Here is a 55,665-nt window from a genome sequence, read left to right on the forward strand (position 1 = left end):
CCATACGAGTGGTGATTCAAGCCCGGGCAGCTTTACTTCCAATCCAGCTCCCCACTGCTGCACCTGGGAGGGCAGCAGAGGCCGGCCCAAGTGCCTGGACTCCTGCCTCACCACGGGAGACCCGGACAGCGTTCCAGGCTATGGTTTTGGGCTGGCCCAGCTCCAGCCACGGCAGCCATTTGAGGGGTGAATCAGCAGATGAACAATCTTTCGCTCTCACACTCTGCCTCTCAAAGAAATCCTTTTTTAAAAAAGGCTAGCAGGGGACCCAGAGCTCCACGGCCCCAGCAAGGTGAGAGTGGCTACAGGAGGAAGACCAGGCTCGGCGGAGCAGCAAACCGTGCGGCAACTGCCAACAGATGCGGTGAAAGTCCTCTCAGGGACACCCCCCCAAAACAAAACATACACTCTGCGCCTGACTCGGCAGCACCAGACGCGCCAGCCTCCAGGTCTGTTCTGGAGACACATCTTCCGGGCGGGTCCTGAGCCCCAGAACCTGGGTTTCTGCTCCCCGACGCTTGGCTGCAGGACAGGGAGGGGTCCTGGGCACCCCCAGCCCTCCCCAAAGGTCCGGCTTCACCCACAGGATTCCTAGCACACACTGGCACCGACCCCAGCAGCCCTGGCCAGGCGGAGGAAGGAGGAGGAGGAAGCGGCTCGCCGTGGTCAGGCCGCAGCCCCTGGCCCTGCCTGCTGCAGGCTCAGGTGACAGGCCTCACTGGGCAGGTCCAGGACAGAGAAGCCTTCACCTGCCAGAACCCCAAGGGCTGGGAGGAGCTGCTCTGCCCAGACAAGCCACGGCCCCGAGGGCAGGGGTGGGAGTCGGGCCTCGGTCTCCCCAGGTGAAAGGCCTCTTCCACACACGGCCACGCCCACAGCAGCTCCCGAGGACGGAGGCGGCACAGGCAGCCGCCTCACAGCAAGAAGATTCCTGACCCACGACCACGATTTCAAAGGAGGATTTTGCAGGCACATCCTCCGGAGCCCAGTGTGCCAAGCAGGGAAGACACCGGCTGCTCCTGGCTCCTGCCGGCTCACGTCCTTGCCCTTGACAAGAGGTAGGAGAGGATGAAGAAGACCACAATCAGGCCCACGGCCATGCCACACAGAAGCTTCCGGTTGTCTCGCCCGGACCGTGCCATCGAAGAGAAGCGCTTCACGCTCCCCGTGAGCAGGCTGGTCATGCTCGTGAAATCCGAGTCCTGCAGGAGGAGGCCCAGCAGGTCACGTGCGGCAGTGCCCACGACCCACTGCCCCAGGGCTGGGGGGCACAGCTGCCTGTGGCCTCCACGACCACAGAGCCTTACCATGCCATCCAGGTACCGGTTCTGGTCCTCCGCATCCCTATCGATGTCCAGGGCCAGCTGTCGGGACAGAGACGGCAGAGCAAATGTGGCGCTTGCTCTCCCTCAGGACAGCCAGAGCCTGCTGACAGGGCAGCCAGACACGGTGCCACCAGTCGCCCGGGACCTCAAAAGGTGAACACAGCAGTGGCCAGGACAAGCAGGACCCCGGGCCCCCACCCTCCTCCAGCTACAGCGGTGGGCAGGACAAGCAGGAGCCCGGGCCCCCACCCTCCTCCAGCTACAGCAGTGGACAGGACAAGCAGGACCCCGGGCCCCCACCCTCCTCCAGCTACAGCAGTGGGCAGGACAAGCAGGAGCCCGGGCCCCCACCCTCCTCCAGCTACAGCGGTGGGCAGGACAAGCAGGACCCCGGGCCCCCACCCTCCTCCAGCTACAGCAGTGGACAGGACAAGCAGGACCCCGGGCCCCCACCCTCCTCCAGCTACAGCGGTGGACAGGACAAGCAGGACCCCGGGCCCCCACCCTCCTCCAGCTACAGCGGTGGACAGGACAAGCAGGACCCCGGGCCCCCACCCTCCTCCAGCTACAGCAGTGGACAGGACAAGCAGGACCCCGGGCCCCCACCCTCCTCCAGCTACAGCATTGGGCAGGACAAGCAGGACCCCAGGCCCCCACCCTCCTCCAGCTACAGCAGTGGGCAGGACAAGCAGGACCCCGGGCCCCCACCCTCCTCCAGCTACAGCGGTGGGCAGGACAAGCAGGACCCCGGGCCCCCACCCTCCTCCAGCTACAGCAGTGGACAACACAAGCAGGACCCCGGGCCCCCACCCTCCTCCAGCTACAGCGGTGGACAGGACAAGCAGGAGCCTGGGCCCCCACCCTCCTCCAGCTACAGCAGTGGGCAGGACAAGCAGGACCCCGGGCCCCTATGCTCCTTCAGCCCACTCCCCAGGGCGCCCGCTGGAGCACTGACCGATTTGAGCCTGCTGACTTTGGAGGCCAGGCTGTCAGCCATGCGCTTGTTCTCCCGGTCTAGAAGCTCCTCCACAGCTCCGGGGCTCTGAGCTACGAGAAAAGAAAGGCTGAGGGGCCTAAGCCCACCCATGTCTGTGCTGGGCACGTCCAGACCCAACCCAGCTCCTGGCGGCAGAGCTTGTGCAGGTGAGACAGGCTGTGTGGCACCTGTCACGTGGGCCCACATCCTGTCCACACGGCGCCTGTCACGTGGGCCCACATCCTGTCCACATGCAGGGCCGGTGGGCAGCATCTCTGGGAGCTGGGATCAAGCTGGGGTACTGGGGAGATGCAACACCTGCCCCCAACCGTCAACTGCGCCTGCGCCCAGCAGTGACAGGAAGGCGGGCGGCCCCCGGGGACCAGGTCCTCAAGCGGTGACCAGTGATCAGCATAGGACCAGGGAAGCCCACCCGAGGACAGGTCCTTGGGCTGCCTGACTCGACACCCCACCCCACCCCACACGGGGCCTCCTCCCACGCTCGGGGCGCAGGCTTGGCCGAGCTCCCGTTACATCGGCGCGGGGTAGACCGGCCCCGCACAGTGCGCGGGGTTCACGCCGGCTTCCTGCCGCCCGTGGGGGGGGGGGGCAGCCCGCCCAGGCCCCAACGCAAGGGGCGCCAGCGCCCTCACTGCTCCGCGTTCGGAGTCACTTCAGACAAGAACACGGACTCCAAGCGGGAGAACGGGGCCCAGCCGTGTCCAGGCTGCGGCCGGCCCCGAGCCCGCACGGAAGGAGCGGCACGCCCGCGTCCCAGGCCCGGGCCCGCGAACCCCGCAGGCGCACGCAGCAGAGGGCCCGGCGCCCCCTCACCGCGTCCCGGGTCCGGCCGGGGACAGCGCAGGCCGGAACTCGGCTCCGCCCCCACTCCGCCCGGCGGGGTCTTCCCCGCCGGTAACCCGCCCCCGCGGGCAGAGGCTTCGACGCCGGCCCGGCCTGACCCTTCCGCGCTCACCCCGAGCCCAGTCGGCCATGGCGCTCCGCTTGTGCCCCGCGGTCCCAGGCACTCCGCAGCCGCCGGCGCCTGACGTGGCGCAGGTACTAGGACTGGGCTTCGGGCCTGGGCCCGGCCAGCGAGCGCCCGGCCTCCGCGGTGCCCACCCCCTGCCCCGCCCCGTCCCGTCCGCCTCGGACCCACTCGACTTCCGCCCGGGACGCCGGGGTCGAGGGGCGCCGTGCCGCGGGGGCGCCCGGAAACGGAGGCGGGGCAGCCTGCGCTTGCGGCGCTGGTTGGTTACTCGCCGTGCCAGTCACATCTGCGCGTACGCTCGCAGGGGGCGTGGCGGGTCCGCCGCGGGGGACGGCCCGGGCGGGGCGGGGCGAGGACGGCCGCTCGCGCGGCTGCCGCCGTCGCCCCGCGCCTCCCTCCCGGCCGCCAGTCCTCGCGGCTTCTGCCCCCGCAATGCCCCCTCCTCGGAGCTCCGCCTGAGTCCTGGCGCCGGGGCCGCCCCGCGGCTCGCGCGGCCGGCCTCGCGCTCCGCGGCGTCGGAACCCGGGGGCGCGGTCGAGCCCCGCGAGCGGGGCGGGGACGGAAGGGGCGGTGGCCGCCGAGCCGGCCTCCCGCGCTGGTCCCGCCCGCGGCGCCGCGCACGCCGGGGCGCGGGGCTTCCGGGCCAGGGCGGGGCCGGCGGACGCGGCCCGGGAGCGCGGGGCGAGGTTCTCTCTCGCCTGCCGGGCATGGAGCCCCGGGCGGTGGCGGACGCCGTGGAGGCGGGCAAAGAGGACGAGGTGGTGGAAGCCCTGCGGGCGTACAACCGCGAGGTGAGGGGGCGCTGGGCGGGTGTAGACCCTGCCGCCGGGTGGCGGGCGGCGCTGAGCGGGTGTAGACCCTGCCGCCGGGTGGCGGGCGGCGCTGAGCGGGTGTAGACCCTGCCGCCGGGTGGCGGGCGGCGCTGAGCGGGTGTAGACCCTGCCGCCTGGTGGCGGGCGGCGCTGAGCGGGTGTAGACCCTGCCGCTGGGTGGCGGGCGGCGCTGAGCGGGTGTAGACCCTGCCGCCGAGCCGCGGGCGGCCCCCTCCGAGGGGCGCGGGTCCCAGCCCCACCGGACTTGGGCCCGCCGGCTCTCTCCGCAGCACTCCGAGAGCTTCGCCTTTGACGACGCCCAGCGGGAGGACCGGAAGGTGAGTGCGGGGCCGAGGCGGTGCGGGCTGCGGCCGCGAGGCGCCGGGAGAGGCCCCGTGGAACCGCTCCTCTCCTCGCCCGCAGAGACTCGCGGAGCTGCTGGTCGCGGTCCTGGAGCGCGGCCTGCCCGCCGCCCACCGCGTCACCTGGCTGCAGAGTGTCCGCATCTTGTCCCGCGACCGCGGCTGCCTCGAGCCGTTCTCCAGCCGCCGCAGCCTGCAGGCCCTGGCCGGCTATGCCGGGGTCGCCCCCTCGGAGGGGCGCGTGCCCGAGCGCGCAGACATGGACGTCGTCCTCGAGGCCCTCAAGTGCCTGTGCAACCTCGTGCTGAGCAGCCCCGCGGCGCAGGTGCTGGCCGCCGAGGCCCGCCTGGTGGCCCGGCTCGCCGAGCGCGTGCGGCTGTGCCGGGAGCCGCGCCTCCCGCACGACGTGCGGTTCTTCGACCTGCGGCTGCTCTTTCTGCTGACGGCGCTGCGCGCCGACGTGCGCCAGCAGCTGTTTGAGGAGCTGCGGGGAGTGCACCTGCTGACCGAGGCCCTGCAGCTGACGCTGGGCGTGGGCCCGGAGGAGAGCCCGCCCGCCCTCCTCCCCCCGCAGGAGACCGAGCGGGCCATGGAGATCCTCAAAGTGCTCTTCAACATCACCTTCGACTCGGTCAAGAGGGAGGTGGACGAGGTGAGAGCCGGCGGACCGGGCCTGCTGCTCGGGGTGTGAGACGGGGCGAGGGCAGGGAGACGTCCCAGCTCGGGGAGTGGGGCCAGGGCGTGCAGCGACTTTACTGAGTGGCATCCAGTGGGTTCTCAAGCCAGGAAGTGTACTTGGAGCACCACGCTGAGGGCACACGTGGCGTGGTCAGGGCAGCGCAGCCCGGGCGCTGGGGAGGGTCTAGTCCTGGGCACGTGGTCAGGCGGGTGCGGTGGGCACTGCAGAGGTGCGGCCTGGAGTGGTAGTGACGGGGACGCGTGGGGCTTCCTCTCTGGTCAGGAAGACGCTGCCCTGTACCGGTGCCTGGGGACCCTGCTGCGGCACTGTTTGATGGTGGCTGCTGCTGGAGACCGCACAGAGGAGTTCCACGGGTGAGGGCGGGGCACGTGGCCGGACCCGCGGCAGGGACTTGGCGGTGGGAGGGGAGGTACAGTCTTGAGAGCAGCGTGGCCCCTTGCCCCCACTCTTGGTGGCTGGAGCCCGGGGCAGCCTTGATTCTGATTGGTGCCTTCACAGCAGGGCCCCTGAGACCATCCCAGCCTTGCTCCCTGCGCTGCCGCTCAGGGCCCCAGACACTGGCTCACACCATGTGTGGCACCTGCAGGGTGTCCCCAGGGCCTGCACCCGTGTCCTAACGCTGCCCCCTCTGCGCCCAGCCACACGGTGAACCTGCTGGGGAACCTGCCCCTCAAGTGTCTGGACGTTCTGCTTGCCCTGGAGCCTCAGGAAGGCTCCCTGGAGTTCATGGGCGTGAACATGGACGTGCTGCAGGTCCTGCTCGGCTTCCTGGAGAAGCGTCTGCTGCAGGTAGGCGGGGCGCCTGCCACAGGCACCCCAGTGGCTCTGGCCTGGTGTTTCTGTGCCGGCTGCAGCGGTGTGATTTGTCTCCTGAGAAGCGTTTCAGAGTCCCCTGGCACAGACATGCACACCTCTGCTGGCCATGGGGGAGCTCCCGGGTCCAGCAGTGCTCCTCATCTTCAGGTCTCTGTGGCTCCCCCCGCGTGATCCTGAGAAGCCCCTGGCCCATGCATGTTGCATGGCCCGAGCGAAAGATGTTCTCAGTGAGGGGGGAGCTGGCGTTGGACCCCTGGCTGTGGCCGGCTGTCCCGGAGCTGCTGCCACCACCACTGGAGCTGGGGTCCCTTGAGCTCGCGAAGGAGGCTGGGCGGGACAGGAGTGACGTCGCCGCAGGGGCCATGTGCTTCGGGGCGCAGCAGCCCTGAATGTCCTCAGTCCTGGTTCAGCTGCGGAAGCTCGCAGCAGTCGGGACTCGGGACGCTTTCTGGTCTGAGTTGGGTCCTGTGCCTGCTCCTTTCACAGCTGACACATGGTCATCACCGGCTCTTGTCCTTGGCTGGCTGACTGGGGCAGGGTGAGGGGGCTTCTTCCCAAGCCCTAGTTGCCAAGACCAGCTGGGGTGGTGTCCAGGCCTTGAGGCCGGTGGGGGCACAGCATGGTGACCGAGACTCCTCTGCAGACACACAGGCTGAAGGAGGGTGTCGCCCCTGTGCTGAGCGTGCTGACCGAGTGTGCCCGCATGCACCGCCCGGCCAGGAAGTTCCTGAAAGCCCAGGTATGTGGCAAAGAAGCAGGCGCTCCAGGAATGGGGGCGGGCCTTGGGCACAGACCCCAGGCTCAGGGCCAGCTGCCCCCCCAGGTGCTGCCCCCGCTGCGGGACGTGAAGACCCGGCCCGAGGTGGGGGATCTGCTGAGGAACAAGCTCGTCCGCCTCATGACGCACCTGGACACGGACGTGAAGCGGGTGGCCGCCGAGTTCCTGTTCGTCCTGTGCTCTGAGAGTGGTGAGTGGGGGAGCCCAGCCCTGCCCCACTTGCCCCAGCCGCGTTGGAACACGCACGTGTGCCTTGTTCCTCAGTGCCCCGATTCATCAAGTACACGGGCTACGGGAACGCTGCTGGTCTCCTGGCCGCCAGGGGCCTCATGGCAGGAGGCCGACCGGAGGGCCAGTACTCGGAAGACGAGGACACGGACACAGACGAGTACAAGGAAGCCAAGGCCAGGTGCGTACGTCCCCACTGCCCAGGGTCCACTGTGTGGTGGGCAGGACGGGGTCTCAGGCAGGTGTGTCCGAGTGATGTGTCGGCCTGACGAGACAGCAGAGACTGGTGCCCCTACAGGGAGGCCTCGGGTCTCCTGCCCGTTCAGGCCTGGGCAGGAAGCTGTGGGAGCCGCCTGCCTAGGTAGGCCCTCCTGTCCTGGAGCCACTCATTGCCCGTGTTCCCTATCCTGGGGAGCAGCATAAACCCAGTGACCGGGAGGGTGGAGGAGAAGCCGCCCAACCCCATGGAGGGCATGACGGACGAGCAGAAGGAGCACGAGGCCATGAAGCTGGTGAACATGTTTGACAAGCTCTCCAGGTGCGTGGCACGGGGAGGAGGGCGTGCAGTCCCAGGACGGGTGAGCTGGCGCGTGAGCCCTGGGAGGTGGGATCAGGGGGCTTAGGATTCTGAGGTTGGAGGTCCCCCGGGGGGAGTGGAGATGTGATCCGCGCTGTGCCCATCATGGGCAGAGCTGATAAACATAGAGATTGCCTAATGTCTCAAAACCAGTAAGGGGCAGTAGTTGGGCTTGGGCCCGATTAACACAAGGTCTCACCCAAGCTTCCCGTTCATGGCAGGGGCGGGGGCAGCGTGAGCGGTACACTTGGCCCAGCCTCCTGCACTTCTCTCCTGCAGGCAGAAAGTCATCCAGCCCATGGGGATGAGTCCCCAGGGTCACCTCACATCCCTGCAGGAGGCCATGTGCGAGACCATGGCCGGGCAGCTCTCCTCCGACCCTGACTCGGACCCTGACTGAGGAAGGCCCCCTCTCTGCCCCTTCAGAACTGGTGCTGCTTCTGGAGCTGTCCCAGGGGCCGCAGGCCGGGGAAGCTTCGTCCCACCGGCCCCTGGGCCCCGTGCCTCTCTCTTCCCTCCCAAGGTTCTGCTTGTGATTCGCCGCAGGTCCAGTTTCCTGTCCCCAGGACCTGACGGTCTTGTCCTGCTGTAACTCTGGGCACTTGATTTCCACAAATGAAGTTGTTTTCTCTCACGTGTGCCAAGAGGGTTTGGGCAGAGCCTGCCCTGGATGACAGAGAAGCATGTGAAAGGCGGGCAGGGGCAGATGTGGGTGCGTGTTTGGGGCTGGCCAGAGCGCCGTGGGGCACGTGCTCACCTCACGGGGGGGAAAGAAGCTGCTAGCATTTTATGCACAAAGACGTCTCAAACACACTGTTCTTCCAAGGCCCGTTGTTTCTGTCCCCACTGAGCTCAGGACTAGTGGCCTCTTCTGCTCTCTCTGGCCCTTGTCACAGCCGAGTCCTGACCCTTCCCACCAGCTGAGACGTAAATGCCTCTCATGAAACCGTAAGTCGAGATCTTGAGGTTCCTGAAATCCACAGAAACATCTACAATAAAGACGGTTTTGGGCAAGAATGTGTGTCTGAATTTATGTAAAACAGCAAGTAAAGGGGAAGTAGAAATACACTCTCCCTAGAGCTCGGCCCTGTTCGATGGCCACCGTTTTTGTTCTCACTGGGGACACCTTCCGGGTAGCTCGGGGACAGGTGGTGCTTCTGCCCAGGTAACAACAGCTCACACGCTAGGAAGGAGGGTGTGCATAGGTGTGCGAGAGGGGAAGCAGCCACTGCACAAGACGGGCGCCCAGTGCGGAAGTACATGGGGCGGCCTGAGCCACGCTGCTGGCGAGGTCTCCACGTCTGAGGAAGCCCTGGGGGCAGGGGATGAGCTGGGTCCTCCCTCCTCTGAGTGCCTTCCAGGGCCCCGTTCCACGTTCACATCAGTTGTCCCTCAGAAGAGAGAAACACAGTTTTTTCTATTAAAATTTACTTTGTGCCAGAACGGTCACACTGACGAGACCCATGTGCCGGAAGACCCGGAGGGCGTCACTCGGCCCTCAGCAGACGCTGGGCTGCCCCCAAGGGGACAGGCAGACTGCTCTGGGATTCGAGAGGGCCACCCCACCCGAGTCCAGCAGCAAGCGGACAGCTCCCGTCTCCAGGATGAGACACCATCGCAGTGGCAGGCACAGCCGTCTGCTGCTCCAGGTCACAGGTCCTGGCTCGGCCAAAGCTGTCTTCAGGCACATGGTCTCACCAGAAGCCGGATGTGGCTCTCTGCGATGTAGCCGCTTCCTGAACGTGGGCGAGCATCCTATGTGTCCCGGCCGTCAAGCTGGAGCACAGGGGAGAGCGACTGGGTCAACAGCTGATGGGCCCGCAGATCTTAGGCCCAGGTCAACCCAGCTGAAGACGCGCAAGACAGCCATGAAGTAAGCTGCACTCCCTGCAAGTGCTGCCGTGCGCCAGGCGTGGCACAGCACGGCTGACGGGCGCGTCCTGAGGGGCCTTGATTCCCACCTCAGGATGGACACGCGCTCACGTTGCCAGAAACATTTACTACTGGAAAAGGACTTCCCAGGGCTACAGGGCTACTTCCGGAATCCCCAAGGGCCCTGGCTGCAGTCTGTGTTTGTGTGGAACCAGAAAAGCAGAAAAAGGTTCCCTCTGCGCCCGCCAGGCTGACCTGGCCAGTGAGCAGCAGGAGACACCCGGGAGTGTCCTGTCAGCTTCCAGGCCGAGGTGACCCGGCAACGTGTCTGAAGGTCTTTACTACTGTCTGTGTCATGAGGCTCACAGCCAAGCACTGGAGTAAGCGGCTCTTGACCCGAGAGCGCTGACACCTGGACCAGGGTGTGGACGCTAAGTGCTGTCTCAGACCCCCAGGAAGCCTCGCGTCCTCTCCGTGGTTCAGTCTTGGTGAGATACCAGGCTGCGACCAGAAGGCCGGGGCCACTGCCCGTGGGATGCAAGAGGAGAGTGCTGGCTCCACAGCCCTGAACCTCAAGGCGCGCACAGCTGTGGCTAAGGAATCAGGACTAGGGACAAACAGGTCAACTGTTAGGTGTCCGGTGGGACACGGGCAGTGTCACACCTGCCTGTAGCCATAATGGAATGCTTTCTGCTGCCTCTCAGATAACAGCCCTCGGTATGCGGCCATGCACGCCACATGAGGCTCAGGGGAACTGTTTTCTGCGACTTTGCTATCGTGGAGGTTGGAAAGCCTCGGGACACAGTAACGGGCCAGAGGCCCTCACTGCCCCAGGGCCAGCCTGGTCCCACCCAGGCATAGAGGTTCTGTGACCGGCATCAGCCCACGGCCACCTTCCAGGCCTCAAAGGGCAGCCGTCTGGTCAGAGTGCAGACGTGGCGGCCGCTGGCTGTCCGACCACAGGTGAGTGCCGTTAGAGCCAGTGTCTTCACCTCTAGGTGGAGGTCGCTGGTCCAGTCAGTGCCCAGCACAGGGCAACAGCAACACACCAAATTCCTGGTTTAACCAGCGGGCTCCATGCCAGGCGGAACGGACCCCAGAGCTTGGCCAGTCCTGCGTGGCCAGCGTACCTTTCTAGTTTCCCGCTGGATAAGGTCGTGCATCTCTTCTGTCCAGCCCAGAAGCTCCACCAGCTTTCCCACGCCGTGAACCACGTCCCCGAGCTGGGCCACGTCCCTGCCACGAGGACGAGAAGCCAAGGGTCCCACCAAATCCCAGTTGATGAGCAGGCGGGGCACGGAGCTCCGCACGGCCTCAGACAAGCTGGCGAAAGGCTCCACCTGAAAAACAGCCCAAACCTGAGGAGCGCGGGGTCCACCCCTCGGCCACCGGCCTGGCCTGGGTGCCCCGCTCCTCCTTTTCCTGCTTCCCGCTCTGGCGTCTTTGACCCAGCTGCCCTGCCTTCAGGAGGGGCTGGTGCCCCCTGGCCGGGTCCCTGCACAGCAGGGCTGAGGTTCTGCCCCTCATGCCGTCAGCCTTCCACCCAGCACCCGATGCCAGGTTCACACACGGTATGAATTACCTGGGAAGAGAACGCTCAGTTCATGCCTTTCATTGGAAAGATTTCAAAATAATTAAAGACTCAAATGTAAACAAAATAATTCTTGAGGAAAATTGAGGGTTTATAAGTAAGGATTGGGAAGGGCATTTTTTAGGCAAGATGAATCAGATAAAACAAAGGAAAGGCCGGCGCCGTGGCTCAATAGGCTAATCCTCCGCCTTGCAGTGCCGGCACACCAGGTTCTAGTCCCGGTTGGGGCGCCGGATTCTGTCCCGGTTGCTCCTCTTCCAGGCCAGCTCTCTGCTGTGGCCCGGGAGGGCAGTGGAGGATGGCCCAAGTGCTTGGGCCCTGCACCCCATGGGAGACCAGGAGAAGCACCTGGCTCCTGCCATCGGATCAGCGCGGTGCGCTGGCCTCAGCGTGCCAGCCGTGGCGGCCATTGGAGGGTGAACCAACAGCAAAAGGAAGACCTTTCTCTCTGTCTCTCTCACTGTCCACTCTGCCTGTCAAAAAAAAAAAAAAAACACAAAACAAAGGAAAAAGGAGATGTGACTGTGTAAATACCACCTCGCTGCTATCTACCAAAAAATATTACCATGTAGAAAATTTAGAGATTTCAAAGCCTCTCATCACCACAAATGTTCCCAGCACAGGGGCCTGCTAAGCTGCTCTCCCCTATCAGTGCCAACTCCTGTCCTGGCTGCTCCACTTCCGGTCCAGCTCCTGCTAAGGACCCTGGGAAGGCAGCGGTGATGGCTGCAGCCCCGTGGGAGAACCACGTGGAGCTCCTGGCTCCAGCCTACCCCAAGCCCTGGCTGTTGTGACCATCTGGGGAGTGAACCAGTGGATGGAGGCTCTATCTCGTCTCTCCGTTGCTCTGCCTTTCTAATTAAGTAAATAAGTAAGTCTTAAAAACAATAGTACTAGGGGCAGGCATTTGGCCAGGTGCTCGAGGCACCCACGTCCCACCCAGGTCTCCCACATGGGTTGCAGGGACCCAAGTATTTGAGCCACCTTCAACCACCTTCCCAGGTGCATAGCAGAAAGCTGGAACTCAAACCAGCACTGATCCGGGATGTCGGCAGTGCCAGCCACGGCTCAACCCGCTGCACCACCATGCTGGTCCCCTAGGACCTACACAATCAGGAGAAAAGATTTCTTATCTCTGAAAATGAAGATGGCAGAGGCTCCTGTGTCCACACCAGGCAGCCGGGTGGTCAGCCAGGCTCCACGTCATGTGCTGCCCACCACCATGGCCCCAGCACGGCCTGGCCTCCTCCCCTACCAACCCCTCCGCATCCGTCCCTCTATCGGCCCTCGCTGGTTATCCAGCCACCTGCAAGGCCTCTGCCGGGCTGCCTGCTCCCCTCTCGGTCCCTGCGGTTGGCTCCCACCACGCAGGAAGCTGCTGCTACCGTCTCTCTGCCCAACCCTCGGCAGCCAAACTGCCGACGCCAGCTGGCCCTCACTGCGGCATCTCCTGCCAGACGACCCTCAGCTGAAACCCTTGTCTACCACTCGGCTCCATCACCCTCCTGACAATGTGCACGCCACACAGCCAAGAGAGGCTGCAGCCCGTTCCAGCCTCTCGGTTCTCCTGAGGCAATGTGGCACCTTGTCTGTCCCAAGCACCAAAACAGGGCCTGTCTCACCAGCACTTGCTGGGCAAATACAAGCCCTGGGCCTCTGTGGCCAGCTGGGCACCCCGGGCACAGGCTGCTCTGGCCCTCCACATGCCTGCTGCCTGCACCCAGGCAGGTACCAGCTCACGTCATAGCTTCACTCCCTGCTCTCGTGTGTTCGGGAAATTCCTGAGACTCAGACTCAGGGAGCGCAGGGCTTGACTGTTGCATCAGAGGGCTGGGTGTGCCCCAGGTGGCTCCCCTCCTGTGTTGCCCCAGCCCGCCTCCCTGCCCAGGCTGCCTCACACTGGCCCACAGCTCCGCCTCCCTCAGGACCAAACTGCTCACTCCAGCCCTTGCTCCCCACAGTCTCTGTCCTCTGTCCCGGGGTCAGTCTTCCTGCACTGACCTGGGAGGCGCGTCCCTACCTCAGCACCCCTCCTTTCCCCCACACCACGGCCCTTGCAGCTGCCCCACGGCCACTCCCCGCAGCTGACGAACCTCCAGGGAAGTGCCCAGGATGAGCAGCAGGTCCGCCATGGGGAAGTCGACCACGTGCAGGAAGAACCTCTGCGGCAGCGGCTCCCCGAAGAACACAATGTCGGGCTTCACGACGCCAGTGCACACGGGGCAGCGGGGGACCCTGTCTGCCATCACGTCACCCTGGGCCACAGTGAACAACACAGAAACTTCTTAAAATCCATACAGGTGCCGGTTCAAGTCCCAGCTGCTCCACTTCCAATCCAGCTCTCTGCTGTGGCCTGGGAAAGCAGTGAATGCCCTGCAACTGCATGGGAGACCCGGATGAAGCTCCTGGATCCTGGCTTCAGATCCATTGCAGCCATCTGGGGAGTCAACCAGCAGATGAAAGACACCCCCCCCCCCGTAACTCTACCTCCCAAATAAAATCTTTAAAAAAATAAAAAGCACCTTTAAGTCAGTCACCAGAGCTGAGAGTAGTGCTGTGAACCCCATGTTCTCAGCTCAGTGGTGACTGCCATTTGCCTCATCACTTCCGACCGTTCTCCAGAACTGGGGCATGGGGTGGCAGTGGCAGATCCTGGGCATCCGGTGACCTCACCCACCCACTCCTCGCAGACACTGCTGACACTGCCACGTGCCAGGGTGTTGTCTGGTGCGCAGGGGACAGACCCTGTCCTTGTTCCAGCTGGAGCGAGACAGCATTGCCTCAGCTCAGCTTCCACCGCGGATGCTGCTGGGAGTGACACTGCAAGCATGCCTCCTCACGGGCCAGGACGGAGGGGATGCAGGCCTCCTCTGCGTGCTGCCCGCACGGATGCTGCAGCCAGGGAGAAAGCACAGGGGAAGACGGCTGGCTCGCCATGAGACGCCTTTGTGAGTGAGGGATTCGCTTTAGCTGGCTGAATCCTGCAAGAACCAGAAGAAGCCAAAGAGACCCACAGCGCCCGATCTTACCAGGTACTAGTAATAAACGACACTGTGTTCTATTTAACTTGAAAGAAAAAACACAAGGTAAGCTTGAAATAGCTACTAAGGATTGAAAAGCATAAAAAGTAATATGGTAGATACGAAAAAGATCCAAAGAGAATTTCTACAAAGAGGAAGTAAAAAGTTTAAACCTAATAGAAGAGCTTTAGTCTCTACTACAGAGCAGGATATTGACAAACTAGAGAACAGATCAGAAGAAAGTACTGGATGAAACACAGGCGGGCGAGGAACCAGGGCCGGGCAATCTACTGCTGAAGGCTAACAGTCGTGCAGCAGGGAGTGGCGAAGATGCCACAGACGCGCAGCAGACCAAGTAAAAGGGAATTCCTACGCAGACCCGCACAGTGGGACTGAAAAATTCCAAAGACAAACAGAAACATCAACGAATTCTAAGCTTCAACGAAAAGGTAACAGACCCAGCATGGTCAGCACAAGGCCTCCTACAGGACAGCAACGTCAGAGAGCGGACTTGACCCTGACCTGCTCCAAGACTTGCTGGAAAGCCACAGGAGTCAGAGCTGTGGCACGGTAGGGAAATGGCCCAAACTGATGCGACAACTGTCACCCACAGATCCTTACCAGGAGCAGAGGGAAGCAGCCTTCTCTCCACAGACAGTGCTGGACACCAAACATCCCCAGGCTAAAAACCAACCCAGGGCGGCCACTCGGCCCAGTGGGAGTGCCCGGGGTTCCCATTCCAGCCCCAAGTGAAGTGGGTGGGGGCGCTTGAGCTCTTTCTCTGTCTCTAATAACAACAACAACCAGTAGGGGGAAAAAGAGAAAGCATAAAATAAGATAGGAGACTTAAATCCAAACATCTCAGTAATTACACTGATAACAAGTGGACGAATCATTAGATTAAAAACAAACAAAAGCAAGCCATGTGCTGTAAAGAACAATCCAACAGAGACCTAAGAATACAGAAAGACTGAAGAAGCAGGATGAAGACACGAGGCCAGAGCACCTGACACAGGACGGGATAAAGCAACTACGGATTTACTTTTAAGACTTCATTTTTTATTTCCTTGAAAGGCAGACAGAGACAGAGGCCTCCCATCTGCTGGTTCACTCCCTAACCCTGCAGCAGCCAGGGCTGAGTCAGGCCCGGCCAGGAATCAGGAACTGCATCAGGGTCCCCACGTGGGTGCAGGGCCCCAAACACTTGAGCCATCCCCGCTGCCTCCCAGGGTGCATTAGCAGGGAGCAGAGCAGGGACTGGAAACCCCAGGTGCGGGGCGGGTACAGGCGTCTTCACGGCAGAGCGACGCTGCACGCTTCCATGCACCCTCACTGCTTCCTGTCAAAACAAATAAAGCAAAATGGAAAGAAATACAAGTGACAACAAATGCACAGAGACATTTTAACACAACTCTCTCAGAGTTTACCAGACCGTGCAGTCGCTAAGCTGGGCACCTGGCCCAGTGGCCCTGTTAGGTGGGAGTCAGGAATCAGCCTGTGTGAGAGGGGCCTGAGGAGCCCCTCAGGCTGCAGGAGCAGCCCAGATTCACCTGCAGAGTCCCACCGGGGTGGGCGCAGCCCTTCCCACAGGGGGAGCTCCCCAGGACAATCCTCTCTCCTCACCCCCAAATGGGCTACCTGGCCTGATAACAGTGAGCAAACCTGCACAGCCTTGCTCCAAGGCAGGTGCCCCAGGGGAAGCTCCTCTGCCCAGCTGGGCTGAAAGCACTGAGTAGTAAAACCTGGGAGGAATTTTCTTTGTCCTGGAGAAGGAGGGGAAGGAGAAACCATGGAATCTGTGCTCAGCACCAGCTCTCTGCCTCCAGACGTGTTCTCTCCATTTAACCATGTGACCTCGCTCTCCCCCAGTCCCAGCGACTGGGCGCTCTCTCTGTCCCTTCCGATCTGACGGATGCCCTGTCCCCAATAAACCTTGCTACTTTGCTCTGTCTCATGTCTGAATTCTTTCTTGCGTGAAGACAAGAACCCCGCCACAACTTCCGCTAACAGGGAGTCACTTGTGATCCTGCCTTCCAGGCTGGGGACCTGGATTCGAGTCCCATCTCCACTTCTGACTCCAGTTTCCTGCTAACGTACACCCTGAGGGGAGCAGGTGATGGCTCAAGAAGTCGGAGCCCTGCCCATGTGGGAGATCTGAACGGAGTTCTTGGCTCCTGGCTTTGGCCTGGTTCTGCCCTGCTGTGGGAGTCATTTGCAGAATGAAGCAGTGGATGAAAGAGCTATCTCTCCTTTGGATAAATAAATATTTTGTTTTAAGATTTGCTGGAGGCCAGCACTGTGGCACAGTAGGTTAATCCTCTGCTTTTGGCACCAGCATAGTCTCAGCTGCTCCTCTTCCAGTCCAGCTCTCTGCTATCATCTGGGAAAGCAGTGGAAGATGGTCCAAGCATTTGGGCCCCTGAACCCATGTGGGAGACCCGGAAGAAGGCCCTGGCTCCTGGCTTCGGACTGGCCCAGCTCCAGCCGTTGTGGCCAACTGGGGAGTGAACCAGCAGATGAAAGACCACAGGTGGAAGCTTAGCCTACTATGCCACAGCACCGGCCCCCAGAAAAAGCTTTTAAAATTAGGTAATATAAAACATTTGAACAGAAGTAAACCTGCTTTTGTGACCCCGCATATAAACATGCATTCAACAACTACAGAATGTAGTTTTTTAATCAATTAAGCAACTGCTCGATCTGAAAGGCAGCTACAGCGCCTCTGTGCGGCCTCCATCAGGAACCCCTCCAGGCCCTTCTCCACCTTTTCACCTGGGCTTCCAGAAGGGAACACAGGAGGGGCCACGCAGGATGGAGTGAGTATCCCACTCTGGCTGGCCAGTTTTCAAAAGCCCTCAGTGCCTTTCTACTTAGCATTGCAGAAAGGTGTCCGGGCTGGGCTGGCGCTGTGGCACAGTGGGTTAAAGCTCTGGCCTGCAGTGCCAGCATCCCATATGTGCTCTGGTTCAAGTCCCGGCTGCTCCACTTCTGATCCAGCTCTGCTATGGCCTGGGAAGGCAGTAGAAGATGGCCCGAGTCCTTGGGTCCCTGCACCCATGTGGGAGACCTAGAAGAAGCCCCTGGCCTCAGATCAGATCAGCTCTGGCTGTTGCAGCCATATGGGGAGTGAACCAGGGGATGGAAGACCTCTCTCTGTAACTCTTTCAAATAAATAAATCGTTAAAAAATGTTTAAAAACATAAATTTGCAAAGGAGGCAGGGGAAAAAAAGGTCTCCCAATTTGATTTTTTTAAAAGAAAAAGAATGGGGCTGGTGCTGTGGCATAGTAGGCTAAGTGGGCACCTGTCTGAGTTCCAGCAGCTCCTCTTCCAATCCAGCTCCCTGCTAATGCTGACGGAAAGGCAGAAGATGGCCCAAGTGCTTGGACCCCTGCACCCACATGGGAGACCCAGAAGAAGTTCCTGGCTCCTCGTTTTGGATCAGTCCAGCTCTGGCCATTGCGGTCATCTGGGGAATGAACCAGCAGATGGAAGACCTCTCTCTCTCTCTCTGCTCCCCCTGGCCCCCATAACTCTGCTTCTCAAATAAATGAAACTTTAAAAAATAAAAAAAGAAAGAAAAGAAAATTCATCCACATCCATAGCTCCCACCACCTGTCCTATGAGAAATCTCAAATCTACCTTCCAGCTGCCCCTCCTGCTCCCACAGGATGTCTTCTGACACCCCATAATCGACTCTGCCCGCTGCAGGGCCTCTCCTCAGCCTCTGTCCCCTGCAGCTGCTCAGCCCCAGGCCTCACCATCACCCCTCCCCACGGTCGGCTCCTGACCAGACAAATTCCACCTGCTGCCAATGCAAATCCCTCATGTTGTCTTCCTGTCAGGAGAGTTGAAGGCCAGCACAGCTGGGGGGCTGTGCTGCCAGGAACAGGGTCTCGGACAGCTGCCCACCAGCCGCCCACTCCTGCGGGCATCCTGGCCCACAGCCTCTCCTGGTGCCTGGGACATGTTTTCAGTAAAATTCCAAGGACACTCCACTGAAGTTATTGGCAGACTTCTTCTTCTGATTTGCTCCTGCACCTGTAACACCCAGGAAAGGGCCTGGCACACGGCAGATGACTTAAGAAACCGGACATTCTGGGAGTGAACACGTTGGCAGAAAGGACACCATGCATTTCTGGGAGTCCCACCAGGAGCCAGATTCACACTTCTTGAGTCTGCATCTCTACAAAGGTAGAGCAACCCAAACAGCCCAACATGGACAAGAGGACTGACAGAGAGACCAGTGGCAGAGAAGTGAGCGTCCAGAGACGACCCACACACCACGTCCACCTGGTCTTCAACAGGGGTGAGGAACCTTCAACAGGAAGGGGCAGTCTCTGCAACAACCACCCACATGCCCACAGGCCACAAAAGGGAGCTGGACCCCATCTCATGCATGTACAAAACTGTGGCAAAATGGACCAATGGCCTGCAATTAGGAGCTAAAAGCCTGAAACTCTTAGAAGAAAACCTAGGGGTAAAGCTTCTAGACCTTGGAACTGACCGTACTTTTTTTTTTTTTTTAAAGCTATGACACCAAAGTATGACCAAAAAAGGAAACAACATATATACTAGACTTCAACATTACCGACTTTTGTGTCAGAAGACATCAAGACAGCAAGGAGCAGGTGTCTAGTGCAGTGGTTAAGATGTCCCACCTTGGAGTCCTTGGGTTCCAGTCCCAGTCACTTTTTTTTTTTTTTTAAGATTTATTTATTTATTTGAGAGGTAGAGTTACAGACAGTGAGAGGCAGAGACAGAGAGAAAAGTCTTCCATCCGCTGGTTCACCCTCCAAATGGCCACAATGGCCAGGGCTGTGCCGATCCAAAGCCAGGAGCCAGAAGCCAGGAGCTTCAGATGGGTCTCCCCTGCAGGTGCAGGAGCCCAAGTACCTGGGCCATCTTCTGCTGCTTTCCCAGGCCACAGAGAGAGCTGGATGGGAAGAGGAGCAGCCGGGACTCGAACTGGCGCCCATATGGGATGCCAGCACTGTAGGTGGAGACTTAACCCACTGCACCACAGCACTGACCCCCTCCCCACACCCCATCACTTCTGATCCAGCTCCTTGCTAACGCACACTCCAGGAGGCAGCAGATATTGGCTCACGTACTTAGTTCCCTGCAACCTCGGTGAGAGACCTGGATGCAGTTCCAGGCTCCTGGCTTCCACCTGGCCCAGTGCCGGCTACTACGGGCATTTAGGGAGTGAACCAGTGGAGAGAGGGTGGGCTCTCTCTCTCTCTCTCTCTCTCTCTCTCTCGAATAACAACAAAAATAAAAAAGTGAAAAAAGACAAATAATGGGAGAAACTATTTGTAAATCATATATCTGGTAAGATTCCAGTTTCCAAAATAAGGGACTCTTACAGCTCACAATCAAGACAACACAATTAAATTCCAGGCAAGACTTCTCCAGCGAAGATACAGATGGCCCACAGCCCGTGCAGGACACTCAGTGGGAAATGCAATCTAACCAGGATGGGACGCCGCTTCTCGTCCCTGGGGACAGCTGCAGTGAGGCGATGAGGCGCCCGCAGCCCTGTGCTTCTGCTGGAAACGTACCACGGTGCTGACAGCTCCCCCGAGGGTGACCACACGGCCTGGCAGTCCCACTTCTAGGCAGGCCAGCACACCCCAAAGAACACAAAACAGAAACCCAAATGCATTCTTGTACGTGCACATCCCAAGCAGAACTAAAGAAGAGGACACAACCCCGACACCCACCGGCCCGTGAGTGGACACACACACCAGGAGAGAACTGTTTAGCCATAAAAAGGAGTGGATATGGGTGGACCGTCAAAACACGATAAATGAAACAAGCCAGACACAGAGGCCACACGCTGCATGATTCCATTTATATGAAGCTCTCTATGGAGACAGGAAGCAGCCTGGTGGCTGCCGGGGGCAAGGAGTGGGGAAATAGGGGAGCGAGGTTTTCTACTGCGAGGACCAAAATGTTCTGGGTGCCACACAGCTGCACGGCACCGCACATGTGCTGTGTTCCCGCAAATTGACACTCGAAGTGGTGAATTCTAGTTACAAATATTCACCTCAATGAGAAATACATAAATAAAAGACAGTTCTTTGCTGTGCCAGTACTTCCGGGTCACATCTCTAGCTGCCAAGCTTTTTCCACTCACCCCATTCCAGGTTACGGAGCCCACCCCGGGGAAACACCCACAGAAGCATGTGGGGCACAAGGCAGACAGCAAAACTTACAAATACCAAGGGCTGTCCACAACAGGCGACTGGCTATGTGGGACGTTCTGTAACTACTATAAAGGGTAAGCAGAAATCTTGGCAACAGCCGCAAACTTCACTCTGTCAAGGAGCGACCTGCGGCACACTGAGCTGCTCACGGCTGCACTAGTGAAGAGAAGCGTGCACTTAGGCGCGGCTGTTTCCAGACTGCAGCAGCTCACAGCCAGCCGCTCAAGCAGGCAGAGGCCGGGCTGGACACAGATCATCTTCCTCACATTTCTATGTACCACCTTAAATTCTTTACAAGCCTGTATTACATTTCTAATTTAAAAGAGAGAAGTAGTTCTGCATCATGACTGTTCTGCTGTCCACCACACGGTGAACCGCAGCAGAGCCCTCGGGGGAACTCACCCTGAAGTCCTCCCCGGGGAAGCATCTCCGGCAGACGGTGCAGCTGGCAGAGGCGAAGGTCCCATGGGCTTCCACCAGCTTCGAGGCAGGGATGCCTGCCACTGAAACCAACCAAAGCCAAGTGCGGCGGCCTCAGGGACAGGCAGGCAAGTCCAGGAGCAGAGATTCTGGGGTGGGGTGGGGGGCGGTCCCAGGCAAGCCTGCCCTGCTGTGTCACCTGCAAAGGACCCTCACCCACCTGGAACCAAAGCGCAGTACAAGGGGCTAGCGCTGTGGCACAGCAGGTAGAGCCGTCACCTGCAGTGCCAGCATCCCATGTGGGCGCCAGTTAGAGACCCGGCTGCTCCACTTTCGATCCAGCTCCCTGCTATGGCCTGGGAAAGCAGTAGAAGATGGCCCAAGTGCTTGGGCCCTGCACTCTCTGTGGGAGGCCTGGAGGACGCTCCTGGCTCCTGGCTTCGGAATGACCCAGCTCTGGCCGTCGCAGCCAACTGGGGAGTGAACCAGTGGATGGAGGAGCTCGCTCTCCACCCTGAGTCTCTATAACTCTCTGTCTTCCAAATAAATAAATATATCTTTAAAACAAAGTATAAAAGCCACCTGCAGCATGTTCAGATGAAGCGCACCCTCCCCTCAAAGCAACCTTCTCCTGCAGACAGCAGATAAAACGAGGGCACAAATCCCACTGACTGCTTGGGGGGCTCGACAGAAGTGAACGTAAAGTCGGTGCCGCTGCCTGGTTTGAAAGGTTCTGGGGGCAGAGGAAGGGTCTCCCTGCAGGTCGCGTCCCACACTCCACCCTAACTGCAGCGCTGAGCCAGGGCCAGGTGGCCCCCCCCTTCCCACAGGGCCCACCCCAGGTAGCGACAGGGTGGCGAGGACACGGGCTCCTGAGGGCTTTTCCCATCCCAGATCAGCAGAACAATGTCACCTTGAGTTCTGCCCCAAACTCAGCCCAGCAGGGATGCTGGGAAAGGGGCTCCCACAATCCAGGGAGCATTGCTGGTGGGGACAAAGGCATGACCAGCTGGCCTGAAACAGACTCCGGAGGCAGCATGAGCGCCTGGGCCCTCCTAGAGGCAGGACCAGCGCCTGGCCTGCAGGAGGGCTCCCTCGCAAGGGAGGGCTCACCTCTCTCCAGCCCGTCGATGTTCTGTGTGTACAGCCGCAGGAGCAGTCGCTTGTCATGCAGCAGTCGGAGGAAGTAGTGAGTGAAATTGGGCCTGTAGTTCCCAGGGTACAGCTCCTTGGCCAATGTGAAGAAGGGCTTGGGGTTGTGAAAGAAAAAAGCGAGTTCAAAAATGGCCTCGGGGTAAGGGATGTCATACTTCTGGAGGTTGCTATAGAGGCCGCTGCCTGGAGTCCTGCAGAGAGACAGGGAGAGGCTCTGGGCCCTGGCAGGGAGTAGGAGAGCTGAGCACAGCAGGTGGGGGGGAGAGCCAAGCACAGCAGAGGGAGGAGGAGAGGGGCGGGGCAGAGCTGAGGGGGGAGAGGGGCGGGGCAGAGCTGGGGGGGAGAGCAGCAGGGGCAGAGCTGAGGGGGGAGAGAGCAGCAGGGGCAGAGCTGAGGGAGAGAGCAGCAGGGGCAGAGCTGGGGGAGAGAGGGGCAGGGGCAGAGCTGGGGGGGAGCAGCAGGGGCAGAGCTGGGGGGGGGAGGAGCAGGGGCAGAGCTGGGGGAGAGAGGGGCAGAGCTGGGGGAGAGAGGGGCAGGGGCAGAGCTGGGGGGGAGGGGCAGGGGCAGAGCTGATGGGGGAGAGGAGCAGGGGCAGAGCTGGGGGGGAAAGGAGCAGAGCACAGCTGGGGAGGAGAGCAGCAGGGGCAGAGCTGGGGGGGGAGAGGAGCAGGGGCAGAGCTGGGGGGGAGAGGAGCAGGGGCAGAGCTGAGGGGGGAGAGCAGCAGGGGCAGAGCTGGGGGGGAGAGGAGCAGGGGCAGAGCTGGGGGGGAGAGGAGCAGGGGCAGAGCTGAGGGGGGAGAGCAGCAGGGGCAGAGCTGGAGGGGAGAGGAGCAGGGGCAGAGCTGGGGGAGAGGAGCAGGGGCAGAGCTGAGGGGGGAGAGGGGCAGGGGCAGAGCTGGGGGAGAGGAGCAGAGCAGAGCTGAGGGGGGAGAGGGGCAGAGCTAGGGGGGAGAGGAGCAGGGGCAGAGCTTGGGGGGGAGCAGCAGGAGCAGAGCTGAGGGGGGAGAGCAGCAGGGGCAGAGCTGGGGGGGAGAGCAGCAGGGGCAGAGCTGGGGGGGGCAGGAGCAGAGCTGGGGGGGAGAGGAGCAGGGGCAGAGCTGGGGGGGAGAGGAGCAGGGGCAGAGCTGGGGGGGAGAGGGGCAGGGGCAGAGCTGAGGGGGGAGAGCGGCAGGGGCAGAGCTGGGGGGGAGAGCAGCAGGGGCAGAGCTGGGGGGGAGAGGAGCAGGGGCAGAGCTGGGGGGGAGCAGCAGGGGCAGAGCTGGGGGGGAGAGGAGCAGGGGCAGAGCTGGGGGAGAGGGGCAGGGGCAGAGCTGGGGGGAGAGGAGCAGGGGCAGAGCTGAGGGGGGAGAGGAGCAGGGGCAGAGCTGAGGGGGGAGAGGAGCAGAGGCAGAGCTGGGGGGGGAGCAGCAGGAGCAGAGCTGGGGGGAGAGGAGCAGGGGCAGAGCTGGGGGGGCAGGAGCAGGGGCAGAGCTGGGGGGGGAGAGCAGCAGGGGCAGAGCTGGGGGAGAGGAGCAGAGCAGAGCTGGGGGGGGGAGAGAGCAGCAGGGGCACAGCTGGGGGGGCAGGAGCAGAGCAGAGCAGAGCTGGGGGGGCAGGAGCAGGGGCACAGCTGGGGGGGGAGAGCAGCAGGGGCAGAGCTGGGGGGGCAGGAGCAGAGCAGAGCAGAGCTGGGGGGGAGAGCAGCAGGGGCAGAGCTGGGCTGAGGCCGTCTGGGGTGTCAGGGGACCTGAAGTCTGGGATCCCACTGGGAGTGCTGATGCCAGCTCCGGCCATGACCACCACCCTCTGGCAGGCTCCGGTCCGAATCAGCTCAGCTACATCCTGCAGTGAAAACCTCTCAGGGCGTCCTCTGCTTCCAGAGATGCTTGGAGCCCTCGCCGACAGAGAGACAGGCCTTCTTCCACCTGCAGTGCTGACAGAAGAGTGGCAAAGCTAGCCCACGACACGAGTCCCTTCAGCACCAGCAAGCACCTTCCGCCCTCCCCCGTCTGTGCTGAAAGGGAAAGCAATGCCCAATCAGAAATCAACACTTACGAGCAAAAATCTCATGGTAAGGACACTGCACAAATAAGGGAAACTTTGTTTCTTAATTCCCAGCCCAGGCTGAGAGAACACAGCTCACACAGCAGGTTAAGCAGTCAAGAGGGCTGCTCTGTGGGGGCTCTGGGCAGGCTCTCAGCAGAGCTGCACACCCTCTGACACATGTGGGATGTGACAAACACAGTGACATGGAAATAAAACAAGGGGCCAGCTCTGTGGCATAGTGGGTAAAACCAGTTGCAGTACCAGCATCCCTATGGGCACCAGTTCGAGTCCCGGCTGCTCCACTTCTGATCCAGCTCTCTGCTGTGGCCTGGGAAAGCAGGAGAAGATGGCCCAAGTTCTTGGGCCCCTGCCCCCATGTGGGAGACCTGGGGGAGCTCCTGGGTCCTGGCTTTGGATCAGCCCACTCTGGCCATTGCAGCTATCTCGGGAGTGAACCAGAGGATGGAGGACTCTCTCTCTCTCCCCCTCTCCCTCTCCCTCCCCCCCCCTCTCTTTTTCTCTCTCTGCCTCTCTGTAGCTTTGCCTTTCAAATAAATACATAAAAATCTAAGAAGGAAGGAAGGAAGGGAGGGGGAGGAGGGAAGGAAATTCAAATTCTCAGACTTCCAAGCATCACCCTTGGGCAGGAAGCAGGGTCTGGAGGAGGAAACAGCCCGGGAGCCAGGGGTTCGAGCTGCCAGAGAGCAGCCGTGACTGCACGTCCAGGCAAGGCAGTGAGCGTAGTGCCGCTCAGGGCCCTCTCCCCAACGCTCTGCACAGCCAGGACCCACGGCTCTCACAGGGCGGCTGCCAGGAGTGATGGTCTTCCACAGGACTAAGCACAGACACAGTGATGGTCTTCCACAGGACTAAGCACAGACACAGTGATGGTCTTCCACAGGACTAAGCACAGACACAGTGATGGTCTTCCACAGGACTAAGCACAGACACAGTGATGGTCTTCCACAGGACTAAGCACAGACACAGTAAGCACTCACAAGTTGCTTTATAAACTCAGCCCCAGGACCGCAACAGGACACAGAGGCAGCACGAATATCCCGGCGCCTGCAGCAGCTCCTGAAAGGTCCTGCTGAGGTCTGCGGCCAGAGGAGACAGGAGGTGCTAAACGGCTTCTTGGGGCTCAGCTTTTGGCTCGGAGGCCCTGGACTGCACCCCGTCTTCACTCCTGGGTCACCAGGGCGACTTGCCCTAGCTCAGGACCCTCGCAGCCACCTCTGTCTTCCAGCACAGTGCGCCTCCGCCACGGCAAGTCCGTCTGCAGTGCGCAGCCCCCTGCAGCAACGGGAGCCCCTAACCCTCACCTCAGCAAGTAAACAAGGCCTCCAGGGAGCGCAGACACAAAAACGGCACAGCACAAGGGCACACCTGCAGGTCGTGCTGGGACACTTGTCGGAGACAGGAACAGGACGCCTCTAGGAGGATGACCACGGGCACTTCTGTCTGCTCTCCACCTTCTGGTCCTTACGGGATGGACACCGCAGTCTCCCGGTGAACCAGTCTACCTCACTGCCGCTGCGGTTTCCCCCAGAGCTCTGCTCCCCACGGGCCCTGGCATCTCAGCCGGCACGTCCACCTGGTGACAGCTTCGAGCCTCCAGGACTGCCTGCTCTGCACCCCATTCTAGCACACAAGGCCCCCCTGATTTCTCTGCGTCCCCTAAGTCCTCGTGTTCCCAGGCCCTTTCCCCACCCAACACTCTCTGCTTGAACAGGCCTTGGTCCACTCAGCAAGTCCAAATCTCACAGAACCAAGGCCAGGATCCAATGCCAGCTCCTTGATAAATCCCAGTGAGAGGTCCCTGGCCCTCCTCCCTAAGAGGACAGTCCTGGCTCCCGTCAACCTGCCTCCCACTCAGGCTGGGCCACCGACAGTGTAATCCAGGCACCCATCTGCCCCCACAGACCAGGGGGCAGCCCTGAGGTGGGGCCTGTGAGGATGGAAGGCACACTCTGCAGGAGGGGGCGCAAAAGGGGTCGGGTCCCTCCAGCGCCCTGCACCTCAGCTGTCACGGACAAAGGCAGGCAGACGGGGTAACTGCTGGTCTCGCTGACAAAGACGACAGCGGTGAATCCCCCCAGAAAGCACAACCAGCAGGGAGGAACACGCCTCCCTCTGCTCATCCCAGGGGCGCGAGGGGGCCAGCGCGGTGGCGCAGCGGGTGACGCTGTGGCTTGCAACACCAGAGCACAGGATCCAGTCCCAGCTGCTCTGCTGCCAGCTCAGCTCCCTGCTGGAGCGCCTGGGAAAGCCCGGGAGGCCGGCCCACTACCTGGCTCCCTGCCACCCACATGGGAGACCCAGAAGGGCTCCAGGCTCCTGGCTTCAGCCTGGCCCAGCCCCAGCCGTTGAGGCCACTGAAGACTGACAGTGGATGGAGGGCCTCTTTCTCTGTCCCTTGCTGTCATCCTGCCTTCCACGTACACAAAGTGAGCTTTTTATAAGAGGAGTGCGTGAAGCACTTCAGCAAGGCACCTGCCCTGAGCTCGCGCAGGGAGGTCTCCAAGGAAAACCGGCAGCCGGCGGGAGGGGAAGCCCCGGCTCCGCACCGCGGCCCCTCCCCCACTTGCCACCTGGCAGCAGGCCGTCTGTCTACTCGAGGGCATTTGCTGAGCTCCGCCCATATGCAAACCACAAGAAACACAGGGAGCGGACACCCAGACCACGGCCGTGTGCCCGCTGCCGCCTGGAGTTCCTCACTCAGGCACGTGAGGAAAACGGGCGGACGACTCGCGGCCGGCACCTTGCTCTAAGGGTAGTGGCCGGAGGCGACCCTGAGAGCCAGGCACGGGTGCCAACTAAGAGACGCAAAGGGACATCCACGCCAGAGCCCCACAACCTGAAGCTGAGGACCCAAGTTCCAAGAGCCCAAAGGACCGCTCGGCTCTGACGCCAGCGCAGGCAGGGGCACGGCCACCGGCCGGCCCTGCATCAGCTCAAGGAAGCGAGCAGCCGTCCTGGCCGCTGGCCCTTCCAGAAGCACAGAGCCGGACACGCAGTGGGGGCCCGACCCGGCGTCCGGCTGTCTCCACTGCACGCTGAGGCAGACAGCGTCAGAAGGCACTGTCACTCAGAGACACTCAGCTCGGCTCCTGGACAAGCGCCCGGGCGCCATGGCGGCGAGGGAGGTGCAGTGCCCACGCCAGGGGCTCCTGACGTCCCCACCTGGAGCCCCAGGCCCAGAAGTCCGCCGGAAAGCTGGGGTGCACACGAGGGGACTCGTCAAGGGCGGCCGTGGCAGGACAGGCGGGGGCTCCTCCGACAGAACAGGACGCGGTCACTCAGGAACGTCCACACTCGGTTAGCACGGGACCGGTCACTCAGGAACGCCCACGCTCGGTCAGCACGGGACCGGTCACTCAGGAACGCCCACGCTCGGTCAGCACGGGACCGGTCACTCAGGAACGTCCACACTCGGTCAGCACGGCCGTGATCAGTCACTCAGGAACGCCCACGCTCGGTCAGCACGGGACCGGTCACTCAGGAACGTCCACACTCGGTCAGCACGGCCGTGATCAGTCACTCAGGAACGTCCACACTCGGTCAGCACGGGACCGGTCACTCAGGAACGTCCACACTCGGTCAGCACGGGACTGGTCACTCAGGAACGTCCACGCTCGGTCAGAACAGGACAGGTCACTCAGTAATATCCACACTCGGTCAGAACGGACGCGGTCAGAACGGGACCGGTCACTCAGGAACGTCCACACTAGGTCAGAACGGACGCGGTCAGAACGGGACCGGTCACTCAGGAACGTCCGGACACCCGCACGGCGGCATCGAGGACGGACCCCAGCCCCCAAACGCCCCGAGCAGCGCGCACCCGGACGCCTCGGGGAGCTCGGCGCCTCCCTCTGGCCGGCCCGGCCCGCTCACCTATCGGGCCCCACAGCCTGAGTGCGGCCACGACCCGCTGGCTCCACAGCGCCATCTTCCTCCGCGGCCACGCGCGTCCACAGGATCACGCACTGTCGGCCCCTTTCCACGCCCCAGCGCGCCCTACGCCGCTGCCCGTCCGCGGGCCCCGCCCCTCTGCGTCCTGTCCCCGGCACGTGGCCACGCCCCCTTACGGACTGCCCCCTCGCCGGCGCTTGGTCCCGCCCCTTTACGTCCCGTCCCGCCCCGCCCGCGGGCCCGCCCCTTTAGGTGCCGCCACGCCCCATCCGTGGGCCCCGCTCCTGCGCATCCTGCCCCCTCCCCGGCGCTTGGTCCCGCCCCTTTACGTCCCGTCCCGCCCCGTCCGCGGGCCCGCCCCTGCGCATCCTGCCCCCTCCCCGGCGCGTGGCCCCGCCCCGCCCGCGGGCCCCGCCCCTTTGCGTCCCGTCCCCGGCACGTGGCCACGCCCCTTTACGGACTGCCCCCTCGCCGGCGCTTGGTCCCGCCCCGCCCCTGCGCATCCTGCCCCCTCCCCGGCGCGTGGCCCCGCCCCGCCCGAGGGCCCCGCCCCTGTGCGTCCAGGGAGAGACGGGCGCTGCGCTGGGCGGTCCCAGCGGGAAATACTCTGAGCGCCTCCTGTGGTCATGCATTTCCTTTACCCCGGGGCCTCGCCAGACGCCCCTGGGAAAGTACTGTCCCCATCCTCGCTTGACGGGGGAAACCGGATCCCAGAGCTGAGGCCGCACGGCCAGGCCGACCCCCGGCGCCCGTCCTCGCCCACGCCTCAGCGGCGGGTTCCGCTCCGAGGCGAGGCGGCGCGCGGTTGCCGTGGCAACAGCCGCCTCCGGGGAGCCTGGGGCGCTCCCGGCATGCCCCGCGCTACGCGGCGCCGGAAGTGAGCGAGCATTTCCGGCCGCCATCCCCACGGTCCCGGTAGTCGGTTGTAATTCGGTGTCGGGCTCCCGTGCGTGTTCTCGTCGTCATGAAGGACGTGCCGGGCTTCCTGCAGCAGAGCCAGAGCTCCGGGCCCGGGCAGGCCGCCGTGTGGCACCGTCTGGAGGAGCTGTACACGAAGAAGTGAGCGGGGGCTGTGGGCGAGAAAGCGGGGTACTGTGCGGGGTCCGTGGAGGCGGCGGCGGCGCCGTGCGGGGAGCGGACACGCGCCAGGCTGGGCAGGACCCCAGGAGGCGGCGGCGCCGTGCGGGGAGCGGACACGCGCCAGGCCGGGCAGGACAGGACCCCAGGAGGCGGCGGCGGCGGCGCCGTGCGGGGAGCGGACACGCGCCAGGCCGGGCAGGACCCCAGGAGGCGGCGGCGCCGTGCGGGGAGCGGACACGCGCCAGGCCGGGCAGGACCCCAGGAGGCGGCGGCGCCGTGCGGGGAGCGGACACGCGCCAGGCTGGGCAGGACCCCAGGAGGCGGCGGCGCCGTGCGGGGAGCGGACACGCGCCAGGCCGGGCAGGACCCCAGGAGGCGGCGGCGCCGTGCGGGGAGCGGACACGCGCCAGGCTGGGCAGGACCCCAGGAGGCGGCGGCGCCGTGCGGGGAGCGGACACGCGCCAGGCCGGGCAGGACCCCAGGAGGCGGTGGCGCCGTGCGGGGAGCGGACACGCGCCAGGCCGGGCAGGACCCCAGGAGGCGGCGGCGCCGTGCGGCCGCAGGGGTCCAGCACTCTGCCTGGCGGGGCGAGAGACCACCTCCCTTCCTCATAGGCTCGCTGAGGGGCCCGGGGCTGGCTGCGCGTTTCGCTCCCGCCTCCGGGGCCAGGCCGCCGGCCGTGTGGGGCGGGTCCCGGTCTGACTGCGCCCCGCTCTCGGCGGTATCGGTGCTGCGCCGCTGCCCCTCCGTTCTGTTCCACCTGGAGCTTGAGCCTCCGGAAAGTGGAGCGGTGTGCTGGGCGGGAGACCACTGCCCGCGCGCGCTCCGCTCTTCCGCGGGACGATGCACTTGCAGCTTTGGTGGACGAACGCGGAGCTTGTTTACATGATGTTCACAGCCTTCTGCGAGGAGTGATGTTTGGGAGAAAATGGTGGTTTGGCAAGTAATTGCGCATGTTGGTGAGCACTTTGCACTCTTCGAGGCATCTTCTTTTCTGCGGTGTAGGGTACTGGACTTTGGTTTGGGATGCGGTGTGGCACTGAGCTTGGAGTTCTGTTAGCGCAGAGCCTTCCCGGTCACAGACGAGAAAAGCAGCTCGGCTTCCCCGAGGTGCTCGCAGCCTGGACCTGTGTGGTTCCCAAGTTCTTTTTTTAAGATTTATTGATTGATTTATTTGAAAGGCTGAGTTACAGAGAGGCAGAGAGAGGGTCCTCCATCCGCTGGTTCACTCCCCAATAGCCGCAACGGCTGGAGCTGGGCTGATCTGAAGCCAGGAGCTTCCTCAGGTCTCCCACGTGGGTGCAGGGGCCTAAGGACTTGGGCCGTCCTCCACTGCTTTCCCAGGCCACAGCAGGGAGCTGGATGGGAAGTGGAGCAGCCGGGTCTCGAGCCATCGCCCATATGGGATGCCGGCACTGCAAGTGGCGACTTTACTGCTATGCCACAGCGCCGGCCCCGATTCCCAAGTTCTGTTTCCAGTCAAACCTCAGAATCAACCTTTGGGCTACTCTGGAAAGACGCTCTCCGTCTCGTGCTGGGAAAACCTGGGTCTGAGAGAAGTTAGGGCTGCCGCGTGCCCTAGCCGTCGGTAGCAGAGCCAGGAGAACTGGGGTTTGTTGGCTTTGGCATCAGCATTTCCTCTGCTGTGAAGCCGTCTTGCTGCTGACACATGAGGACTTGTGTTTTTCAGGTTGTGGCATCAGCTGACACTGCAGGTGCTGGATTTTGTGCAGGACCCATGCTTTGCCCAAGGAGATGGTCTCATTAAGGTAAATACCAGACGTGGTCAGGTGGTGGGAGTGCTCAGGGGCTCTGACGACGATGGTGATGGCGGCGACAGCTGCTGACCGGTCACCTTGTCAGGCTGACACACTGTCTTTTGTTCCTCAAAACACGGGCAGGTGAGCAGTATGACATCTGTCTCCTGTGTTTTCTTTCATTTGGTTGTAGACGCACACAGAAGTAACCATAGTCAGCAGGTTCAGAGACATTCTGGCTAAAATTGTGATCTGAAGTGCTGTCTCGGAGCGTGCCCGCGCATCCTGGTGTTCACAGACTCTGTTTCTGAATGCTCCACTCTGGGAAACCTGGGAGTGCAGCTCACAGTGCCAGCCCGGGGCTAGTCTCTAACCTGCTTGGCTGTGCTCGCTTCGGCAGCACATATACTAAACCCTACTTGGTTACGCAGTGATCTTCTGGGTAATGGGCCTCACTCCCCTCCCTCAGCCACAGGGGCTCCGTAGTTTCACAGGCCGGGCACCTTTGCCACTAAAGCTGGGGGTGGGGGGATTAGGAGGGCGGCCTGTGCAGTGTCCTGCTGTCTCTGTGGTGGACTCTGTCAGAGTTTGGTCAGCTGTTCGCCAACGTCCCCAAATCGCCAGAAGTCCTCGTGGGGTGGCTCCACTTCGAAGTCTTTGCGGACACCGCACTCCTAGACACCCGTCTTTGGCTTGAATCAGCGACTTCCATCAGCGTTGTAACTGATACACCCTTGTGTTGCAGCTTGAGCGTCTCTTTTTTTAAAAGATGTATTTATTTTATTTGAAAGGCAGAGTTACAGAGAGACAGAAACAGAGGTCTTCCATCCACTGGTTCACTCCATAAATGGCTGCAATGGCCGGAGCTGCGCAAATCGGGAGCCAGGAGCTTCTTCCAGGTCTCCCACACGGGTGCAGGGAACCAGGGACTTGGGCCATCTTCTACTGCTTTCCCAGGCCATAGCAGAGAGCTGGATGGGAAGAGGAGCAGCCAGGGCTCAAACCGGCGCCCATATGGGGCTGGCTCTGCAGGTGGTGGCTTCACCCTCCACACCACAGTGCCAGCCCCCGAGCTTCTCTTGACTTCAGCACTCAGCATGGTCACGGGGAAGCTGCCCCCTCCTGGACGTGTGAGGCTGCCTATGGTTTTCTGCCTGTCAGATCGACATGCTGCTGCCCAAAGGAACTCGTCTGTGAAATTGCAGGTTTTCAGGGGCATTCTGTTTTCCAGATGATGTGGGAAAATGACAAACCAGATCTGTCTTGGTCCTTGTTCCTTAAGGTTCTGTATCATAGTGCTGAATAATTCATTATCGTTTATCGCTTGCTTTTTTCTTTTTTCTTTTTTTTTTTTTTTTAAGATTTTTATTTGACAGGTAGAGTTACAGACAGTGAGAGAGAGAGAGAGAAAGGTGTTCCTTCCATTGGTTTACTCCCCAAATGGCCACTACGGCCAGCGCTGTGCCTAACCAAAGCCAGGAACCAGGTGCTTCCTCCTGGTCTCCCATGCGGGTGCAGGGGCCCAAGCACTTGGGCCATCCTCCACTGCCCCCCCACCCCCCGGGCCACAGCAGAGAGCTGGATTGGAAGAGGAGCAACCCGGACTAGAACCCGGCGCCCATATGGGATGCCAGTGCCACAGCTCCGGCCCTGTTTGCTTTCTTCTCCTAAAATCACTTTTCCTCACATGCAGAATAGTTCCACAGCGTCATATGACACATCTGACCAAAATGAACCTTTAAAGCTTGTTGGGACCCAGCCCACTCTAGTGTAAGACAAGTAATGTCAATTTTTATTTTTATTTATTTATTTATTTATTTATTTATTTTGGACAGGCAGAGTGGACAGAGAGAGACAGACAGACAGAAAGGTCTTCCTTTTTCCATTGGTTCACCCCCCCCCCCCAATGGCCGCTGTGGCAGGCGCACCGCGCTGATCAGAAGCCAGGAGCCAGGTGCTTCTCCTGGTCTCCCATGGGGTGCAGGGCCCAAGGACCTGGGCCATCCTCCACTGCACTCCCGGGCCATAGCAGAGAGCTGGCCTGGAAGAGGGGCAACCGGGACAGAATCCGGCGCCCCGACCGGGACTAGAACCCGGTGTGCCAGCGCCGCAGGTGGAGGATTAGCCTGTTGAGCCATGGCGCCAGCCATGTCTATTAATTTGTAGTCAGCAGAGTAATTTTGAGTTTCTGGGCTTAGAGGCCTTTTTTCCTTTAAGTAATGCTATACATTTAATAGACATCAGAAAGGTTAAGAGATTCCATCTCAGTGAGGAAGGTGCCTCTGTTGGCTGTTTGCTGTGTGGCAGGTTTAACTGTCTTCACTGCCACAGCGACTTCTCCATCTGTCCACCTTCCTGTCCCAGAAGAACTTCAGGCTCTATCCAAAGTTGGGGTCATCAGGAAGTCTCTTCCTACTTGGACCACTGTGGGCACTGCTTTTCACAGGTCCCTTGCTGTGAGCTCGGAGGTCACTGTTAGCGCCCCTTCTCTGTGACCAACCCACACCTGGTCAAGCCTCGTTCAGCTTCCTGGCAGAGCCCGCTGGTCTGTCTAGTCTTTCCCTGGCTGTCCGCTGGCTGCCAGGCGTGTTTCTAAAATAGGTGTGTGGTCATGTGTCCCATTGGTTAAGCTTTGCCTGTGGGGCCCAGGCCAATCCTCGTGCCTCCCACTCTGTGTCCTTTAGAAGTAGTCCTGAAACATTCCTGAAAAAAATGTGGTCTTTTCTTAGTGCTTTTTTTTTTTTTTTTTTTAAGGATTTATTTATTTGAAGGGGAGAAAGAGGGAGATTCTTCTGCTCCATCTGTCTTCTCTCCAGTTCAGTCCCCAAATGGCTGTCATGGCCAGAGCTGGGCCAGGCAAACCAGGAGCCTGGAACTCCATCTGGGTCTCCCAGGTGGGTGCAGGGACCTGAGCACTAAGGCCATCATCGTCTGCTTTCCCAGGCACATTAGCAGGGAGCAGGATCAGGAGTGGAGCAGCCAGGACTGGAACCGCTGCTCTGGTGTGGGGTGTCATCCAACACCTGCCCCTGTAGTGCTTTTGCGAGTGCTTGTTCTGGACTACTCTTCTCTCAGCTGTCTCTCTTTATTTTAAAGATTTACTTCTTTGAAAGGCAGAGTGACAGAGTTAGAGAGGTATCCTCTATCCACTAGTTATGCCTAAATGGCTGTAACGGCTAGGGCTGGGCCAAGCTGATGCTAAGAGCCCAGAACTCCATCGGGCTCTTTAACGTGGGTGCCAAGGACCCAAGCGCTTAAGCCCTTATCAGCTCTTTGCCCAGGCAGGGAGCTGGACTGGAAGCAGAGCAGTGAGGACCTGAGCCAGCACTGAAATGGGAGGCCTGCGCCAACACTGGCTCCAGTTGCCTGCTCTGCCACACCACGCACGCACCCCTCTAACTGCTGTTGGTTCCTGGAAGCTCTTCCTTTGATCCGCCTGTGTGCTTTTTTCCTTGCGCTTAGTTCACGGTGTTAGCATTTCTTTGCCAACTGTCTTTTCCGCTAGCGCAGGACACCCCTGAAGGCACAGCGTTTCTCTTACACGCTCTGTCTACAGCACCTCATGCAGCATCCAAGGAAATGCTCAGGTGTGTGCTGACTGCCTCAGAAATGTAGTGACGGGGCGTGGGGAGTCTGTACGCTTTAAAATCTGAAGGAATGACATTCTCCTGGTGGCCATTCCAAGCCCGTGGTCTGTTCTGTTAGAGTGCCTTGGAGGAGTCTCCGAGTACAGGAGGTTCTTGACTGCAGTGTTGCAGTTCTCAGAGCTGGAGAGAAACTCGGTTGTTTTTAGTCCGTGGGTGTTCATTTATGTGAACCTGAATCCCCCCCCCCCGTGACTCTCCCGTCATGCAGTGCTCGGTGCGTGTTGCAAACTCGCTTCTCTGGCTCCAGATGCCCAGGTCCCGTGTTGGAATACCTGGTTCAGTACCCTGCTCTGGCTCCTGACTCCAGCTTCTTGCCAGTGCAGACCCGGGGCGGGGGGGTGATGACTCAGGGTACTCAGTTCTTGCCACTCACGTGGATTCAGTTCCTGGTTCCAAGCTTTGGTCTTGGCTGAACCCCAGCCATCACAGGGCATTTAGAGTGAACTAGAGACTGGGGGCTCTTTCTGTCTCTCTGCCTCTCAAACAAAACGTAAATAAATAAAAATAGTGTTTGCAGCCTTGGTGTTGCAGAATGAAAGCTGTGCTGTAATTATTCTCCATGTTTTGGTTCCACAGCTTTATGAAAATTTCATCAGTGAATTTGAACACAGGTAAAACCTTTTGTTTGTTTTCCGCTTTGAGGTGAGTGTGTTGGTCTCCATTGACACTCAGACTGGTGGTTTCTATTTCAGGGTTAACCCTTTGTCCCTGGTGGAAATCATTCTTCATGTAGTTAGGCAGATGACCGGTGAGTCTCACTTTGTCCACAAAGTACTTAGAATGATCTAGAAACATAAGTTTCTTGAACTTTGGCTTGTGATAGAAAATATCAGATTCTAGGTGAGGCTTCTGTTCTAACCCCAGCGGGTCCTGGTGGGTGGACGCCAGCTGCGGCGACTCTGGTTTCTCAGACTGTGTCCTTTCTTTTCCAGACCCTAATGTGGCTCTGACCTTCCTGGAGAAGACGCGTGAGAAGGTAGACGTGGAGTTGCACCTTCTGGCTCAGAATATGTGGGACGTGGGTGTAGCACGTGTCCCTTCTGCCCGTCCACACCTTTAGGGACTCTTGAGAGTTAAGTTTGTGTGTAGGGAGCTGGCTTCCTTGGCTGGTCAGTTGCCCACACTTAATTCCCTTGGTTTTTGATGTTTTCAGGTAAAAAGTAGTGATGAGGCAGTGATCCTGTGTAAAACAGCGATTGGAGCTCTAAAATTAAACATTGGGGACCTGCAGGTTACCAAGGTGAGGTCACCGTAATTCAGCTTTGTTTATCTTTGGTTTAAAAAGTTAACACTGTAGAAAGAATAACCTGTTTGTCCCTTTTAACTTTATTTTAAATGTCTTTTTTTCCTTTAAGCTTTATTTATTTATTTATTTATTTATTTGAAAGGCAGAGTTACAGAGAGAGAGAGAGAGGGAAAGGTCTTCCATCCGCTGGTTCACTTCCCAAATGGCTGCAGTGGCCAGCACTGGGCCGATCCAAAGCCAGGAACCAGGAGTTTCTTCCGAGTCTCCCATGTGGGTGCAGGGGCCCAAGGACTTGGTCCATCTTCTGCTGCTTCCCAGGCCATAGCAGAGAGCTGGATCAGAAGTGGAGCACCTGGGACCCTACCAGGCACCCGTATGGGATGTTGGCATTGCAGGCGGCTGCTTTACCCGCTACACCACGGTGCTGGCCCCAGTATCAAGCATCTTTAAATTCCAGAAGAAAATGATACAAAAAACTCCGATTGCACAGATCCCCTTGGCCAGCATTTCACACTTTGACCTGCTGTGCTTGTGTGTGTAATTGTTTTCAAGAGCACTGAAGGCTAGGTTGCCGATAATGGCTGCTACCCTTACCCAAGAGAGCGCCCTCGTGGTGACCACAGCTGCTCCAGCTGGCCGGGATCGGCCTCCTCACCACTGGCAGGTTGTGTGCCGCTCCTCCATCCCCTCTGCCTGCTGAACTGCCTTGCAGTTTCCTGTCTTTCTTGCTTTTGTTTCAGTGCAGTCTGGGGCAGGCTGGGGCTGGGGCTGGGGCTGGGGCTGGGGCTGGGGCTGGGGCTGGGGCTGGGCTGAGGCTGGGCTGGGCTGGGCTGGGCTGGGGCTGAGGCTGGGCTGGGCTGGGCTGGGCTGGGCTGGGCTGGGGCTGGGCTGGGGCTGGGGCTGGGGCTGGGGCTGGGCTGGGCTGGGCTGGGCTGGGCTGGGCTGGGCTGGGGCTGGGGCTGGGGCTGGGGCTGGGGCTGGGCTGGGCTGGGCTGGGGCTGGGGCTGGGGCTGGGGCTGGGGCTGGGGCTGAGATGGAGGCTAAGATGGGCTGTGGCTGGGGCTTGGCTGTAGCTGAGGCTCACAGACCAGTACAAACTTTCTGTCCACACTGCTTAACGAACACCAAAGACTGCGTGTATTTGTTTTGGTGACCATCTGATCTGTAAGATTTTTTTGTATTTTCTTGGTCATAATCCCTTCACGTTACTGGTACTATACGTCTTCCCAGCCTGCGGCTTTGTGCTTTTTCTGTGTTTTGGATGGGCTGACATTTGACGTCGTGACATCACTATCTTTGCTTTTGTGGCTTGTGCATTTCAACCCTTTTTGCATTACTTTAAATCTTTTTGACTTTTAAAATATTTTTTAAAAAATATAGTAAGGTTACAAAGGGCTAGTATTGTGGCGTAGCAGATAAAACTGCCGTCTGCAGCACCGGTTCAAGTCCTGGCTGCACAACTTCTGAACAAGCTCCCTGGTAATGGCCCAAGTCCCTGGGCCCCTGCACACACATGGGAGACCCGGAAGAAGCTCCTGGCTCCAGGCTTCAGTCTGGCCTAGCCTTGGCCATTGCAGCCATCTGGGAAGTGAAGCAGTGGGTGGAAGATCTCTGTCCCTCTCAGTGTAACTGACTTTCAAGTGCATACATCTTTAAAAATAAAAATTGGGATTCTGCTCCCGTGTCTAGGAAACAATTGAAGACGTTGAAGAAATGCTCAGCAACCTCCCGGGCGTGACGTCAGTTCACAGTCGTTTCTACGATCTGTCCAGTAAATACTATCAGACGACCGGGAACCATGCATCCTACTACAAAGACGCTCTGCGCTTTCTGGGCTGTGTCGACATCAAGGATCTCCCAGGTGACAGCGGTGTTAGGGCCCGTGCGCCCAGGAGCGTGTTCTGCAGACAGCGGACTGAGGGCCTGAGGTTGTGGGTCTCAGAAATTACTCAGGGACTCATCCCTTGTTGAGGAAAAGGTGGGGGCATGTGTTTGAGCTGTAGTTGCTGCACTGTGTTTGTCTAGCATTTAATTAACCAATGATTTGGAGGAAAGGGCGCGCAGTGTGTGTTCAGCATATTTTAGATGTTCCTCATAGTAGAATGTTGATGCTGAGGGTACCCACAGTGCTTAAAACTACCAGTGCCGTTTCAATTGTTGTGTCTCGAGAAAAGTGGAGAAGCAGCAAATGTGGTTAAAGAATATGGGGAGGGGCTTGCTGTCTGGGAGCAGAGAGTGGGTTAGTTCCAGCTCTAAAGCAGTGGGAAGGTACTAAGTGGAGGAACAGATGAGCGGCATGACCCCCGAGCAGGGACTCAGTACTCCAGGGAGCAGTCCAGGCCGAAATGGCAAACAGACTTGTGTCTGAATTCTCATCCTGCAAAACTCACGTGTTTGTGGCTTCGGGTGCCATCAGGGCCCAGGCTGTGTGGGAGAGGCTGGGTCAGCATTGCTGCTGGGGTGTGACCAGTGTGTGTCGTTGCCGCAGTGTCTGAGCAGCAGGAGAGAGCCTTCACGCTGGGACTGGCAGGACTTCTTGGCGAGGGAGTTTTTAACTTTGGAGAACTTGTAAGTTGCCCCGGGCTCAGACCCTTCCCTGGGGAGACTGGCTTCAGCCGCTGAGTGTCTGTGCCCTCGCAGCTCATGCACCCCGTGCTGGAGTCACTGAGGAACACCGACCGGCAGTGGCTGATCGACACCCTGTACGCCTTCAACAGTGGCAACGTGGAAAGATTCCAGACGCTGAAGGCTGCCTGGGGCCAGCAGGTGAGTCTCCTGCGGATCTGGGGACGGAACCACCTCTCTTCTACACCACGGAGCAGAGACTGCGGCCAGCCAGGCCTTGCTCTGTGCTGGAGGAGGAGGAAGAGGAACCTGGACCCTGGTGTCCCAGAAGAAACACTGTTGCTCTGTGGGGCCTCAGGGCTGAGTGAACAGGACCAAAGGGCAGGCTGGGTGGAGGAGCAGGAAGCCTTCAGCACGTTTGTTAAACTGGAGGAGTGCTGATAGCCTGCGTGCGCAGGAACGGGACCGGGGTGTGTGTGTGTGTGTGTGTGTGTGTGTGTGTGCGCGCAGGACAGAGCACCTGCTCTGAAAGGGACTTTGAATGAAGTCATGAGAAACAGATACCACCAAAACACTACTGGCGTAGGAATTCCACTTGCTTTGCTGAAACTTCAGCCATCCCAAGGCTGTAAAATTCATACCTGACAGAGCAGAGTAGCTATATGTGAAGGCCCGAGCTGAGACAGAAGACGCCAGATGCAGCCAGCGCTCACCACCACCCGCTCTGTGTCAGTCGCGGATGATGCGCCTCTCGGAAGGAAAGCTGTCTAGGCTCAGAGCGGGTGTAGCAGTGTCCAAGCACCAGAAGCCTGTGGGGGTGTTGGGGTGAGGGAGCCCCTCCTGAACAGCCGGGCCTGTCTGGTACTTGTGGTAGGAATATTCCCATCCGCGTAAGGGACCAGGTTTCTCTGAGCCACCTGCAGAGAGGTTGTGCAGGTCTCACAGAAGGGTGGTGACAGCGACATCTTCACTCTACAGTAACGCCTTGCTGTCCTGACTCGGAGCAGGGACGGGACTCGGGGGTGTGTCCTTGGTGGGGCTGTGCTGACGGGGGAGCCTCCCAGGCACTGGGCCCTCCTGAACCGTGCATCGTGCCTCAGCAGAGTCCTTGTCCCAGAGCCTCCCGGCTCTGCCGATCCCTGCGGGTCACCTGGAGCTGTCGGTGGGCTCCAGCGGCCCGCAGTGTGAAATGTTCAGATTCACCTGGGTTTTTGTTGGATCTGCTCTTGTAGAAGGGGCTTCCAGGCCCAGGTTGGTAACTGACCAGTGGACACCATCCCTCTTTCCACACTTCGCAGCCTGACTTGGCAGCCAACGAGGCCCAGCTTCTCAGGAAGATTCAGCTGCTGTGCCTCATGGAGGTGGGTGGGGGTCCCCCGAGTGGGCTGGAGGTGGGTGGGGGTCTCCTCCTCTCTGTTGCAGTTCCCACCCCTTCCCTTTTCTCTGCCACCACTCGCTTTTCTACGTTTGTGCTGGGGTCTTGGCTCAGATGACCCCTCCAGCAGGTCCTCTGTGACATCTGAGCTAAAGGAACTGTCCCTGCCTGCCCCCGACAGCTGCCTCGCTCTTGTCCACCCCACCAGGATGTCTGCAGGAAATGGCCTGTGTTTCTGGTTCACCACAGTGTCCTCTGGCACATGGGGCCTTAACAGACCCAGCTCCTGTTGGAGCTCCTAGGACGCCTGTCTCCACCCTCAGCCACTTTATCTAAGCCTTGAAAGTTTGTTAGTTGTAAAATTGTACTTTGTGGGCTACTAGCAAGACATTGATATTCAGAGCAAATATCGACAGACATATCCTTACCGCTCAGTTTTCTGCAAATTTTTACCAAGAATAGTTCCAACTAGCTAACACATTTTTTTCAGATGACTTTCACACGACCTGCCAATCACAGACAACTTACTTTTGAAGAAATTGCCCAGAGTGCTAAAATCACAGTGAACGAGGTAGGGTTGTTGGACTTGGGGTGTTAGCAGCAGAGCTGCGGGGACAGTGGGCCCCCGGCTCTGCCAGAAACGACGGAAGCCCACTGGGCTGGGACATTGGCAGCAGAGCTGCAGGGACAGTGGGTGCCCGGGGGAGGGGACCTCAGAAATGACGGACGCCTGCTGGCCCAAGGGGGCTTGTGTCAGGGTCTTAGGCAGACCCCTCTCTGCACAGGTGGAGTTGCTGGTGATGAAGGCGCTCTCCGTTGGGCTGGTCAAGGGCAGTATAGACGAGGTGGATAAGCGAGTCCACATGACCTGGGTGCAGCCCCGCGTGCTGGACTTGCAGCAGGTGAAGGGTCCGGGCCCCATGGTTCACCTCTGGGTTTGGGGTTGCGTCTGTGCTGTGTTAGTTTCATTTGGACAGAGGCCACTTGGGAAGAAAGCACTGTTAGACAAAGGGTTTGGAGAATGAATTACTGCCGTGGGGACCAAGGGTTTTTATAAGAACCTAATTCAGTGCAAGCCCGGGATTTGAGCCCTGCACTTAAAAGCTTATTACGATAATGGTGCTGGTTGAGCGGATGGTATCAGCCTTGTAATCCTGAAGTGGGTGCATCTGACTCACACTGGGTAGAAACTTAATCCTGTGGATTTCCTCTATTCTTGCCTCTTTTCTTTCATGCAAGTTTTTAAAATGTCCTTGTGATAAGAGTTGTCCACAGTAAGCCCGTTGAACACCCTCACTCCCAGCTCTGATGTCTAAATGCTGCCCATCGGGCCATGGCTTGGGTGCCCTAAGGCCCGTGTGGTCCTGGTTTGTACCTAGATCAAGGGCATGAAGGACCGCCTGGAGTTCTGGTGCACCGACGTGAAGAGCATGGAGATGCTGGTGGAGCGCCAGGCCCACGACATCCTCACCTAGTGCCCTCGCGTCCCTGTGGCCAGAGACTGGCAGCTCAGAGGATGTGCGTTGAACTGGGGCAGGGGGTGGGATCCTGTTCTTGCTGTAAAAACAGGGTTGTGAATGGTGGGCCTTGGCCACAGGGAGAAGCCCCCATGGGGGTCTCCTGGTCTTGGGACACAAGAGGGCAAGAGTGAATGCACAGCAGTGGCCCTCGAGCCGAGGACACTGGCCCCCATGGCAGGTCTCCGCTGCATCCCCCTGTGTCCTCTGGGAGTGTCCACAATAAACGCCTTGGCCGTGTCCTTCGTGGCTGCTGAGCTTGTCTGGGAGGTCCAGCTGCACCTGAGGAGATCAGAACCTGGAGAGTTGACCTCAGCCCTTCCTCTCCCTGCACCTGCCAGGGCTGGGGCAGAGCCCGGCGCTGAGGGCACAAGGCCATCTGAACCCTGCTCCAACCCTTGGGTGTCTGCTCTGATGCCCCCTCACATCACTCCAGGCACTGGCAGCTCCAGTGGCCAGTGCCCCACGGCCAACAGGAGCCAGCCCAGGACAGCCTGGTCAGGTGTCTAAAGGAAACCAGTGCGAGGTGCCCAGACCGCAAGTGGGGCGAGTGGGGTACACAGCAAAGAGCTCAGACAAGTGTGAGGTGCGGAGAGGTTTAATAGGGGCCCCGCGTCCTGTGGGGGGGGTGCCACGGGGCTGTCATGCTCCAGAACCCTTCTTGTAGTGATCCAGGTGGTGCAGGACCCAGCCTGCAGGAGCCAGGAAGCTGGTGAACAGCACCGAGATGCCTACGGCCTGCTCCTGGGGGAGAGAAGCACACATGAGTCCCCTGGGCTGGTATCGGGCCTCGCCCTGCCTGCTCTCTCCCTGGGGTCCTGTGTGGGAGAACCCAGCCCTCTGGGGCCGGATGGCCCCGGCCCCTCCCTGTGCACTGGAACCACGGCTGCTGTGTGCCATGTGTGGGAAGTAGGGAGCCGGCCTGGCCGCCTGAGGGTGCTTTGAGCAGTTGGCCCCCCGTGTGGTGGGCACCCAGTCCTCTGGTAACCTGTGCAGGAACAGCAAAGCTTTTAAGTTGCTTCGGAGCAGGGCCGGGCCCTTGTACCTGGCTGTGCTGTCAGCAGCCTCGGTGGAGCTTGATCTGCCTGCAGCCCTGTGTCTTGTGGCTGAACTCGGGAAGCCAGGATGTGAAGCAAGACGCACATTTCACCCTCGGGCCCAGCCCTCCCCTCTGACTCCTAAATCCGGATCAGATGCCGAGGTGGAAGCCAGTCTTTTCTCGTGACCTTAGCCCCGGAAGTTTAAGAGCAAATTTGGCCAGGTCGGGGTGTTTGTCCTCGTGGCACGACCTTGAGCACGACCAGGCCTTTGTACTTGCAACAGAGGCGTGCGTGCTCCTGGAATTCCCTGGGTCAGCGTAGGGGCTCTCTGACCCACACACAAGCACTCTCACCAGGTGAGAGGCCTGAGCACCTGGAGCCCCCACCCCACCCCCTGACCTGCTGGCCACGCAGGAGCCTGGCCTGCAAGTGTCGCCTACAGAGACCCCTGTGCTGGCGTGTGGGCAGGGTCACGGCCACGGCACTGAGGCTTTTCCCCCTCCTTGGCTCGTCTGCCTGGAACTGGGAAATGGAGTCACTGCCCTTGGCCGCCTCAGAGGTCACTTACCGCAGGAGAGGTGGGCGTCCTGGCCGGCTTGCCGGAGATGTACACCTTGGGAAGCACCCGGCACCCCAGTGGGGCTTGGAGCAGTCGGAGGGCAGGGGACAGCCCTGGCATGGCTCTGGGCTTGGGCTCCTCCCTGGGTTCCAGCTGGGTGCCCGAGTGTCCTCTGCTCACTTGGTCACGGCTTTTTATAGCGTGGTGGGGGAGGGAGCTGCAGCTGCCCCGTCCAGTCCCAGGGCCTGGCAGGAGGCATGCCTGCTGCAACGTCAGCCTGCTGTGACCTCCAGAAGTTCTGTGTGGGCCTCTCCAACCTCAGAGGAGCAGAGCAGGGGCTTGGCGCCGCCACAGAAGACGTAGCATACCCACGTCTGCCTAATGGAAGTTCTCTGAAGACACCTGGAGCAGCCCTGAGTTCCAGGAGTCAGCTGTGGCCTGCACAGCACAGCGAGCCTGAACGGGCAGCACCTTTCTCTGACCGGTGGGCAGCAAGGTGGAAAGCAGCTCAGCATATGCTGAGTGCTGGCTGTGTGAGCGTGTGTGTGCTCTGGGCACTCAGGGCCCTCCTGGCTCTCGCTCAGTGCTGGCTGTGTGTGTGTGTGTGTGTGTCCGTGTGTCCCCAGGGGCCCACGTCTGGCTCTGGCTCTCACTGAGTGCTGGCTGTGGGCTGGTGTGTGTGTCGGCCCCCCAGGGGCCCTGGTCTCCCTGCCAGCACCCAGGCCCCCTCCCTCCCATCTGTCAGAATGAGCTGCTCATTCCTTCCCACAGCATGTGTGCACTAATCTGTTTCCTGCTCTCTGGAGACTCTCATCCCCTCTGGAGCAAGCCCCACCTCCACCCTGCTCCCCCCTGGAGAGCAGGGGGCCTGCCCCAGGTGCCCCTGCTCCCGAGACCTCCCACCAAATGCAGGGATCCACCTCTGCTTTTTCTAGCCTTTCCTCAGTTGCTGGCCAGAAGCTCTGGGTTCCTTCCCACCTCACCCAGACCCTGCCTGGCCCGTGACGGCCCCGGCCCCTTCCGCCTCTTAGCTGTCCTCTCCAGACCTCACCTGGCCCCAGTCTGGAAGCCGCTAACCTCTGTCCCCACCCGAGGCCTGGGCCCCTGCCCCGAGGTCCCCTGTCCTGCCCCACCCCCTTAGCTGCTCAGGCTGAATGCCCAGTGGCAGCCTCCACTCCTCCATGTGCCGTCTGCTGACAGCTCCACGCCCCACTGTGCTGACTCGGCACCCTTCCCAAGTCCACCTCATACGTGTCTTCCATACGGTGGCCAAGCCAACCCTGGAGCAACCAGCTCCCTCCAACAGGCTCTGCTCGCCTCCTGCCAACAGCCCCCAGGCCTGGGTGATCCGACCCCCGGCTGCCTGCTGGGGCCTGGCCTTGCCCTGGACACAGGCCAGTATCACTGAGGCTTTGCTCAGCGGGGCCTGGTTGTTGCCTGGACGCTGCCGTGCCTGGAGCAGTGTCTGGCTCAGCAGGGTTCTCAGTGCTGGGTGGGCAGATGGGTGGAAGATGGGAGTTCCTGCTAGGAAGTTGGTAATTAGCCTGTGTGAGAAGGGCCTAAGGAAACACAGCTACAGCATCTGCATCCAGTGTCTGCATTTCGAAGTCCTGCCGGACCCTGATGACCTTCCAGGGGGTCCTGCCCCTTCTACCTGGCCTAATAAACATCTGTCCTCTAAGGCAGGCACCACAGAGAGAAGCCCTGATTGACACCAGCAAGGCTCCTCCCATCTGACAACCTCAGTAGTAAACTTGGAAGTTTTTGTATTTTCACCCAACAAACCCTAATACCAGGGCTCCCCATCCTTGTCCTAGAGGAGGGGGGGAGGTGGTAAAGAGACTCCCTTAACAACCGGGAGTCCAAACAGACTGCGCGTGCAGCCCTCTGCCTCTGCTGAGCCGCCCGCCTGGCCTGCCGAGGTGTGTTCTCTCCACTCAACCGTGTAACCTCGCTCTCCCCCAGTCTGAGTGGGCACTGTCCCATCCATTCTGACGGATGCCCTATCCCCAATAAACCTTGCTACTTTGTTCTGTCTATGCCTGAATGTTTCCTTGCGGGAAGACAAGAACCCCACCACGATCTCTGGTAACAGTTCAAGTACTTCCTTAGGTCCCCGTCCCCCATGTTGGAGGCCAGGATAGGGTTCCTGGCTTCTGCTTTCCCAGCCCTGGCTATTCCAGGCCTTTGGGGAGAGAACCAGTGGATGGATAGTCTCTCTGCCATTCAAATAAAAACAAAAATAAATTTACAAAGAAGTTGTCTTAAGTCTGAGGAATGCAAGCACATTTCAGTAGGAACCCATTTCTGCTTCTGTCCTTGGAGACAGGAGCCCCTCCCCGTCCACCCCACTTCCCAGGCCCCAGGCCAGTCCTGAGTCTTAATCCCTTCCACCTGAACCTGTAATTACAGCTTTGGGGTCCAGCTGAGGATCAGGCTGTGGCTGTGATCAGGCAGCACGGTGTTTCCTTCACAGATAAGGACCAGGTGCCCGGCCTGCCTTTGAGGGGAGCTGCATCTCTGCCCTCCGAGCTCCGACGAGGTTCCTGGAGTCCCTGGCCAGCCCTGCCTGGGGGGGGGGGGGATGAGGCCCCCGTGGGGGCCAGGACGGGGTGGGGAGCTGGGGATCCCCCTCCAGGAGGGAGACTGCGGGCCTGGGTATCTGAGAGCCCTCACGCCCAGACGGCTACACCTACTGTGCCTTAAGCCCCCACCTCACCTGGTGATGTTCCCAAGCTCTCATCCCAGCCCCTCCCTCCTGCAACCCGAGCTCCAGGCCTCACCCAGTCTAGGTGCAGTCCCCAGTTTTAACTGCTGCAAACCAAACCCTCCACAGGCCCCTGCTCTGCCCACCCGCCCTGAAGCTGCTTGAGGTGGGGGCGTGGCTCAGCTGTTCCCTGCCTCCCCTGGTCTGCCTCTTACTAGAAGGAGGATGGTGGGCCCAGGGAGAGACAGAAGGAGGCCACAGCGTGGGGGGGGGTGGGGGACAAAGGTCCCAGGTAGTGGCCAGGAAACCAAGTTTGGGAAAAGGCTTGGGGCCTCTTGTCCTGCACGGCTGCTCTCAAGGTCTCTGGTGGACACAAGTGGCCCTGGTGCCCATGTCCTCACCCTCACTCCAGTCAAGCCCTCAGCACCTGTGGAGTCTTCCGGAGACATACTCCTCATGCCCCTGAGAGCCCTGGACACAGGCGGCCATGCACACCCCACCTGCAGGCAGACGGCGCCACCTGGTGTCCAGATTTGGGACTGCAGAGGCTGCAGGTGTGGCCCGCAGAGGTGCTGAGCACAGGAAATCTGTTTTCACCATGGTGGAGGGGCTCAAGTGTGAGCCCTGCACGGTCAGCAGCAGGATCCCATGGGCACCAGAGACGCGGGCCTGGGTATCTGAGAGCCCCTTCAGCCTGATTCCACCCAGCACCAATGGCCACTTCCAGAACCAGAGTCACCAGGGGACAGGGCTTCCCTCCACCCACGAGGACTCCCAGTAAATGTTTTCTACACCGAGTGGGATGCCCTGGAACTCTGGGCTTCATGAGCAGAGGGTGAGGGAGGTGTGGCTTGCAAACCCCTCTGCCCTGCTGGGCCTGGACCAAGACCTCAGCTCGTCCTTGGGCTTACCACGTGAGCCAGCTCTATAAAATTCTCTCCCACACACACACTGAGTGACACAGAGCCAAAAGAGAGACAGGAAGAGATCTTCCATCTGCTGGTTCACCCCCTGAATGGTCACAGCAGTGAAGCCAGAGGTCAAGAACTCCTCCTGGGTCTCCCTTGTGGGCAGCAGGCACTCAGGCATTTGGGCCATCACCTGCTGCCTCCCAGGGGCGTTAGCAGGACCTGGAGCTGAATTGGAGTGTGATGCGGGCCTGCACTGACCCCCATGGACAATCATTCCATAGGGCCCCCAGGTTTCAGGCACTGGGCCACTGTCCCATGTAGGCGGTAAATCATTTTGCTGGACCCAGAAAGTGTGGTCACTGCACCTGACCCAAAGGAGGGGACATTGCCTGAGTAGCCAGTCAGCAAGTTTGCAGTGTGCACACTGCCACCCTCTTTTGCCATGGCCCAAGCCCCAGCGACTTACCACTACAGCTGCAGAGTCCAGGACCCAGGACCACAGAGCATGCTTGCTCCACGGGTGGGCAGTTCAGGCCGCTCCACTCCAGAAGGCTATAGTGTCCAGGACCATGGAGGCAGCCTGGCCCCTGGTGCTGGCTTGAGTCAGGCTGCTACTGGCCAGCTGGGCTTGGGAGTTCTCATGACCAAATTCTCCACCCCCACCATTGCAGGGTCAGCTTCGAGGTTCACCTCGCATGTGGACATGGGCTCCAGCACCTACGGACACTTGGACATTGATTATGGGGTCAGTCTGGACCACAGATGTGGCAAAATTCCAGGGTTTAAGGATGGAGTCGAGTGCCCCTTCTGGCTCAAGTCAAGCCGCAGGCACAACAGAGCCCACCTAGAGCCCAGGAGCCCTAGGTGCAATCCAAAACAAGTTCCCAACTTCTGAGGGGTAGGCAGTTGCATCTGAGGTCTGAGAGGAGGCCCCAGGTCTGGATCAACCTGCAGAAGTCCTGGAAAGAGCTGGGATGCAGGCTCCCGGGGAGACCCTGCTTGGATGTCAGAATGAGGTCCTGGGCTGCCGAACTCACCATCCTTCGCAGCACTGTCCGGCCAAAACCTAGACTAGAAAAGTAGATCTGGGGGCTGGTGCTGCACATCCCATATAGGCTCTGGTTTGAGTCCCAGCTGCTCCACTTCACATCCAGCTCTCTGCTGTGGCCTGGGAAAGCAGTGGAAGATGGCCCAGGTGCTTGGGCCCCTGCACCCCCGTGGGAGACCGGGATGGAGCTCCTGACTCCTTGTTGCTCCCCCGCTCAGAGGAACGACACCAGACGCTGTTTTCTTTCCCTGGTCCTTCCTGGATTTGCTGCCGCTCCTCCACGGAGCTCTCCGACACACTCAGGGGGCCTTCGCAGGTCGTCTCTTTCTCCCTTTTATAGTCCTCTCCCACCAATCCGTGCTCTGCTGCCCACGTGCTAAGCACGCCGCTTTTTTCCAAACAGGGGTTGGTTCAGGAATCAGCTAATTAACGAGGCAGCTGTGTAAGATTTGTTTACTCTCTCAGCGCCATTTGGTGGGAGATCAGATGCATAGAGTTAGTCTTTATAGTCTCAGCGGTCTAGTCTAGCCTCGGTAGTCTCAGTACTTATTTCGCCAAGTTGCGGGAGACAGGTCCTGCTCCCCACAACTCCTGGCTATAGCCTGAGCTAGCCCCAGCTGTTGCAGCAATTTGGGGCATGAACCAGTGTGTTAAAACCTCCCTCTGTGTGTGTGTGTTCTTTCCTGCTCTCAGTATAACTCCACCTTTCAAATAAATAAAATAAATCTTAAAAAAAGAAAGAGAAGTGAGCCCAGCCTCTAAAGGGGCTCTTGGCTGCACACAATTCACCTGTCCTGGCAGAGGCAGCAAGCACGGCCAGGCGTTCTCTCATGCAGGCCTCCACGGTGCCCGACTGAAGCCCCCCACTCAGGAGCCGTGGGCTCTGTTCAACCCCTGCTGTCTCAGAGACAAGGGACACGAGGGGGCCAGCACAGACATGTGGGTGACCCACCACGGGGGGGTCCTCCACCACCCAGCTGGGACCAGCCCCTGGGGGTGCTGGGTCCTCCGCAGCTCGGAGCCTCCTGCTAGCCCAAGGCCTTCCCTCCACCAGGGGGCAGCCCTGCCAGAGTCACTCACAGTGGGCAGTGAGGCCCCTGCGGGCTGAGGCCAGTCAGCTCTGTCCCTGAGAGAGGTGGCAGTGGAGCTGCTGTGACACTGAGTGAGCGCCGCTTCCTCCAGGACGGATGTAGGTCACGGGAGCCCACCACGTTCCCGGAGGAGCTCAGGCCCGAATTCTGGCCCTGGGCTTGACCGGGGCTGCCCCACACCTGTCTCACCACTTGCAGGCAGAGGAGGGGCGGCGTCTGGGTGGAAGCTCAAGCCCATGCTGCTTCTCCGTGGCTCCCTCTGGAGAAGCCCACCCAGCCCTCAGTGTAAAAGCGCCCCTGGGAACAGGGCTGCCTCAGCTCCATGGGGAAGGCTGGTGTCTGAACCCTTCATGGTCTTCTCCGACAACCAAAGGCCTGGGAGCTCCAGGGCCTCCCACAGCCCAGAGAAACGCCTCATGCCTGGAGCCCTGGTGACTTTCTTTTTAAAAGATTATTTATTTATTTATTTATTTGAAAGTCAGAAATACAGAGAGAGAGAGAGAGAGAGAGAAGGAGAGAGAGAGGGAGAAAGTCTTCCATCCACTGCTTCACTTCCCAAATGGCCGCAACAACTGGAGCTGGGCCTGTCTGAAGCCAGGAGCCAGGAGCTTCCTCCAGGTCTCCCACGTGGGTGCAGGGACCCAAGCACCTGGGCCATCTTCTACTGCTTCCCAGGCCATAGCAGGGAGCTGGATCGGAAGTGGAGCAGCCAAGACTCAAACCGGCGCCCATGTGGGATGCCGGCACTGCAGGAAGCGACTTAACCTACTGTGGCAAGACTCCAGCCCTTGGCTACTGCACTTTGTAGTGAATGTTTTACCTACCTCTTCTGATTGCCTCAGGAAGCTGCTATTGGCAGGGAAATTTTCTTGTGAGTTCTTCCACCGGAATAGCAGAAAATCCTGCTGCATCACGAGGTTGAGTTCAGGAATCTTAGTTGCCTTGGGCAGCTTCGTTCCGACTGCTGGCCGGATCCTAACAGCTACCAGGTCTGTGGGTCTTTGTATTTAAGATGCACTGTTGGTTTATTGGTAGGTTTTGTTTGTTTTTGGTTATTGTTTTTTAAGAGAGAGGATCTTCCATTCACTGGTCTACTCCCCAAATGGCCACAACAGCCAGGAAGCCAACAGCCTGGAACTCCATCCAGGGCTCCCACCTGGACGGCAGGGACCCAGGCACTTGGGCCACCTTCCACCCCCTCTCCAAGTGCGTTAGCAGGAACTGGATTGAAGTGGAGCAGCTGGGACACGCCAGCCCGTCTGTGGACACTGTATCTGAAGTGCTCCTAGAGCATCTAGCAAGTGGACCAGGCGCAGGGACTGAGGAATCCGTTACATCTGCGTGGGCACCGGTGCTCACAGAAGATACCACGAAGATTCACACTCAAGCTAAGAGACTGTTCTGTGCTGGCAAGAAAACCAGCAGCTCCCACCACGCGCAAAGCAGCAGAAGATGCGTTCCCTGTGCTGGGGGTTCTCGTCCTTGCTGTCTCCAGTTACATCCATCTGCACTGTCAACTTTGTCTCAGAATCCAGCAGCTTCTCACAGAGATGACGGTGGCCGAGGGGTGATGACCCTGCAGCCCTTGAGAGGGACCCCCTGGACCAGCAAGCAGGGGGCAGCGCCCTGGCACAGCAGGAAGCAGGCCTTTCTCCCCCCGCCGCCCATGCAGAGTAAAACACGAAGGGGGGTGACTCGGGCTGGGGGCCGGGTGGGGAGGGGTGGGGGTGCGGTGTTGTGGCGTAGCAGGTAGAGCTGATGCCAGCACACCCCATCTGGGCACCGGTTCCTGTCCCAGCTGCTCTCCCTAGTACCTACCTAGCCACGCTATCGTGTACATGTCTCTGTCCTCTCTCGGCCCCACCACCCCTTGGTTCCCCTTCTCTGCAGAGCTCTGTCGGGCACCGCGGGAGTGCTGCAGGCTGGCCTCTCCTATGGCCACTCTGTAAAAGGCAGCTGTGAAATGACGGGGGTCGCGCCAGGCAGCCCTGGCATTTTATCCAGGATGTTACGCACGCCCTGATAGAAGTCTCAGCCCTCGATTCCCTCACTGTTGGACTCATGTCACAGCTGTAGCCTAAATCCTGTGAACGCCAAGATGAGGCTCGGTGGAACACTTGGTTTGCCTTTGGCGTCTCACACTCGGCATCAACTATGTCTGGCCCTCTTTTTCCCTCTTCCTTCCTTTCTTTCTTTTTTTTTTTTTTTTTTTTTTTTTTTTTTTTTTTTTTTTTTTTTGACAGGCAGAGTGGACAGTGAGAGAGAGAGACAGAGAGAAATGTCTTCCTTTGCCGTTGGTTCACCCTCCAATGGCCGCCGCGCTGCGGCCGGCGCACCGCGCTGATCCGATGGCAGGAGCCAGGAGCCAGGTGCTTCTCCTGGTCTCCCATGGGGTGCAGGGCCCAAGCACCTGGGCCATCCTCCACTGCACTCCCTGGCCACAGCAGAGAGCTGGCCTGGAAGAGGGGCAACCGGGACAGAATCCGGCGCCCCGACCGGGACTAGAACCCGGTGTGCCGGCGCCGCAAGGCGGAGGATTAGCCTAGTGAGCCGCGGCGCCGGCCCCTTCCTTTCTTAAAGGATTTATTTACTGGGGCTGGTGCTGTGGCACAGTGAGTTAAAGCCCCGGCCTGCAGTGCCAGGATCCCATCCCATATGGGCGAAGGTCCAAGTCCCGGCTGCTCCACTTCTGATCCAGCCCCCTGCTGATGCACCTGGGAGAGCAGCAGAAGACGGCCCCAGTGTTTGGGCCCTGCCATCCACGTGGGAGACCCAGCTGAAGCTCCTGGCTCCTGGTTTTGGCCTGGCATAGCCTTGGTAGTTGTGGCCATTTGGGGAGTGAACCAGCAGATGGAAGACCTCTGTCTCTGGGGTTCTGACTTTCAAATAAATAAGTGAATCTTAGAAAAGTCTCAGGGGGGAACGTGGGGCGAGGCAAGGGGTCAGCCAGGGAAGAAACGTGCTGGAAGATTCTCCTGTTTCGTTCCCTGGCCCTGCACCCTGGCTCCACCCCTGCAGGCCAACACAGCGCAGCCACTTTCCCACGATGCACCTGCCCCCCGCCCCCCAGCACCAGGAGGGCACTGTGAAGTGCACCTGTGTCCTGAGCACCACGTGGAGGGGCCATGGAAACTCCCCCAAGCATCTCCTCCAGGCGTGAGCCCCTCACCCCTTACATAAATCCCACTCCCATCCTGCCCTTTGCCTGAGCGAGTTCCTGGAACAGGTGCTGCCAGAGACATCCCTGCAACGGAGCCAAAGAAACGTCACGGCAGAGAAGAGCAGCTAGGAGGTGGGCCAGGAGGGACGTCCAAGGCCACCGCGAGGTTTCGGCCCAGGTCACTGAAAGCCTCAACTTTCCAGCGTGAGGTGGAGGAAGCCGAGGGGCAACCGCTTTGGGGAGAGAAACCACAGCTTGCTTTTGGAATCTGCACTTGAGAGAGGCTAGGGATTTGGGTAGACACTCAATCTCAGAGCCTGAGCGGAGCCGGAGAGGCAGGGGGCAGGGCCGAGGCCCAGCGAGGAGAGGTGGTGACAGCTCAGAGTGTGGAGGAGGCAGTGGAGCAGCAGACCCGGCTGGAGGGCCAGGGCGTGGTCGCCAGACCCCGGGTCAGCATCACCGGTCGGCGGGACTGGTCGGCGCTGGCTTGCTGGGATGCTCCAGGGTAAGCAATGGGGAGGAGACACAGAAACCGAGGAAGAGTGGAGTGGAAACTCGTGGGGCACCTGTGCCATTGCTAGGCCACACTGGGGACCCACGGCCGGCAGCACCGGCCAGGTGTGGTGCTGGTTAGGGTTTTGCCAAGTGAGGACCATGAAGCAAGAGGACTCCGGGCAGCCTTGGTGCTGGTAGGCATTGCAGGGAGTCTGAGCCTGGGCGTGGGGAGCGGGGGGGGGGGGGGGAGTGTCATTGGAGGCCCAGGGAGAGGGGGCCATGGGCCAAAGCATCGTTTCACATGACCTGCCCCTCGGCTGTGACCCTCCGGAGTCCTGCTAGGAGGTGGTCCCAGCCAACCCAGCTCCCGCAGGAGTGGGAGAGCAGGCCCTGCCCAGTGCGACTGGGAAGTAGCTTCTCAGACTCAGGTGTCCAGACTGCCCTGAGTTCCCTGTGAAACCTGCTCCTCCCCCAGCTCCAGTCAGGTCCCATGAATGCTGCCCTCTGCTCGTGCTCAGATGGGCTCCTCCTCCTGCCCAGGCCCCGCCCAGTGTAGCCACTCACGGAACAGACACTTGAATCCCAAAGTCCTGTGTTAACCGTGGGTGGATTCGTGGGGCCTTCGGGGTTGGGTCCTGAGCTTCGGAAGAGACGACACAGAGAGAAGAGGAGGTGCAGCCCCCTGCGTCCTCTCTGCCCCCAGCTGGCCACACAGAGAGAAGAGGAGGTGCAGCCCCCTGCGTCCTCTCTGCCCCCAGCTGGCCACACAGTTGCTCCCGTAGCACCAGCCCCACCCGGCCGCCCGGTGCCCGCTGGGAGCCTCCGAGCTGGGAGCCCAGGTGGACCTCCTGAACTCCTGACCTGTCGGATGCTCCACGTGCCGTAGCAGGAGCTGACCGAGGCAGCCGGGCAGCACAGGAGAGCGCGAGCAGAGTGAGGCTGACGGAGCTCACGGCTGGGCAGGCCGGTGGCTCCTGCTGTGTCGCGGCTGAGCTGTGTCGCGGCTGAGCTGAGGGGTGTACTGTGGCACAGTCCACTCTCAGGGAGGGTGACCGTCCCACATGCTTGCGAGGGAGCAGTGGGCAGCACACGAGAGGCCGTCCACCGTCCAAGCACGGGTGTCACTGCGCTGTCTCAGGAGGGGTCCTCTGCTCCTGAGCCTTTCCTGATGTGCACGGCGGGAGGGGTCTGGTGCCTGCATCCCTTCATCTGAAGGGACTCCACCAAGTGCCCTGGGACCACCTCCCACACGGACACCCCCACCCTGCAGGACCAGAGATCCTCCAGGCTCCTGTACCCCAGGACGGGGGTCCTGGCCCCTCCACCTGGACAGAGCAGGGGTCAGGCCCTGGGCTCCTCTACCTTGGTGAGGCGAGCGAGGAGTCTGTGAACAAGGCTGTGGGCCCAGGGCCCCTTGGAAGGAGAACTCACCCACAGGAGGCCCTGAGCGCAAGGCCTCGTGCCACAGAAGACTGACAGGAGGGCGAGCCGGGCTGGGCAGCAGGGTAGTGAATGCCTCAGCTCCTGGGAAGCCCCATGAGGCTTTTTTTTTTTTTTTTTTTTTTTTGACAGGCAGAAAGGTCCTCCTTTTTTCCATTGGTTCACCCCACAATGGCCGCTGATCCGAAGCCAGGAGCTGGGTGCTTCTCCTGGTCTCCCATGTGGGTGCAGGGCCCAAGGACCTGGGCCATCCTCCACTGCACTCCCGGGCCACAGCAGAGAGCTGGGCTGGAAGAGGGGCAACCGGGACAGAATCCGGTGCCCCAACTAGAACCCGGTGTGCCGGTGCCGCTGGGGGAGGATTAGCCTAGTGAGCCATGGCAGCGGCCTAGCCCCGTGAGGCTTTGTGGGCTCTGCTCCCTGGCGTGGGGCTGGGCCTGCAGACACAGGCAGAGACCTTGGCCTGCAGGGAGGACACCCATGCTAATGATTGCCCAGACTGTGGGTGCATCCACTTTCTGTTTCTTAGTTTCAAGTATGGTGAAATGCACAGAACATAAAGTTACCGACTTGGCCGCTCCTAAGCCATAGTTCAGCACAGCCACCCAGCGGTGCGGCCGGCACCACCTCGTCTCCGGAACGTTCTCGTCTCCCCAGACTGAAGCTGGCCCTCTCCCCAGTCCCACACCCCTCTACTCCTGCCCCTGTGGTCTGCCTCCCCCTCACCTGGCACCACAGGGCTGCCTCTAAGCCGGTGTGGACTTCTCAGCTGCCTGCTGCGGCCAGAGTGGGAGCCCAGTGGGAAGGGTCTGGCCTGTTGGGGTTGGGGGTTCCTCGGGCCGCCTTGGCCGCTACTGATAGAAACCTCGCTCCACCCCTGGTGCTGAGTGTCCCTGGGTGTGGGGAGGTGGGAGCTGAACGCCCTGCTCCCTCTCGCCATGCCCCCGAGGGATCTCTGGGGGGCTCGGGGCAGGGAGGGAGGGAGAGCGCGCTTGGGGTGGGCAGCTGGTGGGGCTGCCACATCGGTGGGGCCTCTCACACACCCCCAGGCTCTGGAGAGCAAGTGGTGCTGGAAGCAGAGCCAGGCTGCTGAGGTGAGGTGGGCCTGGACGTCGGGGTGGGGGCAGAGGGCCCTGGGCAGAAAGGGACCTGGAGCCACGGCCCTCACTCTGCCTGTGGCTTGCACCCACACCCATGCTGGAGTTCAACCCCGTCCTCCGTTAATGGCACTCGGAGGGCAGGAGCCTAAGTGGACTGTGGGGCTCAGGGGGCCTCTGAGGAGGGTGCTATCAGATGAGGCCCTCAGGGTGTGGCTGAGCCAGGAGCAGTCACACACGCACACACGCCCTGATGCAAGTGTGCCCTCCTCAAGCCACAGCGGGCCCTGGAATACGCCCCAGAGAGAAGGCGAGACAGTGAACAAGCAACATAAAGCTTTTAAAAACAGATTCTTACCTTTCTCTCTGTCGCTCCCTCTCACTGTCTATAACTCTACCTGTCAAATAAAAATAAATAAAAATAAAAAAACAGATTCTTTGAAAGGCAGAGTGACAGGGAGAGGGACAGAGAGAGATCTTCCTGCACTGGTTCACGCCCCAAATGGCTGCAACACCTGGGGCTGGGCCAGGCTGAAACCAAGAGCCTGCAGCTGCATCCAGGTCTCCCCGAGGGCAGGGGGGCCCAAGCGCTTGGCCATCTTTTGCTTCAGGAGCACTGGTAGGGAGCTGCCTTGGAAGCAAAGCAGCGAGGACCCCGTGTGGGGCACTGGCATCCCAGGCTCCGGCTTAACCACCTGCACCACAGCCTGGCTCCTAATTGAATAAACCCTTAAAACAACTGAAGGTGACTCCTGGCCAAAGTAGAATTTCCTCTACAGCATTCAGTTTTGCTTGATCGTTTCTAGAACTTATCTTTTTCTGGTTGTTTTTGTTTGTTTGTTTGTTTGTTTTGACAGGTAGAGTGGACAGTGAAAGAGAGAGACAGAGAGAAAGGTCTTCCTTTTGCCGTTGGTTCACCCTCCAATGGCCGCCGTGGCCGGCGCGCTGATCTGAAGGCAGGAGCCAGGTGCTTCTCCTGGTCTCCCATGGGGTGCAGGGCCCAAGCACCTGGGCCATCCTCCACTGCTCCACAGGAGCTGTGAGGGGCAACGGCTCCGAGAACAGCAGGTGCCCTGTGCGTCTGCACCCCGCCCCACAGGGACAGAACTGGGGTACAGGCTTGTCCAAGGGCGCACAACTGTTGGGCTAGGGGCCAGGA

The 55,665-nt window shown here is 60.0% G+C and overlaps 5 protein-coding genes across 6 annotated transcripts; 2 read left to right on the top strand and 3 right to left on the bottom strand.

Annotated features, from left to right (window-relative positions):
- Positions 1-224: 224 nt before the first annotated feature.
- Positions 225-3,496, bottom strand: BET1L (Bet1 golgi vesicular membrane trafficking protein like). Its single transcript, XM_070053383.1, has 4 exons — positions 3,278-3,496; positions 2,281-2,372; positions 1,308-1,364; positions 225-1,202 (listed from the first exon to the last, which is right to left on the bottom strand). Exons 1-4 carry the CDS (start codon positions 3,294-3,296, stop codon positions 1,035-1,037), a joined length of 336 nt encoding a protein of 111 aa, XP_069909484.1. The 5' UTR covers positions 3,297-3,496; the 3' UTR covers positions 225-1,034.
- Positions 3,497-3,518: 22 nt separating this feature from the next.
- RIC8A (RIC8 guanine nucleotide exchange factor A) lies at positions 3,519-8,582 on the top strand. Its single transcript, XM_070053305.1, has 10 exons — positions 3,519-4,083; positions 4,395-4,442; positions 4,528-5,118; positions 5,428-5,519; positions 5,805-5,955; positions 6,626-6,721; positions 6,806-6,950; positions 7,025-7,169; positions 7,407-7,526; positions 7,845-8,582. The coding sequence occupies exons 1-10, from the start codon at positions 4,000-4,002 to the stop codon at positions 7,963-7,965; spliced, it is 1,593 nt and encodes a 530-aa protein (XP_069909406.1). The 5' UTR covers positions 3,519-3,999; the 3' UTR covers positions 7,966-8,582.
- A 387-nt stretch (positions 8,583-8,969) lies between these two features.
- On the bottom strand, positions 8,970-27,824 carry SIRT3 (sirtuin 3; the record flags this gene model as incomplete). Its single annotated transcript, NM_001177331.1, is given in 7 exon segments — positions 8,970-9,341; positions 10,568-10,777; positions 13,122-13,283; positions 20,662-20,762; positions 21,793-22,025; positions 23,561-23,738; positions 27,754-27,824. Coding segments are annotated over 7 exon segments (960 nt in total). The 5' UTR covers positions 27,809-27,824.
- Positions 27,825-28,371: 547 nt separating this feature from the next.
- Positions 28,372-41,200, top strand: PSMD13 (proteasome 26S subunit, non-ATPase 13). 2 transcript variants are annotated; one of them, XM_070053331.1, is made up of 13 exons: positions 28,372-28,830; positions 30,542-30,620; positions 34,832-34,866; positions 34,948-35,003; positions 35,188-35,231; positions 35,409-35,495; positions 37,191-37,362; positions 37,990-38,069; positions 38,142-38,267; positions 39,365-39,427; positions 39,932-40,012; positions 40,227-40,343; positions 40,821-41,200. In XM_070053331.1, the coding sequence occupies exons 1-13, from the start codon at positions 28,736-28,738 to the stop codon at positions 40,914-40,916; spliced, it is 1,131 nt and encodes a 376-aa protein (XP_069909432.1). In that variant the 5' UTR covers positions 28,372-28,735; the 3' UTR covers positions 40,917-41,200. The 2 variants fall into 2 exon arrangements, with proteins under 2 accessions (XP_069909432.1, XP_069909442.1); XM_070053341.1 differs by lacking the exons at positions 34,832-34,866; positions 34,948-35,003; positions 35,188-35,231; positions 35,409-35,495 and having other exon boundaries at positions 28,630-28,830.
- A 340-nt stretch (positions 41,201-41,540) lies between these two features.
- On the bottom strand, positions 41,541-42,876 carry LOC100354254 (cytochrome c oxidase subunit 8B, mitochondrial). The gene is made up of 2 exons (XM_002724105.5): positions 42,567-42,876; positions 41,541-41,702 (listed from the first exon to the last, which is right to left on the bottom strand). The coding sequence occupies exons 1-2, from the start codon at positions 42,675-42,677 to the stop codon at positions 41,601-41,603; spliced, it is 213 nt and encodes a 70-aa protein (XP_002724151.3). The 5' UTR covers positions 42,678-42,876; the 3' UTR covers positions 41,541-41,600.
- Between the last annotated feature and the right edge of the window lie 12,789 nt (positions 42,877-55,665).

The sequence above is a fragment of the Oryctolagus cuniculus genome, chromosome 1 (genome assembly GCF_964237555.1).
Source record: "Oryctolagus cuniculus chromosome 1, mOryCun1.1, whole genome shotgun sequence".
Classification (NCBI taxonomy): Eukaryota; Metazoa; Chordata; class Mammalia; order Lagomorpha; family Leporidae; genus Oryctolagus; species Oryctolagus cuniculus.

Coding starts and splice junctions, on each gene's coding strand:
- BET1L (XM_070053383.1), bottom strand. Junction 1,365..2,280: donor AAGTCAGCAGGCTCAAATCG/GTCAGTGCTCCA, acceptor CTGTCCCGACAG/CTGGCCCTGGACATCGATAG. Junction 1,203..1,307: donor ACCGGTACCTGGATGGCATG/GTAAGGCTCTGT, acceptor CTCCTCCTGCAG/GACTCGGATTTCACGAGCAT.
- RIC8A (XM_070053305.1), top strand. CDS start 4,000: ATGGAGCCCCGGGCGGTGGCGGACGCCGTGGAGGCGGGCAAAGAGGAC. Junction 5,956..6,625: donor TGGAGAAGCGTCTGCTGCAG/GTAGGCGGGGCG, acceptor ACTCCTCTGCAG/ACACACAGGCTGAAGGAGGG. Junction 7,527..7,844: donor ATGTTTGACAAGCTCTCCAG/GTGCGTGGCACG, acceptor TCTCTCCTGCAG/GCAGAAAGTCATCCAGCCCA.
- PSMD13 (XM_070053331.1), top strand. CDS start 28,736: ATGAAGGACGTGCCGGGCTTCCTGCAGCAGAGCCAGAGCTCCGGGCCC. Junction 30,621..34,831: donor AAGGAGATGGTCTCATTAAG/GTAAATACCAGA, acceptor TTGGTTCCACAG/CTTTATGAAAATTTCATCAG. Junction 38,070..38,141: donor TTTTTAACTTTGGAGAACTT/GTAAGTTGCCCC, acceptor GTGCCCTCGCAG/CTCATGCACCCCGTGCTGGA.
- LOC100354254 (XM_002724105.5), bottom strand. CDS start 42,677: ATGCCAGGGCTGTCCCCTGCCCTCCGACTGCTCCAAGCCCCACTGGGG. Junction 41,703..42,566: donor GGACGCCCACCTCTCCTGCG/GTAAGTGACCTC, acceptor TCTCTCCCCCAG/GAGCAGGCCGTAGGCATCTC.